Here is a 60,948-nt window from a genome sequence, read left to right as displayed (position 1 = left end):
GAAAGCCATCCAGAAAAAGAAGGAAACACCAAGTCCCAGGGGCATGAGCTGGAAGGGAGGGCTGCTCCTCCCAGGGGAGGCTGGGGACTGAGAGCTGCCCCCAAGAGTGGAAAAGGAGGGAGCTGGGCAAGACCCAGCATTGTTAGTAACCAGCTCTGTGGCCTTGACTTGACCTCACTGGTTCTCAGTCTCCTCACTTGGAAAAGGGCAAAACAGCCACGTGCAGGCCGTGGTGGGCACCCGGGCTGTCTGCAGATAGCTTGGCTCATTGTTGGTCCTCAGTACACAGCCCTCGTAGCCAAGCAGCTTGAGCCTACACTCTGGGCCCAGGGGAGTGGCTGTCGCTGGCATCCCCTGGAATAACATGCTCCAGGAGTCAAAGATTCCTTAGTTGGAAAGGTCTAGGGAGAGACTCCCGCTCTGCTCCCTCCTGCACCAGCGCGGTGCCCCCCGCCGGCCAGGCAGAGCCATCCGTTGCCGCTGGGCCGCTCACTGAGGACTGTTGGCTGCAGCGAGTGGAAGGACCTGCTCGGCTGGAACGTTTTTTTTTTTTTTTTTCCCCTCCCAGGCGACGTCCGATGGGTGTGTCGGGCAGGAGGTGATATTTGACAGGCTGCGCGCGGGCGAGCTGCCGCGGAGCGCCCAGCAGGGGCTGACAGCATGGCCTCGCCCGACCCGCCGGTCACCAGCTATGCCCCGTCCGACGTGCCCTCGGGGGTCGCGCTGTTCCTCACCATCCCTTTCGCCTTCTTCCTGCCGGAGCTGGTGAGTGCGGCACCCCCCCGGCCACCTGCAGAGAGGGAGGGGAAAACCGGCCTCGGACCCAGACCGGACCGCGCCGACAGAAGGGGGAGCAAGCACAGGGGCTGCGGTGGCTGCCAGTCTCCCACCGGACGCACAGCGGGGTGCAGCTGTACTCAAGAGGCAGATCCCACTCTGTGCCCCGTCTTATGCCGCCAAGGGGGTTCCTCCCTCCAAAACAAAACCCACTTGAGTGTGGAGGCCTGGGGGGACCTTGCTAAAATATCCAGGATTCCCAGGAAGATGTTGGAAATGAATTTTAATTGCATGGCTTCTTTTGTCCAACTATTTGTGCCTTTCTGGTTTGAAGTGAGGAGACTGTGTTTCCCTCTGAGAGCAGGTCTTCCAGTGTTTTCTTAATTGTCATGTCCGCTGACTTTGAACTTTGACTTTTATGGGGTCTCCCACACAAGGTAGCTATGGCAACATCTGCCATAAAACAGTCGTGTGAGGCACCCTGGTTGCAAATGAGAACCTGTCGCTCTCTGGGGCGCCCTACGACTGAGTAGTGGCCCTGATCCCTGGGGATCCTGCCTGCTCCCATCTGCAGAGCTGTGCGTATGCAGTGTTCCGCACTGCACAAGTCCCCTCGGAACTGGCTGGTACCACATCCTCTTCACGGAGGAGCACACTCAAGTCTGGGGTCCAATCAAGGCAAAGGAGTGTTTTCTTCTTCCAGCACCTTCTGAACTATCTAGCTTGTGGGTGATATTTTCTTACCTGCCCTGAATTTGGCAGTGCTGTCCCTGAGCAGGGGGGAAAAGATAGAAAGTGGATCTACTTTTAAAATCGGAATGAGCCCTTCTCATTCTCGTCATCTGCCTGCAAAGTTGGGCCCGATCAAGCCACTTTTAGGCAAACTGGCTAACGGGTGGCCATTGATGGCAACCAGAAAGAGAACCAGGCAGGGTGGGCCTAGGATCTGAGTGTCTCCAGCTGAAACCCCACCTAAGAGGCAGGTTCCTGCCAAGGCTACCACTCCCAGCACAGCATGGGCATCCTGCCAGACTGATGAAATAACCATGCTCTGATGAGTCCTACGTGCCAGGCCCTGGGTGTGCCCCTCACCTTGGAGCAGCTTGCATGGGTGGCCGGGGTACTGGTTGACTCTGCCTCTTTTTATTGAGCCTGTGGTTCATGTCAGTCCTGCAAGCCCCTGGTGACAGGGCACTGCCTCCTGGTGGTTTCCTGTCTGCTGGGGAGAGACTCATGAGCATTTCCTCCCAACAATTGGATGGTGGCCTCAGCAAGGAGGGACCATCTGAACTCTCCAGGCCAAGGAGGGGTCCAGGCCTGCCACCAAGAGTTGAACCTCAAAGAACAGGCATTTATAGGCTGGGGGGAAAGAGAGGGAAAGGCCTAGAGGCCAGGGGAGAAGTCCTGGAAGGAGGCTAGAGGCACGGAGTTTCTGGAATCAGGACAGCACCCAGGGTGAGAACCGTGAGAGGTCGTGGTGGCCCCACCTGCCCTGCTCCTGCCAGTGAAACTCCTGGAAGAGCAAAGTGCACGCTGGTGTTGGGCTCTGGGGCCTTACGTGTTGTGGGGGGTGAGGGGCTCAATGACAATCAAAATTGACATTGGCCCAATTTTCTTCATTTATTTGTATTGTTAAGTAACGTGAGATTTACAGTAAAGCTGCAATAATGGTAGAGAAAGTTCTGTGTACTCTTCCCTCAGCTGCCGGTAATGCCTGCATCTTCCATGGTACAACTCTTGAAATCAGGAAACTAACACTGATACTGTGCTATCAAGTACTCTACAAACCTTACTCCAGTTTTGCTAATTTCCTCACTAATATCTTTTTTCTGGTCTAGGATCACACATGGCACTTAGTTGTCATATCTCCTTCATCTCCTTTAATCTGGGAAAATCTGGGTCCTTATCTTGACACTTCTGAAGAGTACTGATTAGTTTTTTTTCTTTTTTCTGCTTTTGAAAAATTTATTTTTCCGTAAATTATTGGGGTACAGGTGGTATTTGGTTACATGAGTAAGTTCTTTAGTGGTGATTTGTAAGATTTTGGTGCACTACATTTATACACTGCATGTATACACTGCACTACATTTGTAGTCTTTTTTTTTTTTTTTTTTTTTGAGACGGAGTCTCACTGTCGCCCAGGCTGGAGTGCAGTGACGCGATCTTGGCTCACTGCAAGCTCCACCTCCTGGGTTCACGCCATTCTCCTGCCTCAGCCTCCCGAGTAGCTGGGACTACAGGTGCCCGCCACCATGCCCGGCTAATTTTTTTTTGTATTTTTAGTAGAGACGGGGTTTCACCGTGTTAGCCAGGATGGTCTCGATCTCGTGACCTCGTGATCCGCCTGCCTCGGCCTCCCAAAGTGCTGAGATTACAGGCGCGAGCCACCATGCCCGGCCAATATTTGTAGTCTTTTATCCCTCACCCCTCTCTCACTCTTCCCCCTAAGTCCCCAAAGTCCATTGTATCATTCTCATGCCTTTGTGTCCTTATAGCTTAGCTCCCACATATCAGTGAGAACATACGATGTTTGGTTTTCCATTCCTGAGTTACATCACTTAGAATAATAGTCTCCAAGCTCATCCAGGTCACTGTGAATGCTGTTAATTCATTCCTTTTTGTGGCTGCATGGTATTCCATCATATATATATATATCTCACAGTTTCTTTATCTACCCATTGATTGATGGGCATTTGGGTTGGTTACACAATTCGCAATTGTGAATTGTGCTGCTATAAACATGTGTGTGCAAGTATCTTTTTTGAATAATGACTTCTTTTCCTCTGGATTGATACCGAGTAGTGAGATTGCTGGATCAAATGGTAGTTCTACTTTTAGTTCTTTAAGGAAACTCCACATTGTTTTCCATAGTGGATGTAGTAGTTTACATTCCCACCAGAAGGGTAGAAGTGTTTCCTGTTCATCACATCCACACCAACCTCTACTGTTTTTTGATTTTTTGATTATGGCCATTCTTGCAAGAGTAAGGTGGTATCACAATGTGGTTTGAATTTCCATTTCCCTGATCATTAGTGATGTTGAGCATTTTTTCGTATGTTTGTTGGCCATTTGTTTATCTTCTTTTGAGAATTGTCTATTCATGTCCTTGGCCCACTTTTTGATGGGATTGTTTATTTTTTTCTTACTGATTTGTTTGAGTTCCTTGTAGATTCTGAATATTAGCCCTTTGTCAGATGTATAGATTGCGAAGATTTTCTCCCACTCTGTGGGTTATCTGTTTACTCTGCTGTCTGTTCCTTTTGCTGTGCAAAAGCTCTGTAGTTTAATTACGTCCCAGCTACTTATCTTTGTTTTTATTGCATTTGCTCTTGGGTTCTTGGTCATGAAATCCTTGCCTAAGCCAATGTCTAGGAGGGTTTTGCCAATGTTATCTTCTAGAATTTTTGTAATTTCAGGTCTTAAGTTTAAGTCCTTAATCCATCTTGAGTTGATTTTTGTATAAGGTGAGAGATGAGGATCCAGTTTCAATCCCCTACATGTGGGTAGCCAATTATCCCAGCACCATTTATTGAAAAGGATGTCCTTTCTCCACATTATGTTTTTGTTTGCTTTGTCAAAGATCAGTTGGCTGTAAGTATTTGGGTTAATTTCTGGGTTCTCTATTCTGTTCCATTGGTCTATGTGCCTATTTTTATACCAGTATCATGCTGTTTTGGTGACTATGGCCTTATAGTATAGTTTGGAATCAGGTAGTGTGATGCCTCCAGATTTGTTCTTTTTGCTTAGTCTTGCTTTGGCTATGTGGGCTCTTTTTTGTTCCATATGAATTTTAGAATTTTTTTTTCTAATTCTGTGAAGAATGATGGTGGTATTCTGATGGGGATTGCATTGAATTTGTAGATTGCTTTTGGCCATATGGTTATTTTCACAATATTGATTCTACCCATCCATGAGCATGAGATGTGTTTCCATTTGTTTGTGTCGTCTGTGATTTCTTTCAGCAGTGTTTTATAGTTTTCCTTGCAGAGGTCTTTCAACTCCTTCATTAGGTATATTCCTAAGTATTTTATTATTACTATTATTATTTTTTGCAGCTCTCATGAAAGGGGTTGAGCTCTTGATTTGATTCTCTGCTTGGTCACTATTGGTGTATAGAAAAGCTACTGATTTGTGTACATTAACCTTGTATCCAGAAACTTTTGCTGAATTCTTTTATCAGTTCTAGGAGCTTTCTGGAAGAGTCCTTAGAGTTTTCAAGTTAAACGATCATATCGTCAGCAAACAGTGACAGTTTGACTTCCTCTTTACTGATTTGGATGCCCTTTATTTCTTCTCTCGTCTGATTGCTCTGGCTAGGACTTCCAGTACTATGTTGAAGAGGAGTGGTGAGAGTGGGCATCCTTGTCTCATTCCAGTTCTCAGAGGGAATGCTTTCAACTTTTCACCATTCAGTATTACGTTGGCTGTGGGTTTGTCATAGATGGCTTTTATTACATTAAGGTGTGTCCCTTGTATGCTGATTTTGCTGAGAGTTTTGACAATAAAGTGATGCTGGATTTTGTCAAATGCTTTTTCTGCATCTATTGAAATGATCATGTGATTTTTGCTTTAAATTCTGTTTATGTGGTGTATCACATTTATTGACTTGCGTATGTTAAACCATCCTTGCATCTCTGGTATGAAACTCACTTGATCATGGTGGATTATCTTTTTGATACGTTGTTGGATTCAGTTAGCTAGTATTTTGTTAAGGATTTTAGCATCTGTGTTCATCAAAGATATCAGTCTGTAGTTTTCTTTTTTGGTTATGTCCTTCCTGGTTTTGATATTAGGGTGATGCTGGCTTCATAGAATGAATTAGGGAGGGTTCCTTCATTCTCTATCTTGTGGAATAATGTCAAAAGGATTGGTACCAATTCTTCTTTGAATGTCCGGTAGAATTCTGGTGCGAATCCATCTGTTCTTGGACTTTTTTTGTTGGTAATTTTTAAATTACCGTTTCAATCTTGCAGCTTGTTATTGATCTGTTTAGTGTATCTAATTCTTCCTGATTTAAGCTAGGAGGGTTGTATTTTTCTAGGAATTTATCCATCTCCTCTAGGTTTTCTAGTTTATGTGCATAAAGGTGTTCCTAGTAGCCTTGAATGATCTTTTGTATTTTGGTGGTGTCAGTTGTAATATCTCCTGTTTCGTTTCTTAGTGAGGTTATTTGGATTTTCTCTCTTCTTTCCTTGGTTAATCTTGCTAATGGTCTATTAATTTTATTTATCTTTTCAAAGAACCAGCTTTTTATTTCATTTATCTTTTATGGGTTTTTTTTGTTTCAATTTCATTTAGTTCTGCTCTGATCTTGGTTATTTCCTTTCTTCTGCCGGGTTTGGGTTTGGTTTTGGTTTGTTCTTGTTTCTCTAGTTCCTTGAGGTGTTATGTTAGATTGTCTATTTGTGCTCTTTCAGACTTTTTGATGTAGGTGTTTAGGGCTATGAACTTTCCTCTTAACACTGCCTTTGCTATAAACCAGAGGTTTTGATAAGTTGTGTCATTATTATCATTCAGTTTGAAGAATTTTTAAATTTCCATCTTGATTTTGTTTTTGACTCAATGCTTTCAGAAGCAGGTTATTTAGTTTCCATGTATTTGAATGGTTTTGAAAGTTCCTTTTGGAGTTGATTTCCAGTTTTATTCTACTGTGGTCTGACAGAGTGCTTGATATAATTTCAATTTTCTTAAATTTATCAAGTCTCGTTTTATGGCCTATCATATGGTCTATCTTGAAGAAACTTCCATGTGCTGTTGTATAGAATGTGTATTCTGCAGTTGTTGGATGAAATGTTCTGTCAGTTGTGATATCTCCTGTTTCATTTCTGTTCAGTCTGTTTGTTCCAAAGTAGTTTAAATCCCTTGTTTCTTCATTGACTTTCTGTCATGATGGCCTGTCTAGTGCTGTCAGTGGAGTATTGAAGTCCCCCACTATTATTGTGTTGCTGTCTATCTCATTTCTTAGGTCTATTAGTAATTGTTTTATAAATTTGGGAGCTCCAGTGTTAGGAGCATATATGTTTAGGATTGTGAAATTTTTCTGTTGGACAAGACCTTTTACCATTATATACCGTCCCTCTTTGTCTCTTTTAACTGATAATGCTTTAAAGATTGTTTTATCTGATATAAGAATAACTACCCCTGCTTGCTTTTGGTGTCCATTTGCATGAAGTGCCTTTTTCCACCCTTTTACTTTAAGTTTATTTGAGTCCTTATGTGTTAGGCGAGTCTCTTGAAGGCAGCAGATAGTTGGTTGGTGAGTTCTTATCCATTCTGCGGTTTTGTATCTTTTAAGTGGATCATTTAGGCCATTTACATTCAATGTTAGTATTGGAATGTGAGGTACCATTGCATTCATCATGCTCTTTGTTGCCTGTCTACTTTGGTTTTGTTTTTGCTTTTTAACTTGTATTTTTGTTTTATAGGTCCTTTGTGATTTATGCTTTAAAGAGGTTCTGTTTTGATGTGTTTCCAGGATTTGTTTCAAGATTTAGAGCTTCTTTTAGCAGTTGTTGTAGTGGTGTTTTGGTAATGGCAAATTTTCTCAGCGTTTGTTTGTCTGAAAACGACTATATCCTTCCTCCATATATGATGCTTAGTTTTGCTAGATATAAAATTCTTGGCTGATAATTGTTTTGTTTGAGGAGGCTGAAGATAGGTCCGCAGTCTCTTCTAGGTTGTAGGGTTTCTGCTGAGAAATCTGCTGCTAATCTGATAGCTTTTCCTTTATAGATTACCTGGTGCTTTTGTCTCACAGCTCTTAAGAATCTTTTCTTCATCTTAACTTTGGGTAACCTGATGACAATGTGCCTAGGCAAAGATCTTTTTGTGATGAATTTCCCAGGTGTTCTTTGTGCTTCTTATATTTGGCTGTCTAGGGCTCTCACAAAGTTTTCCTTGATCATTCCTCCAAATATGTTTTCCAGGCTTTTAGAATTCTCTTCTTCCTCAGGTACACCAATTATTCTTAAGCTTGGTCGTTTAACATAAACCCAGACTTCTTGGAGGCTTTGCTCATATTTTCTTTTTTTTTCTTTGTCTTTGTTGGATTGGGTTAATAATTCAAGACGTTGTCTTTGAGCTCTGAATTTCTTTCTTCCACTTGTTAAATTCTATTGCTGAGATTTCCCAGAGTATTTCACATTTCTAAAAGTGTGTCCAAAGTTTCCTGAATTTTTGACTGTTTTTTCTTTAAGCTATCTATTTCCATGAATATTTCTCCCTTCACTTCTTGTATCATTTTTTGGACTTCCTTTGCATTGGGCTTCACATTTTTCTGGTCCCTCCCTGATTAGCTTAATAACTAATCTCTTGAATTCTTTTTCAGGTGAATCAGGGATTTCTTCTTGGTTTGGATCCATTACTGGTGAACTAGTGTGATTTTGCGGGGTATTGAAGAGCCTTGTTTTGTCATATTACCAGGGCTGGTTTTCTGGTTCCTTCTCATTTGCATAGGCTCTGCCAGAGTGAAGGTCTAGGGCTGAAGGCCGTTCAGATTCTTTTGTCCTACAGGGTGTTCCCTTGATGTAGTATTCTTCCCCTTTTCCTATGGATGTGGCTTCCTGTGAGCCAAACTGCAGTGATTGTTGTCTCTCTTCTGGATCTAGCCACCCAGTGAATTTACCTGGCTCTGGGCTGGTACTCTGGATTGTCTGCACAGAGTACTGTGATGTGGACTGTCTATGGGTCTCTCAGCCATGGATACCAGTGCCTGTTCTGGTGGAGGTGGCAGAGGGTGCAGTGGACTCTGTGAGGGTCCTTAGCTTTGGTGGTTTAATGGTCTATTTTTGTGCTGGCTGGCCCCCTGCCAGGAGGTGACACTTTCCAAAAAGTAGCAGCTATAGTAGTATGGAGAGGGACCAGTGGTGGGTGGAGCCCTGGAACTCCCGAGATTATATGCCTTTTGTCTTCCACCAGACTGGATAGGGAAGGACCATCAGATAGGGGCAGGGCTAGGCATGTCTGAGCTCAGACTCTCCTTGGGTGGGTCTTGCTCTTGCTGCTGTGAGGGGTGGAGGTGAGATTCCCAAGTTACTGGAGTTGTGCACTTAGGAAGATTATGGCTGCCTCTGCTGGGTCATGCAGGTTGTCAGGGAAGTGGGGGAAAGCTGGCAGTCACAAGCCTCACCCAGCTCCCACACAAACCAAATGGCTGGTCTCACTCCCTCTGTGTACCCCCTAGCAGCCCTAAGTCTGTTTCTAGGCGGAGGGCAAGATGGGTTTGAAAACTTGCCCAAGGCTATCCTCCTCCCAAAGCAAGAGAAAAGGGCTTTAGTTCTTCCCCCATCTGTAAAGTCTGCACACTTGATTCGTGACCTCCCCTGAGTTCTGGCCAGGTCCCCTGAGTTCTGGCCAGGAGGCATCTCTCCCCATTCAAATTGTTACAAAGTTCAGCTAGAGAAGTCCTTCTCCCTGTTGAGTTTTACCCCTGCTCCTCTGGCCACCCTCCCGATGAATCCCTGTGGTGCCAGGCAGGAATGGGCTGATTGGGGACCCAATGAGCTCCCAGGGCCTTTCTGCTGCTTCCTCTACCCTGTATTTTGCTTGGCTCTCCAACTTGACTCAGCTCCAGGTAAAGTTGGTAACTTCTGCAAACAGGCCTTCAGCTTCTCCAGTGGTGGGCTGTGTTTGGAAGAGGAGGGTCTCACTTTCCTACTTCCTCATTTGGGGCACTCACAGTATTTGGGGTGTCTCCCGGGTCCTGCAGGAGCAGTCTGCTTCCTTCAGAGGGTCTGTGGGTCCTCTCAGGATTGCTGGTCTGTTCTTGCAGTCGATCTGTAGCTAAAATTCACAGTGCAAGCCTTCGCATGCTGCTCTGTCCAGAGCTGCAATCTAATCCTGGCGCCCATCCGCCATGATCCCCTCTGCCTTCTGATTAGTTATTTTTGTACAATGTCTTTTAATTTGATCTTCTCTGATGTTTCCTCATTATAACTTCATTTATTTTTAATTCAGGAGTAATCCTATTCATTATTGAAAACTGAGAAAGTTCACAAATAAATGTGATCCGTATGCGTGCACATACTCATATATGTGTACACATCTATTTAATGGGGTTATTCTGTACCTGCTGTTCTGTACCTGGTTTTCCCTTAAATAAACATTCCTAGCATGGAACTAGAATCACGTGTGCCTTATATCTGGGGTGAGGAATGGGAGGTAAATGGGAGAGAGGGAGAATGTTGAGGTGGGTGGGTGATTCTGATCCCACTGAACAGAAGACACGCTGGCTGGAGAGGCGAGTACAGAATCAGCCTAGCACAGGCCCCTCTTCTGCCTTGGTCTCCTGGGGGTGCAGCTGCTGCTGCCCACTGGGGCTGACCCCAGAGCACCAGGCCTTGGGGGCCCAGCAGATTCTGTCTCAGGGCCTAAAATCTCACGGACAGGCCTGTTTTTCTAAGGATGTGAGTACAGATAGTGGGTTGTAAAACCAGGCCAGCAAAGGGACAAAGAACTTGAAATCCAGTAATGGGATTCTGATGCTATCCACGGTGGGGGAAGCCCAGGGAGGACTTTTCCCTCCAGCTGCTGCTGACGAGACACCCCAAGGACTTGAGAGCAGGCCCGTGCTGCAGACTTTCCACATGAACAAGAGGCCAGATGTGCCAGGAAAGCATAGTCAGATGGGCTCAGACAAGGCCCTGGCTCCTCCCCCAGCTTCCCTAGGCCCCAAGCCACCCTGCTGGCCAGGCCGGATCCCCTGTTTCTTGGTGATGATAGGCAGGGATGGGCCAGGCCCTGGGGAGTCTGCAGTTTCTCTACCACCTCTGCTCCCCTGAGCTTGCTCTCATGGATCATTGCCTAAAATGGTTTATTTTCAAGTCTTTGCCAGTAAAGTTCACATTTTTAAACTTATTTTGTAGTAATTATAGATTCATAGGAAGTTGCAACGATAGTTCAGAGAGGCCTCCTGTCCCCGTCCCCAGCTTCCCCCAGTGGCTGCATCTTTCCTAACAGTAGTACAGTATCAGAGCCCAGAAGCTGCCCTTGGTACTTGGGGGCTCCACTTTTCTCACATGTGTAGATTCAGGGAATCACCACTGCATCAAGGCACAGGGCTGCCACTCACCACAAAGAGCTCCCTCGTGTTACCCTTTCAGAGTGCACCCCCACCCTGCCTTCCCTCACCCTCTCCTGAACAAACCTCTGAAAACCACAAATTTCACTCCTACAATTCTGTTATTTCCAGAAAGTTATATAAATAAATGAAATCACACAGTATATGGGTCTTTGAGGTTGGCTTCTTCCACTCAGCCTAATGCTCTTGAGCACCATCCAAGCTGTGGCGTATGTCAATAGCTCCTTCCTTCTTACTGCTAAGTAGCGTTCCGTGGTCTGGCTTTGCCGTCATTTGTTTAACCATCCACCTATTGAGAAACAGTTTGCCTGTTTCCAGTTCTTGGCTGTTCCAAATAAAGCTGCTGTGAAAACTTGTGTGCAGGCTTTTGTGTGGGGGTAATGCTCAGTTCTCCAGGGAAAATGCCCCTGTATGATTGCTGGGTGGTGCAGTAAGTGTACGCTTTATTAAGAAACTGACAAACTATTTTCCAGAGTGGCTGGAGAATAACTTCTGTGTTTTACATCCCCACTAATGACTGATGAAACTTTATCAGTAAAGTTCATGTTTTATGTAGTTTATTGGTGAATTTAGATTTCTTCTTTAAAGACAATATGAATTTTGAAGCATAATCTCCAAGTGCAAAAAAGGTTTGAATGGGTGAATTTTAAGATGAGAACAGACATCCATTTATTTTCTCTCTCCTTCATGTAGCAAGTGTGTGTGCCTCGGGGGAGCCTGGGGTGGGTGCAGCTCACACCCATGCCCTGCTCTGGAGCCAGCTGTCTGCTGGTGCTGGGGGCTGACCATGCCATTACCTGTATGATACAAGGTGACTCATCAGCTTTTTTATAAGCTGAAGGGTGGAAGCTGCAAGTTCACCCAGGTGACTGTGAACAAGCAAATGCTTTATGAATATGACTCCAATAAATTATTTTAACTGTCAACCTTGTCACTAGTTGACTTATGAGATTTTTGACTAGTTTAAAACAAACAGCTAAGATTTCTAGAGGTTCAGAAGGTTAAAAGAGAAGACCTTGCAAACTCTTTGATGTTAGATGTTTTCCTTTCAGCTGCTTAACTCGCCAGCACATTAGTCAGAGAGAAATCCTCTGAGCTCTTAGAAGTTCATCCTGCGCTCTTCCAGTTCAGCAAGTTCATTGTATTTCTTACCCAAATGGCCAGTACCACCTTCATTCCAACCTGCTGCTGCTTCTACTCTGTTTATATGGAAGAACCTGTCTGAAACTCACTGAAGCCAGGGGCCTCCCGGGAGTCCCCTAGGGCGGACTCTGTGTGAACTGAAAGTGACTGGGTGGGGCTGGGAGAAGAAATTAGGGCTCCTCTTAGGCCTGACCTTAGGGCAGGCATCTTCCTCTTCCTTCTAACTGTGTCTTAGAAGTTGAGTTTTCCAGGAGGAGAAATCATCTCCCTTGCTTTCCTCTGCTCCCCTGTCAGTTCTCCATACTTCCAGGAGCAGCAAAGTTAACTCAATTTACCCCAGTTTATTTTATAATTTTCTTTTCATGCTTCAGCCTTTCTGTCTCTGTCCCTCTCTTCACTCCCCTCACTGCTATGTGGCCTCTTCCTGTCCTTGGTCTGGCTCCCACAGGACAGCACCCTTCTCTTCTGTTCTGCAGGACATGGGAGCCACCAACCTCTGTGCCCATGGGACCATGGGGTCCCGTTGGAATAATGGCCGAGGATGTCCCCTGGAAAACAAGGATGGGAGAACATGAGGAAAGGGAAGGCCTTGGGCTGGGGAAGAGCAAGGCCTCCCAGGAGAGAAGATGAAAAGGCCCATGGGACAGGAGTTGGATGTGAACCTCCCCACACTGCCTGTGGCCACCTTGGCCTTCCTGCCCCTTGGCCAGGCCCAGCCCCTACTCTGGGAGGCCACTGTGTATTCAGGTTCAGTAAAATAGAGTCAGTCAGGATGGGGCCTAAAGTCTGGCTCTGCTTCTTCATTGCTGTGAGACCCTGGGCAGGTTACTTAATCACTCTGAGCCGCAGTTTCATCAACAATGGAAAGAGTAACAATCAAGAGAAACAAGGATCCTATAAGACAGCTGTGGGGTTTGAATGTGGACTTCATAGGAAATGTCAGGACATGGTGAGTGAGTGCCCCATAATGCCAGCCCACACTACTTTAGCGTTGGTGGTCATTGGACCTCTTACTAGAAAGCACACTGTAAGACAAGTAACAATTGTAAGTCAACAAGTGTTTATTGAAACACTACTGCCATTCTAGCCCCATGCTCTGCTCTTAGGGGCATAAAAAAATAAGACAGTCATTGAGGGGATAAGGTAAGGCATGAGCCTCTCTTAAAGGAGTGGTGCAACTAACACACTGAAGATGCAACGAGCACTCCAGGACAGGAGACAGGTGAAAAGCAGGGGCTGCACAGCCACAGCTGCCCAGAGGCCCTGGGAGCCAGGTGGTGTCGGGACAAGATGATTCAAGGGGGAGCTTGACATTCTTGAAGGGCTTGGATTGATGGGTGACGCATTTTCTTGTTCAGATTAGGACTGCCTAGGACCAGGAAGTTAACAAATATATAAAGTCAGGGTACAAAAAGACTTAAATCCGCCACTTAAATTCCAAGTATTCATTCAAGCTGAGCACCTACTCTCTCTCTGCCAAGCACTGGCGATACAAAAATAAAAATACAAGACAGTCATGGCCCCTGCCTATGGAGCCTGATGCGTAATGAGGGCGATGGAGAACAGCCAAGGAAATCTGTAAAGGCGCCGTGCCTGTCACGGTCCAGTAAGAAACAGAAACCATGATAGGTGCTTCACACAGAGGGGATTCAATACAAGGACTTGTCGACACAGTCGTTGGAAAGCTGGATGAACAGAAAGGGGCCACTGAACAATCCAGAGAATAATAAGTGCTCACAGTGGCTGCTGCCCACCCCTAGAATCAGGGACAGAAGGGCAGCGAGGCTGATGCTCAAACATATAGATGAAGCTGTCTCTGCCTTGCCAGTGCTCAAGCCAGTGTGGGGGTGCTGGGAGACAGTGGTCACCCTAAAGAAAGGGCACTGGGACCCTCATCTCCAGCTGCTACTTCTGATTCTGGAGAGAAAATGGCAAGGCCTGGAAAAGGCAGCAGGAAGCCCCCACTTCTCTCCTAACATCCCAGCCTCCCTCCAAGTCTTCCCCTGCCAGAACCTAGCAAGCACCCAGCCGCCGAGGGAGCCCACACCACATAGCAGAGAGATGATGGCCTGGCCCCGCATCCCTCACTCCAGCCCCTGTCTGAACTTCCAGCCCTGGTCTTTCCCTGGCCGTCCAGCAGGACCATGAGCAGCCGTCCCTGAACCAGTGGCCTCTCTCAACTCGGCCAAGACAAACAACCAAGCACACTGTCAGAAGGCCAGCCCACCCAGAAGGGTCCACAGAATTGACGGCTGCCCTGAAGGAGCCACCGGCTGCTGGCATGGAGCCTAACAGAGAGGCCCCGGGCAGTCTGACCCACTGGACCCAGGGCAAGCCCCAGATAAGGAGCCTTGCCAGTAGAAGTGCTGGCTCTCTCCGCCACTCCCAGGAGCTGTCTCCCTGGAGAACTTTCCCCTGGGCAGGGCAGATCTGTGGGAGTCAGGAGAGGCTCCTAGAGTGCTGTCCAGATTGGCAACACTCAGGGCAAAGGGCCCTAGTGCAGAGGAGCTCGAGGACCCTGGCCTTTGCCCCCTCATCTCTTTCCAGCCCCTCCCCTGCCTCGTCCATCCCTGCCAGCCAGCCCCTAGCCTCAGGCCCTCTTTGCCTCCTGAAGAGACCAGCCTGTCCCTCAGTCACCACCTGGTCAGGCTCCCCCATCTCAGCCAGAATGGATGGCTGCTCAGGCCCCACACAGGCCCCACCTCATTGGACAGGGCCAGCCCTTGTACCACGTTCCACAGCACTAGCTCCCTGTGGCACCACTTCCTGTCCCCTGGCCACAAACTGTCCCTAGAAGATACCAGCGGGGTCCCAGAGTACAGCCTCAGTGGGATCCCCATCCAGAGGAGCCGGATATCATGAGTCTGAGACTCCAGAGTCTTCAGACCTCTTTCAAAGAAGGCTGGATTCTTTGAGCTTTGCTTTTCCACCTCAGCACTATTCACAGATACCCCCACCAGCCTCCCCCCAACAGTGCCCATCTGGAATCTCTCTCTGCCCCAGCGATGTTGGGGGAGGTATGGAGGTGGGTGTGTATTAATTTGAGCACCATCCTCTCTGACAGCACATATTTTAGTAGTGTGTCCATGTACCAGGGCAGTGGGGCATCTTAGGATGACAAGGGGTGCCGGTGGGGTCAGGGAGGAGGCAGGGTGGTGGGAAAAGCCTTCCCGGGAAATCCTGAGGGAAGGTTGCTCCGTACCCTACTGGGAGAATTTCTGGGGCCTGGGAGGTGATGGAGCAGGAAATACATGAGGCTGAAACAAATACACACCTGTCCCCATTTGGTTCAGGCTCCTGGCAGGAATGCAGGTCTGTGGCTGGGCCACAGTGGAAGGCCCAGATGGCAGCAGGCGATGCCACTTTCATGGGCGTCTGTCCCAGGAAGCTGAGGCTGTGAGCAGCTAGTAAGTGGTGTGTCCAGCAGCCCCCTCCTCCTTTCTCAAGTGAGTCAGTGACATGTACCAAGCACTTGCTTTATGCCAGGCTCCGTGCTTTACTCCAGGGACAGAGACCTCAGGGCACACAGTCCTGCCTGCAGGAGCTCAGAGTTCCAACAGGAGGCAGGGAAGACACAAAGAGACACAATGAAAGTGGAGAGTGACCCTAGGGGAGGTGTGCTGGGGGGCTTGGTAGTCAAGGGTGGCTTCCTGGAGGAGGTAACATGGTCTGGTCCTTGCCTTTCAGGGTCTGGTCATAGATACACTGGGGATCAGCTGGGGAGAGCCAAGCAGGCAATCCATCAACCAGAACTAAGTGACCCGGTGCCTAATGAAGGGCAGGTTATTAGTCACAAAATGTCTGTGGGCTCCTGAGGAGAAAGGAGGGTATGGGGACTTCCCCTGAGGCTGAGTCCAGGGATCATCAGGCAACTTCTTGGGGGGAACATGGGCAGAAACATGAAGTTAATCAATGTACGGGGACCAAACAGAGAGTGAGAAAGAGGACACTGGGGCAGGGGGCCAGGGAGAGTGGGGAAGCCCAGCCACGGGGCTGCGGCAGGAGGAGGATGCCTTCCCCTTGCTACTTTACAGCATTTCTGTGCTTTTCTAAGGTACACAGGTAGTCAAAAGGGAAAATATGTCCCCCAAATGCTGTGTTTAATTTTGTCCTCTTCCTTTTTTTTTTAAGAGACAAGAAGGAAAAGGGCTTTAGACTTTGGATGGAAAAGAATGTTCTCATTAGTCATTTTTATGTGACATTACAAATCTGTGCTGTTTGGTCAGTAAAAAGTGAAGGCAGTCAGTCTGAATGGGCGGACGTGGTGCTGGGGGAGGAGGAAGCAGGAATGGGGATGCCTGGCCCTGACTCAGGGCCCCTCCCAGACTGCACTTCCTGCCACTCTGGTGCGCCCATCCCAGGGAGGCCGGGCACACTGCCAGCCCCATTCTGTGAGTGCTTATGAGTACCAAGGACACCCTTACATGACTTGCTCAGCCAGGAACAGCTGTGGACGCGAGTTCCCACCAGTGCTGGATGGAAGTTCCCGCCCACACTGTTATCCAGTGGGAGATGAGACCCGGCCCTCACTGGAGGCCTTCGGGGTGTGGGCTGGCAATTTCCTGCTAGTCTTAAAGCCACATAAAAAGGAAATTCTCCCTGCATGAGTCAGGACGCAGTGACTCGGGGTTTGGAAGTGCGCTAGGTTGAACTGCGGAGTGTGGAACTTTCGTGCAATGCTACTTGTTTTCAGGGTGCTCTTGGGGTGCCGGAGACAGGCCTGCCATGCCCCTGCTGGGTAACTGAGGATGCCCCTCTGCCTTTTAGAGCCAGCATCCTCCTGTATTCAAAGCACAAAGGAGATAAGGATGGCTGCTCAGGCTTCATGAGGCCGCAGGGCCAGTGACACGGGGTTGGGAGCTGCCTCATGGGCTGTAAGCAGCACCCAGGTGGGCTCTGGGTCTCTGAGCCACCCACAGGGAGACTTGCAGTCAGGTGAGCCCTGCCCAGGAGCACCCAGCACAGCCTCGCTGGGTCCCTGGCCTCCAGCTGTGGCACTTGGGGTAGGAGCATGTGTGTGGAAGACCCTAGCTCGGGTACAGGGAGTTCCAGCCCCACAGAGGTAGGGCACTCCAGGGCTCCTCCCGCTCTCCCTGACAGCGGGCCTGTCATCTCACACTTCCCTTCACCTTCCTCAGCAGCTCCCACTCCCACCCAGGCCCCCGCATGGCCCCTCAGGCCCTGGGATGGGGCTTCTGCCGCAGCCACCAGGCTGGGGCCCGTGCTGGGCTGTGGCCTACCCATGGGACAGTGCTGTGAAGGGGAGGAATGGTCCAGGGGTGAGCAGGAAGGAAGGCACAGTGGAGCAAGGGCTTCCACAAACTCATCCACAAAAAGAGAGATTTCCATCGCAACCTGGTTCACTACAGGCGGGTGCGGGTGTGTGTGTAAGTGAAACAAAAGATCCAGGAAACAGTATTTCCCTTTCCTATACACAATACGCTCCTATACTTTATATCCTAGTCTGCTTAAGTTTTTTTTTTTTTTTTTTGGGAGAGTCTTGCTCTGTCACCCAGGCTGGAGTACAGTGGTACAAGTATAGTTCACTGCAACCTCGAACTCCTGAGCCCAAAGATCCTCCCCGCACTCAGCCTTCCAAGTAGCTAGGACTACAGGTGTGCTTGGTTGATTTTTTAAAATGTTTTCTAGAGACAGGATCTCATTTTGTTGCCTAGGCTGGCCTCAAATGCCTAGCCTCAAGCAATCCTCCCACCTCAGCTTCCCAGAGTGCTGGGATTACAGGTGTGAGCCATTATGCCTAGTTGGCTTCAGTTCTTAAGGCTGGTTGATAATCCTCTAAATGGAGTCACAATCCATCAATGAGTCTCACTCACAGTTTGCCAGTCCCAGGACTGGGGGAAGTGGTGGAGGCTTGGGGAGCCCGGCATAAAGGCAGAGGGTGGGTGTCCCGAGTTTGGCCTGGGAGTCAGGTGAGGCAGTGGAGTGTTTGAAGAGAGGGTGAGGGGTATGGGCGACCCGCACAGACTTGAATCCCAGGGGCTCCTCAGCAGTGATGTGAAAGGGCTGTCGCTGGCTGAGACTGGCCTTAACAGAAGGGAAATGCACTACCTCGTGTCCTGTGATCTGGGTCAGCAGCTCGGTCGTGTCATCTGGGATGCAGGCTCCTTTCATCTTTCTCCTCCTCCATTTCATAGCTCCAGGTTCACCACTGCACAGTAATGGCCAGAGCAAAAAAGGGACCATGGTGCCCTGTGCCCCCTTCTTAGGCATCAGGTAGACTTTCCCTCTGTCTCGTTGACCAGGACTAAGTCAAGTATGTGTCCCTAGTAGGGAATGTGATGAGCCTAATGGCGTGGGCAGTGACATCCCTTTACTGGTGAGATCCCAGTTGGGGAACTCACTCCACAGAAACAGTTTATAATGAGAGAACTCTCTATGCAACAAGGTATTTGCTGCAGCATCATCTGTAACAGGAAAAAGCTAGAACACTTCACATACCCTGACTAGGGCCTAAGTGAGTAAATGAGATTTTATCAACTTGATGGAAGATAATTTTGACACTGAAAATACAGTGGACCCTCATAACTCCTGGATTCTGTATTTGCAAATTCACCCACTTGCTAAGATGTATTTGTAACCCCCAGATTAATACACTTGGCACTTTCACAGTCATTGACATGCTCAGAGCAGTGAAAAACTTGAGTTGCCAGACACACACACACATTCCCAGCTGAGGTCAAGCAAGGTGACACTCTGCCTTCCTGTTTGAGTTCTTGTGCTGTAAGGTGTCCTTTTCGAGGTCCCCTTAGTGCTGCATGTTCAGAACCAAACTCCCACTCATTTTGCGTGAACAGAACCAAACTCCCAAGGGATGCTACAGTGGCAGGAACACGCGCACAACTGTTTGACAGAGCTGTGACTCTTGAGGCATTTTGCATGGCAACTGCCTGATGGGGTCTGAAGCACAGCCCCAGGGTAGGCCTTGTCTTGTTTTTCCTTTTTTTTGAGACAGGGTCTTTCTCTGTCACCCATACTGAAGTGCAGTGGCACAACTAAGGCTGTCTGCCTCCCGGGCTCAAGTGATCCTCCCATCTCAGCCCCCTGAGTAGCTGGGACTACAGGCATGTGCCACCATGTCTGGCTAATGTTTGTATTTTTTTAGAGACAGGGTTTTGCCATGTTGCCCAGGCTGCTTTTGGACACTTGAGCTCAAGTGATCCCCACCTTGGCCTCCCAAAGTGCTGGGATTACAGGTGTGAGCCACTGCACCCAGCTGTTTTTTCCTTTTAAGGGTGTGCATCAAAGAGCTATTTGGACACCCGTGTTCATAGCAGCATTAGTCACAATAGCCAACAGGTGGAAGTAACCCAAATGTGTATAAGCAGATGAGTGGATAAACAAACTGTGACACATATGTAATGGAATATTATTCAGCCTTGAAAAAGAAGGAAATTCTGACACATGCTACAACACAGATGAACTTTGAGGACATTATGCTAAGAGAGAAAAGGCAGTCACAAAAGGACAAATACAGCATGATTCCATTCATATCAGGTACCCAGAGTAGACAGAAAGTAGAATGGTGGTTGCCAGGGACTGTGGGGAGGGAAGAGTGGGGAGTTGTTGTTTAATGGGTGCAGAGTTTCAAATCTGCAAGATGGAAAGCACTCTGGAGATGGTTGGTGGTGATGGGTGCACGACAGTGTGAATGAACATGAATGTCACTGAACTGTACACTGAAAAATGGTTAAGATGGTGGATTTTGTTATATGTACTTAACCACAATTTTTAAAAAGAGAGAGAGGTATATAGTAGGTAAGAGAGCCTGGACTTAAACAGCATGCACTCTGCATACGTGAATGCGAGGGACAATCGTTTCCTTTATCCTGAAACATCACAATGGCAGAGGGGGCCTTCAGGGCATCCAGGTTCCCGCCGCAGGCAACGCCTGCGTGTGTCCTTTACAGAGCCCATTCCTGCCTGGCCCGTGGTGGGACCAGGAGACCCCGGCTCACTTGTGTGCTGATGACATGAGCTGCACCCATCTTGACTGGGGTCTTTTCCTCTCAGCCTGAAGTTTTTGAGGCTTTAGGAAGCCTGTGGTCACCTGAGTGCCAGGGAAGAGGAGAGGCAAAGCTGTCATGAAAATTAAGAGACGCAGTAAGAAAAGGAATTTGGGGTTGGCAGTTACATGAAACCTGCCATGCTGAAGCAATGCCCAGCTATGCAGAAAAACCTGCCACCAGGTACCCACCCCGGCACTCCTCCCTGCTTCTCAGCTCCTTGTCTGCCCCACCCCAAACCCACACCTCCCAGCCACAGCCCAGAGCCCTGGCCACACAGACCTGAGACCATGCTTCTTTTTGACATATCCTTCACGGTTCCCAGGGCGTCATTACTCAGGCAGCGTCTGTCTCAGAACCTCAGTGTCTGATCCCGGCCCCTGCAGCAGCCCCTCTCCCGCCCATGAGGGGCTTCCAGCTGCTCTGTGCAGGTGAGCAGATCCACTCTCCCCAAACGCCATCCTCCTTATCTCTTCCCATTCAGAAGTCTCTAGTGAACCTCCAATGCCAATGCGGCTTCTTTTCTTTTTAAATTTACATATTATTTGTTTGGGGTTAGTTTAAACGTGAACAGGGTCCTACATTCAAAACTGTCTCCAAGCCAAGAGGTTCTGCTTCCCTGAGACCAAGGCACTGACTGGCTGATTGGGTCTCATTCTGGAAATATTCTGTTCACCTGCAACAAATGCACATATACACAGACACTCACACGTGCATTTTCTTATTTTTCTGCACAAATCATAGCACACTGGGTACACTGGTCTGTGCTTTACAAATTCTTGGAGCTTGTTCCATTTTGGGATATAGAATTTTCTCTCTCTCTCTTTTTGTTTTGTTTTGTTTTGTTTTTGAAGATTGCAGAGTGTTTCACTTTGCAGACATAATTGATTTAACTGGTCCCCTCTGGATAAAGGGGTCATTTCCTAGCTTTTCTGTAATCAACAGGCTGCAATAAACAACTTTTATATTTGTCATTTTGCTCACATGCATCATTTGTAGGACAAATTCCATCAAGTGAAATTACTGAGTTGAACAGTATGTGCATTTAATATTTTGATCAATATTGCCAAAATAATAGAGTCGTTGATGGCACAGTTATTTAACCTGGAGGTGGCAATGGACTTCAACTGGGAAGTTGCAGACGGCCATCGGGGGTCTGTGAGTCCCCAGATTTGTAGGCAAAAATTGTGTGTGTGTGTGTGTGTGTGTGTAAGTACATTTTTCTTGGTGACCAAAGCTATCATCAACTCATAAGAAGGGTCTGTGCCCTCTAAATGTTATCTCACCCACCCAGCTGATTGATCTCCCATCTCTCCTTTCCAAAAGCGAATTTCCCATCCTTTAGAGAGGCCTCTCTTGGACATTCCCTCCTCTGTATCTTTTTCATGGAATGTCCCTTCCTGCCCTCTGTGCCATTCCAAATGGTTATGGCTACTACAGCCAACATTCACCATGTGCCAGACAGACTCACCAAACCCTCACTAGGGCCGGATGATAGAAGGGCCAATGAGACCCCCACCTCCTCTATTTGATAGACAGGCACACAGAGGCACAGACAAGCTAAATGACCTACCCACCAGGCAGAGCTGGGATTCAAACCCAGGAGGAATGGCACTGCATGGTGCATGGACTGGAGGTGAGAGTAGAAGCAGAGAGCTGGCCTCAGGCTTTCTCAGCCCTGGCCACCTCGCCTGGGAACTCTCAACAACGCAGCCTCCCTTACCTGTTCAAGCAGACTCTCTGGGGCAGGACCCAGACCCTGGGGCTTTCTTGAAGTCCCCAAAGGGTTCTAGGAGTAGCAGGACTTGGAGTGCCACCCGGAGGGTAGTGCTCAGGTAGGCGTGTATTTGAGAAGATCTTTGCCCCCACAACACATTTTTTGCCAGCTTCTTTTTCTTTTAAAGCATCTTCCAAAAGTGACCAAAGAAGTTTTTGTTTTAAGTATCATTTTGAACTCATGGATTTTACCTTAGTTGATGCATTCCAATCCATCATAGCTGTAAGAAGCTCAAGCAGTCCCATCTTTGGGCAGCAGGAGCCTGCTGAGTCCTTTTGACTGGACCTCAGGAGCCTTTGGAAATTTTCTCACTATCTGGTGTGGTAACATCCAGGCTCAACCTCCCTCTCCAAACCTGGCGTCAGCCCTTTCTTCCTGGACTCCAATCTGGGTGTTGTTACCCCCGTTCTTATATTCTAGTTCTTAACCAACTTTCTAAACATGAAGGAGCTCTACATGTTCTAGAGAAGAATAGGTTTTAAAAACCTATTGTTAAGCTCCATCTTTCCTTAAGAAGTCCTTTGAAGTTTCAGTTCAGCCTCTTGGAAAATTTGTATATGACTGTGTGTGTTTGCTTATAAGAAAAGGATCTGCCAAAGTTGTGCTTGAAATCTACTTGCTCTAAATGGCTCACTGTAATCAAATATTTCTTCACTCTTGAGGGCCAGCCCCAACCATTGAAAAATATCTCCTGCTCTGAGGAAATACAAAAATAAGCGTTAAAATGGGAAAGCAGTTTAGGCCACCAGGAAATTTGGAAAGCCAAATATGAGCTTTAAGAAAAAGTAAAAACAAATACTCAAAGTTTTCATAACTATAAGGAGTCCAACCTAGACTACTTGAGACAAAAATGAGATCACGAACTCTACTGGGTTTCAATCCACCTACAGCCCTTGGCTCTGGTCCCTCCTCCTGTTTAGGAGGTAGAGGGGTGTGGAAATAAGAAGTGAGTGACTTTCTTCTGCAGAATATTGATTCTGCAACACTGAAGCCATTGCAGGAAGATTCCCATGACGTTTGAGCAGATTCCCAAATGCTCAGAGGCTGCTGGCCTGTTGTGAAAGGTAGGACAGGGATCCCTAAGCTATAGCTGGAACCCAGAGAGAGGAGGCCGCTGATGGGCTCCCTGAGACTCCAGGTATGATGTCCCCATCAAGGCCTCTAATGCCCCAGGCAGACCTTGGCTGAGACTCTAGCAGGCCACCCTCTGGCATATTCTAGGAGCCTCTACCTGGCCCTGCCCTTGGCCTTGAAACCTGGTTTTTAGGGCAAGAACCACAAGTGTCTTACACCATGTCCGAGTCCCACCACGCACTGCCTGTGTGACCTCAGGCCCCAGTCCCCTCTGGTACAGTATTACCTCATGGACTGTGGCAAAGATTAAATGTGCAAATGTAAGTAACGTACATATGGCTGTGTCTGGCCAGGGAAGCTTCTGATGGCAAGAGGGGCACCGGGACCCCTCTGCAGGCACTGACTGGCAAGATGGGGCTGAGGTTCCTTTGCTGTCCCCATGCCTGGCACAGGTGAGCTGGCAGTAAGCAGTGGAAGGTGTCAAACGGTAGTTCTCTGGTCTTTCCAGGGGAGTTAGAATTGTTGTGTGGACTAAATGAGGCAGTCTGAGTGAATGCATTTTATCAACTGTAAAGTACCCGGTGAACCACTAATAGCCAGCATTGTTTGGGTGCTGTTCATGTGCCCGCATCTTAATGCACTTCTCATGGCTTCTTGGCAAGCGCCTTAAAGCTGAGCCCTGGTACCTTTCTGAAGCATCAGCAGCCCTTGTCACTGGGATTGACACTCAACAGCACAGTTGTGGGGGAGCCAGAGGACAGCAGCTTCCGTTCCTCACCACCCCCTCCCTAGGACAAGCTGGCCTTGACTTAATCTCTGGCGGTCTCAGACCAGCCTAGGACTTCCAAAATTCACTTAGATATTGATTGTTAAGGAGGAATTTGCTACCAGAACTTGTGATTTAAGAGGTGGCCACGCTGCTGGAGTTGTTTTCTGGCCCCATAAAGCTGTGATTGTACTCCTTGCTGAGGAGTCTCTGCCTTGTGGTCAACTTCCTGTTCTCTTTTGGCTTCTCATCTCCCTTTTCTTTTTTCTCCTTAAGAGACCGTGAATATTCCATAAATCCAAAGCCAACTGCCAGACAACAGCATGTGGAAGCCTCAGAAGGGGAAGGGTGACATATCTATGTCTATATATTGGCCAGTTGTAAGATAAGAACTGCTGGTCCCAGAAAGCTAAGGATATAGTTTGGAAAGCAGAACCGAAGTTGTATATCTTTTGGCTGAGCTATACAGAAGGGCGTGAAGGCAGGGCACAGTGGCTCATGCCTGTAATCTCAGCACTTTGGGAGGCCAAGCCAGGAGGATTGCTTGAGGCCAAGGGTTTAAGCCTGGGCAACACAGCAAGACCCTGTCTCTACAAAAAATAAAATAAAAATTGGCCAGGTGTGGTAGTATGTACCTGTAGTCCTAGCTACTTAGGAGGCTGAGGTGGGAGGATCATTTGATCTCAGGAGTCGGAGGCTGCAGTGAGCCATGATTGCACCTCTGCACTCCAGCCTGAGTGACAGAGAGAGACCCTCTCAAGAAAAAAAAAGTGAGTGAAGTTGTTTGGTCTAGAAAGTTTCTAATACATCATTCAGAACTGAGCTACCTCCACTGACATGAGCTCCCAATAAAAATTCACTAAACATAAGAGGAAACAAGTGAACAAGAATAGAAGTTAATGGAAGCCACAAACTGCAGAATCAAGCTATTAAGGCCAAGTGAATGGAATTTTCAGATATTAAATGTAGAATGAATACTAAGCAGGAGTAATAAAAAGATATCCACATCTCGACACATGGTATCACGGTATCACAAACTGCAGAATGCCAAAGACAGAGTGAAGACTAAATATAGCCAAATAAGGAAGACAGATTCCTACAAAGCAAGAGTTCAACTGACAGCTGACCTTTCAATGGCAACAATGGAAGCTAGAATATAACAGAATATTGTGGAAAAATATACAACACAGTGGAAATATATCTTGGAAGTGCGGAGAGAAAATAATTTTCAGGGGAAATTTAAGGATGTTTTCTAATAAATCAAACAGACTACTACTCTCTGACCTTCACTAAAGAGACTACTAAAGGTTACACTCCAGGAAGAAGGAAAATTATCTCAGGAGGAAAATCTGGAATGCAAAAATATCTTCATGCCCAAAATAGAGAAGAATTTCTTTATTATTATTATTATTATTATTATTTAAGTTTTAGTGTACATGTGCACAACGTGCAGGTTTGTTACATATGTATACATGTGCCATGTTGGTGTGCATGAGAAGAATTTCTTAAACTTGATAAGAAACATAGTCAATAGAGGAAAAGATTGACATATTCAACTGCATTAAAATTACGGGCTTAGTTAATCAAAGGAAACCATAAAGTATGTGAATGCTAGCAGAATATATTTGCAATGTTTATGACAGTCCATGAAATCCATACCGTTAGCAAGAATTCCTATGAATCAATAAGAAAAAGAAAAATCAATTTTAAAATATTTAACTGATAAAAAAATAAAAAACTTTACAGAGGAGGAAATATTAATGGCTAACAAATATACAAAAATAAGCTCTATCTCATTAGTAAACAATTACACAGTGTCAGTGAGCAACAGGGAATGTCCCACAGCATGGTGTGAGGTTAGTGGGGTGAGGGGATGTGGTCCACTGAGGACTGCAGGTCCTTTTTAAAGAGACAGTCACAACTCATTTCAGCCTACTCTGGCCTGAGAAATGGGTACACTGTGGCCAGAACCATGGATTTCTAAAGAAATGTCCCAAATCTGGATTTTCCATGTGAAATATCCTGTTTTGAATACTGGGAACTTATTCAGAATTGTTTAAAAAGTGTATATGCCAATACTGCTTGAGCCAAAAGACACATTCACAAGCCAGACTTGGCTGAGAGTCCCTCTGTTCGTGACCTCTGCATTAACCCCTTGAATTTTCTAATAATCGGAACTGACTTTACCGTGACTCAGAGGGGCCAGCCTTCCTTCCCCATTTTCCTCTTGGTTCCCTCCTAACTTCACCTGAACTTGTAACTAGAGACAGAAAAGAGACACCCTGCAAAGGGAAACATACTCCACACTAGCTAATGAAGCCCCTTCTTTTATGCTTTTATCTTCCAGATATTTGGGTTCTTGGTCTGGACCATGGTAGCCGCCACCCACATAGTATACCCCTTGCTGCAAGGATGGGTGATATATGTCTCGCTCACCTCGTTTCTCATCTCCTTGATGTTCCTGTTGTCTTACTTGTTTGGATTTTACAAAAGATTTGAATCCTGGAGAGTTCTGGTAAGAACAAGCAGCATGGCTCTTCCTGGGTGGATGTTCTGGATTGGGTGAGGACAATTGGCCTTTCTGGGCAGGGAGGGATCCTGGGCTAGGCTCCTATGGAACCAAGACTTTTTATCTTACCATTTTTACTACCACGCCAAAATGAAGACATTTATCCACAAGAGTAAATAATTCCTTGTATTCCCCTTCACTGCCTTCCCTGTTAGGAGAATACACAATGACCTGTGATCAAGCATATTCTGATGTGTTTCCCCTAAATTTTCTTCCTGGTAAAATCCTTGGAGCAACACTGAAGAAAAAGCTAGTAGGAAAAAAATCACTCCATTCTCAAGGCCCTAACACAATCCCTGCGACAGGTTATTTCTTCCATATCCCACATGAATTATATGCAAAGTATATATATACACACATATTGTAATATGTGTAATATTAAATGAAAGCATCTATATCCAAAATTATTTGTAGAGTACAATGAAAGTATATATATATATATATACACACATATATGTGTGGTCACTAATTTTTATTTATCACATCATCTCAAAAAACCATTTAAAAGTGTTCCACGCCGAACAATTGAAGACATATTTAAAAGTATAGAATATTGTATTATAGGCCCTCATGTAGCCATAACCCAGATTCCAGCATTATCAAGATCTTACCACATTTGTTTCATCTAGCCTTTTTCTCCACTAAGGAATTTTAAAGCAAACCCCAAACATCATGCCATTCTATTCCACAAACTTCAGTATGTTTCCAAAAAAACTCCACAAACTTTCTCACATTATCACATGTATATGAAGTAAACAATTCCTCAGCATATCTAAGACAGTATACAGTGGTCCCCCATCTCTGGAGGATAAATCCCAAGACCCCTAGGGGATGCCTGAATCCTCAGAGAGTACTGAACCCTGAATTTGCTATGCATGCACTTCTTTTTTCTTCTTCACAATTTCACAGATAGACAATTCATTCTTACTGTAGACCTTAACAACCTCAGAATATTTTTTTCTTTCCTTATTAAGCTGAAAACTTATACTTTTTAACTTAAAGAGAGCACTCTATGACTTCTCTTTGGCATATCCAAATTGCCAGCATCACTACTCTTGCAATCTGGGGCCATTATGAAGTAAAATAAGGATTCTTTGAATGCAAGCACTGCAATGCCACAACAGTTGATCTGATAGCCCAGATGAGTACAAAGTGACTAACATGGGTGGCATGGACAGTGTAGACATGCTAGACAAATGTCTGATTCACATCCCGGTGGAACAGGGAGGGACAGTGCAAGATTTCATCGTTGTACTCAGAAAGGCACACATTTAATTGGTAATTTCTGGAATTTTTCATTTAATATTTCAGACCAAGATTGACTTTGGGTAACTGAAATATACTGATCTTTATTAATCTGCCATTGCTTATGACATAGATATTACATTAAAAACACTGTGTATTAGTCTATTCTCACATTGCTATAAACAACCAGAGACTGGGTAAATGATAAAGAAAAGTGGTTTAATTGACTAGTTCCTCATGGTTAGGGAGGCCTCAGGAAACTTACAATCACTGTGGAAGGTGAAGGGTAAGCAAGGCATGCCTTGCATGGCAGCAGGAGAGATGGGGGAGGGGGAAGTGCCATACTTTTAAACCATCAGATCCCATGAGAACTCATTCACTATCATGAGAACAGCATAGGCGAAACTGCCCCCTTGATCCAATCACTTCCCACCAGGTCCCTCCCTTGGTACATGTGGATTACAATTGGAGATGAGATTTGGGTGGGGACAAAGAGCCAAACCATATCATTATACCACTGACCCCTCCCAAATCTCGTCCTTCTCACATTTAAAAATACAATCATGCCATCTTAACAGTCCCCCAAAGTTTCAACTTATTCCAGCATTAACCCAAAAGTCTAAGTCCAAAGTCTCATCTAAGACAAGAGAAGTCTCTTCTGCCTATGAGCATGTAAAATCAAAAAGCAAGTTAGTTACTTCCAAGACACAATAAGGGTACAGGCATTGGGTAAATGCTCCCATTCCAAATGGGAGAAATTGGTCAAAACAAAGGGGCTACAGGCCCCATGCAAGTCCTAAACCCAGCTGGGCAGCCATTAAATGTCAACATTCCAAAATCTCCTTTGACTTCATGTCTCACATTCAAGTCATACTGTTGCAAAGGGTGGGCACCCAAGACCTTCGGCAGCTCCATCCCTGTGGCTCTTCACAGTACAGCCCCTGCAGCTGCTTTCACAAACCGGCATTGAGTGTCTGTGGTTTTTCAAAGTGACCAATGCAAACTGTCAATGGACCTACCATTCTGGGGTCTGAAGGACAGCTCTTCTCACAGCTCTACTAGCCAGTGCCACAGTGGGGACTCTGTGTGGGAGGTCCGACCCCACATTTCCCTTCTGCACTTTCTTGTACAGGTTCTTCATAAGGGCTCCACCCCTGCAACAGACTCTGCCTGTACATCCAGGCATTTCCATACATCCTCTGAAATCATGGCAGAGGTTCCTAAACCTCAATTCTTGCCTTCTGCATGCCTGTAGGTCCAACACTATGTGTAAGTTGCCAAGGCTTGGGGCTTAAACCCTCTGAAGCAATGGCCCGAGCTGTACCTTGGCCCCCAACTGCTGGAGCTGGGGCAGCCAGGTTGCAGAGTGCTGTGTTCCAGGACTGTACAGAGCAACAGGGCCCTGAGCCTGGTCCACAAAACCATTTTTCCCTCCTAGGTCTCTGAGCCTGTGATGGGAGGGGCTGCTGTGAAGATCTCTGAAATGCCCTGGAGATATCTTCCCCTTTGTCTTGGGGACCCTCATTACTTATGAAAATTTCTGCAGCTGACAGCTTGAATGTTTCCCCAGAAAATATGTTTTTCTTTTCTACCACATGGTCAGGCTGCAAATTTTCCAAATTTTTATATTCTGCTTCCCTTTTAAACATAAGTTCCAGTTTTGGACCATCTCTTTGTGAACGCATATGATTGTACACTTTCAGGAAAAGTCAGGTCACATCTTGAATGCTTCAATGCTTAGAAATTTCTTCTGCCAGATACCCCAAATCATCTCTTTTAAGTTCAGAGTGCCACAGATCTCTAGGGCAGGGGTAAAATGCCACCAGTCTGTTTGCTAAAGCATAGCAAGAGTGACCTTTATTCCAGTTCCCAATAAGTTCCTCATCTCCCTCTGAGACCACCTCAGCCTGGATTTCACTGTCCATATCACTATCAGCATTTTGGTCAGAATCATTCAACAAGTCTCTAGAAAGTTCCAAACTTTCCTACATCTTCCTGTCTTCTTCTGAGTACCCCAAACTGTTCCAACCTCTGCCCATTATCCAGTTCCAAAGTTGCTTCCACATTTTCAGGTATCTTTATAGCAGTGCCTGACTCCTGGTACCAATTTTCTGTATTAGTCTGTTCTCACACTGCTATAAAGAACTACCTGAGACTGGGTAATTTATAAGGAAAAGAGGTTTAATTGGCTCACAGTTCTGCATGGCTGGGGAGGTCTCAGGAACCTTACAATCATGGTGGAAGGTGAAGGGGAAGCAAGGCACACCTTACATGGCAGCAGAAGAGAGTGAGAGAGGGAAGTGTCACACTTTTAAACCATCAGATCTTATGAGAACTCCCTCACTATCACAAGAACAGCATGCGGAAACTGCCCCCATAATCCAATCATCTCCCACCAGGTCCCTCCCTCAACACATGGGGATTTCAATTCGAGATGAGATTTGGGCAGGGACACAGAGCCAAACCAAATCACACTGCAAAAAAAAAAAAAAAAAAAAAAAAAGCAGGCGTCTAGGGGGCTGGCCTGCCTCATTTGCTCATGCTTTACAGCTATGTAGCCAGAGAGGAAAATGCTCACCTGATTGACGTGGCCATATGTGGCTCTGCTCTGCATTTCCAGGACAGCCTGTACCACGGGACCACTGGCATCCTGTACATGAGCGCTGCCGTCCTACAAGTACATGCCACGATTGTTTCTGAGGAACTGGACCCAAGAATTTACTACATTAATTCAGCAGCCTCGGTGAGTGGGCTGGCCAAGGACAGCAGTCTTGGCTGGAGGATGTTTCGTGCAGGAGGCCTAACTTTGCTTGTGCTGTATAGACCCTGAGCCCTCAAGTGGAAGGAGCCATGGGGGCAGGGGACAGGGATATATGTCCCTGTAAACATGTGCACCCACGTTCAGGGATCCTCTTTTACCTTCTATTGTTCCCAATCCAGCTTTCCTCTCTCTTACACTCCCCCACACTGTCTGCAGAATTTTCTTTTTCCAAAACACAAATTGGAGCAAGTGTCTCTCTCCTACTGAAAATCCTTCAATGGCACCCACTGCCTTTGGAATGGGGGCCGCATCCCTCAGCATGGCTGAACTACTGAGAGATGAAGCAGGGAAGGGGAAAGTGGAATGCCAAGGTCTCAGGGGAGGGGGCATCAGGGAAGGCCTTGTCAAGAGGACAGAAGGAGGCAGGGGCCACCAGGCAGTTACCCCTGCTAAGGTCCCACCAGGCAGTTACCCCTGCCAAAGTCCCTCTGTGTGCTCAACGGCAGCCAGGAGGGTGGTGTAGCTGGGACAGCTGGCCATGGAGGGCTGCAGGGGCCATTGCTAGTCTTGCAAGTTTAGGAAGTTAAACTCACCTGATGAGGAGGGAAGGGAGGCAGACAGGCTGGAAGGCAGCTGAAATATCTTGTGGCCACCCCAGAGGGTCACAGTGCACTCCACAGTGGGTGGCATTTACCTCCATCTAACCCATGTATGTGCTATTCATCTATCTTGCTGCTATCTGCTTCTTATCTCTCAAATGTAAGCTCCATGAGGGCAGGAATTTTTTTTTTTATTAAGTATTTATTGATCATTCTTGGGTGTTTCTCAGAGAGGGGGATATGGCAGGGTCATAGGATAATAGTGGAGAGAAGGTCAGCAGATAAACACATGAACAAAGGTCTCTGGTTTTCCTAGGCAGAGGTCCCTGCGGCCTTCTGCAGTGTTTGTGTCCCTGGGTACTTGAGATTAGGGAGTGGTGATGACTCTTAAAGAGCATGCTGCCTTCAAGCATCTGTTTAACAAAGCACATCTTGCACCGCCCTTAATCCATTTAACCCTGAGTTGACACAGCACATGTTTCAGAGAGCACGGGGCTGGGGGCAAGGCCATAGATCAACAGCATCCCAAGGCAGAAGAATTTCTCCTAGTACAGAACAAAATGGAGTCTCCTATGCCTACTTCTTTCTACACAGACACAGTAACAATCTGATCTCTCTTTCTTTTCTCCACATTTCCCCCTTTTCTTTTCAACAAAACCGCCATCGTCCTCATGGCCCGTACTCGATGGTCGCTGTCTCTTCGGAGCTGTTGGGTACACCTCCCAGACAAGGCGGCCGGGCAGAGGCGCTCCTCACATCCCAGACGATGGGCAGCCGGGCAGAGGCGCTCCTCACCTCCCAGACAGGGTGGCCGGGCAGAGGCGCTCCTCACTTCCCAGACGGGGCGGCCAGGCAGAGGTGCTCTTCACTTCCTCCCAGACAGGGTGGAGGCCAGGCAGAGGCGCTCCTCACCTCCCAGACGGGGAGGCCGGGCAGAGGCGCTCCTCACCTCCCAGACGGGGCGGCCGGGCAGAGGCGCTCCTCACCTCCCAGACGGGGCGGCCGGGCAGAGGCGCTCCTCGTCTCCCAGACGGGGCGGCCGGGCAGAGACACTCCTCACTTCCTATACGGGATGGCGGCCAGGCAGAGGCGCTCCTCATCTCCCAGACGGGGCGGCCGGGCAGAGACGCTCCTCACTTCCTATACGGGATGGCGGCTGGGCAGAGACGCTCCTCACTTCCTAGAGGGGGTGGCGGTGGGGCGGAGGCTGTAATCTTAGCACTTTGGGAGGCCAAGGCAGGCGGCTGGGAGGTGGAGGTTGTAGCGAGCTGAGATCACGCCACTGCACTCCAGCCTGACCACCATTGAGCATTGAGTGAGCAAGACTCCGTCTGCAATCCCAGCACCTCGGGAGGCCAAGGCGGGCAGATCACTCGGGGCCAGGAGCTGGAGACCAGCCCGGTCAACACGGCGAAATCCCGTCTCCACCAAAAATACAAAAACCAGTCAGGCGTGGCGGCGCGTGCCTGCAATCCCGGGCACTCGGCAGGCTGAGGCAGGAGAATCACAGAAGCCCGAGGCAGGGAGGTTGCAGCGAGCTGAGATCACGGCAGTACAGTCCAGCCTCGGCAACAGAGGGAGACCGAAGAAAGAAGGAGAGGGAGACAGAAAGAGGAGGGAGAGGGAGACGGAGAGGGAGAGGGAGAGGGGGAGGGGGAGGGGGAGGGGGAGGGAGAATTTTTGAATATTTTCTTCACTGGTATACCCACAGTTGCTCTTGAAGGAAAGCAGGTGCTTAAAAGATATTTGTTGACTGACTGACTGAATGAGGAGCGTGTGAGTGGACAGTGGGGCAAAGTGGGGCTGGGATGTTTGGCAGGGCCTGAAAGGTATTGAAGGTGACGGCCCTACCCTGAGAAAAGAGCAGAGCCATCATACAGCTTCAACGTGGGGCAACGTGATTGTGTTCTCCCTATGACTGAGAAGTGTCCTCACTTGTCCACTTCTGCCTGCCCTGCCCAAATGGTGGAGCAGATTCGAGGGGCAAAGCAGGAAGAAGTGGACAAGTGAGGCCATGAAGAGTCCTGCCGTGGGACGCCCGTGGCTGAGACAAGGGAAAAATGAATGTCCCAAGAGCTAGGCAGGGAAATCAGTAGCCTTTGGGGTGGCTTTGCATATGGCTGGCAAGGGAGGCAGGAGGAGCCAGGGGCCACAGGCGTCAGGCTCAGGGAGTGGGGCGAGAGGAGGACCCTGGGGCCCACTGGGCTTGTGAGGCTTGTGAGGAAACGTCAGGGGCTCGGTGTGAGCCAGGAAGAGCTGGAGGAGGTCTGAACCTTCACAAGGAGCTGATAAGCAGCTGCTCAGGGCAGAGTTCTGGGCCAGCAAGGGAAGCTGTAGGAGTGTTCAGAACACAGGTTTGCTGGAGGTGGGCAGAGGAGAGTGGGCCTCAGGCAGGAGGTCAGCATGGGATATGGGCCCAGGGCTAGGGAGGAGGTGAGCCTGCTTCACAGCCAGGTGCAGATGAGATGGAGACTGCAGTCGGGGCAGGACACCAGGATGGCCCCAGGGAGGCCCTGATGGAGAGTTTCCAGAAGAGGGAGTTGTTGGCCAGGGGTTGCTGCCTTCAGGCCAGGCAGGAGGCGAGGAGGCAGGGTCATGCGTGGCCTCCTGGGCAGTGGGGCTGAGGGTCCCTGAGGGGTGGGCAGGAGCTGGCGCTGCTGTCTCTAACAGTCACTCTCCACCTCCTTCCAGTTCTTTGCCTTCATCACCACGCTGCTCTACATTCTCCATGCCTTCAGCATCTATTACCACTGATGCACAGGCGCCACGCCAAGGGGGAAATGCTCTTTGAAAGCTCCAATTATTGGTCCCCAAAAGCAGCTTCCAACGTTTGCCATCTGGATGATAAACTAAAACGTCCACAGGATTAACAGAATGTCCTTGCAGACTGAGCGATGACACCACATTTTCTTTGGACATTGAAATTCACTCTGCTGAATAGGAGGAAGCTTTTCTTTTTCCTGGGAAAACAACTGTCTCTTGGAATTATCTGACCATGAACTTGCTCTTCTAGACAACTCACATCAAAGCCCTCACTCCACTAATGGAGAATCCTAGCCCCACTAATGCCAAGTCTGTTTGGGGATTTTGCCTCAGCTATGGGCTTCCCTAGAGTAGGTCCAGGGGAATACTCAGTCTGATTCTCTCTCTCTTTTTTTTTTTTTTTTTGAGATGGAGTCTCGCTCTGTCCCCGAGGCAGGAGTGCATTGGCGCGATCTCCACTCACTGCAAGCTCCGCCTCTCGGGTTCACGCCATTTTTCTGCCTCAGCCTCCCGAGTAGCTGAGACTACAGGTGCCCGCCACCACGCCTGGCTAATTTTGTTGTATTTTTAGTAGAGACGGGATTTCACCATATTAGCCAAGACGGTCTCGATCTCCTGACCTCGTGATCCACCCACTTTGGCCTCCCAAAGTGCTGGGATTACAGGCGTGAGCCACCGTGCCCTGCCTGATTCTCTTAAAATTGAAGAGGTGCCGCCAAGGCCTTCAGATCTAACGCAGATGCACAGACCTTGTTCCTGGCACTTGTTCAGCCTGTGCTGGGGAGCCGCGGTCCCGCGTTCCCGGGGAGGCTGTCAGGGTCAAGCCACCCTGCCCACCACCCTCCCACTTCCCCTCCCCTTTCCTCTCCAGCATTGGGATCCAAGGAAAATCTGCATGAAGCCAATGTTGAGGGTAGATGTGTGTGGAAAATAAATCATTATACAGTAAGACCTGGGGCTTGAGGGGTGGGGAATGGGGAGGGAAGGGCATAGCCTGCTCCTCCATGAGTCTGACAGCTCAGAAACTGCGCAGCTGCCAGATGCCTGGGTCAGGACTCCAAGACCCCACCTCTTAAGGACTAGAAAATGCCTGGTTCCTCAGAAAAGACCCTCAGGGAAGAAGGTGAAAACATTACATCCAAGGATTCTCCTGCCACAACCACATTGGAAGAAAAGGCTGCCACATCATCTCAGCGAGGAGTGAAGGACCCATGTCCCAGGAACCGCGCTCCTCCACCTGCACTCACCCCCCTCACATTGTCTTAAGCACCCGGTGGCCCTCCAAGGCCTGGCGGAATGGTGGTCCCACGGGGTTGGGCAAGGGCTCACCAGGACCTCAACGGACAAAGTTGTGCACACTAAAATATCAAATCAAGGTGCTTGGTTTTAAAGTAAATGTTTTTCTAAAGAAAGCTGTGCTCTTCTGCTGACCCAGATGAATAGGGCACAGCCCTGTAACTGCACGTGCCTTCTGTCATTGGGAATGAAATAAATTATTATGAGAAAGGGACTTGTCCTAACTGGTTTGAGGCCTTACAGTTTTGTATCAACCTTTTTCCCCTCCTGGGGTTTGCGGGGACAGGGACAGAACTACAGGAGTCATGGGAAAGAAAATTCTGGCTTCACTACTGCTCACTGCTCACTTTCTGATCACTCTGATACTTTTTTTTTTTTTTTGCAACCTGATACCTTGAAAAGCTTCCATGTGTCTCTCCTTTTGTTGCCTGGCAGCTGTCTAGGATGATCACTGTTTAATATTTACTAAGTAGCCACATGCAAATAAAAGTTGTTTGTGTGGTAAAAAGGAGAGTTGGTCGACTTCATCTTGTTAGCATCTGGAACTGGCCATCAGGTCCTAGGTGCTGTCAGTAATTTCAAGAAAAGCACCCCTTGGAGCATTTCACAACCTAAGTTCTCTGAGGGTGGGATCCCAGCCCACCCAAGCCTTGCTTCTAGAGCAAGAGCGAAGGGAGGTCACATTTGTCTCCAAGGCTTTGGGTTTATAATGTCATTTGTACTTCAGTAAGGACAGTTTGGGTGCAAGTTCCAGAAACCAAACTCACACAGCTTAGGCAAAAATGGGAGTGCACCAGTAGGGGCTGGGAGAGGTGAAGAGGGCTCAGTAGGAGAAGAGCTGACCCCCGCATGGCTCTCTGCTGCACATTGGCCATCGTCTCCTGCCACATTGCAAGACTTGTCCAAGTCTCAACAAACACCGGCCTCCCATCCCACGTGCAGACACTAGAGGCTCAGCCTGGGCCCCCAGAGTCCATCCACCCGCAGCTGTTGCAGTGCTCCTTTCTGCCTTGAGGGGCAGCCTTCCTCTCAGTGTAGGGGTCTCCCCAGGCTCTTGTCTTCTGGAGGGAACACCCCGAGGCTCTTGGCAGGCTTCTCAGAGGCCCCAGCAGGAGTGGGATATCGGGGAACCTGCCCCGATAGTCACGTAGGTTCTTTTCTATTTTCCCTAAGTGTCGGCCGGCTTGAGAAATAAAGGGACAGAGTACAAAAGAGAAATTTTAAAGCTGAGCGTCCGGGGGAGACATCACATGTCAGTAAGTTCCGTGATGCCCCACAAGCCATAAAACCAGCAAGTTTTTATTAGGGACTTTCAAAAGGGGAGGGAGTGTACGAACAGGGTGTGGGTCACAAAGATCACTTACTTCACAAGGTAATAGAATATCACAAGGCAAATGGAGGCAGGGCGAGAACACAGGACCACAGGACAGGGACGAAATTGCTAATGAAGTTTCCGGCACCATTGTCATTGATAACATCTTATCAGGAGACAGGATTTTGAGAGCAATGATCTGACCAAAATTTATTAGGCAGGAATTTCCTCTTCCTAATAAGCCTGGGAGCGCTATGGGAGACTGGGGTCTATTTCACCCCTACAGCCTTGACCATAGAAGACAGCCATGCCCAGGGGGGCCGTCTATAGACCTATATAGGTGTGTATTCTCTTTCCCAGGGATGTTCTTTGCTGAGAAAAAGAATTCAGTGATATTTCTCCCATTTGCTTTTGAAAGAAGAGAAATGTGGCTCTGTTCCGCTCGGCTCACCTGCGGTCACAGTTTAAGGTTATCTCTCTTGCTCCCTAAACATTGCTGTTATCCTGTTCTTTTTTCAAGGTGCCCAGATTTCATACTGTTCAAACACACATGCTCTACAATTTGTGCAGTTAATGCAATTATCACATGGTCCTGAGGCGGCATACGTCCTCCTCGGCTTATGAGATGACAGGATTAAGAGATTAAAGTAAAGACAGGCATAGGAAATCACAAGGGTATTGATTGGGGAAGTGGTAAGTGTCCATGAAATCTTCACAATTTATGTTCAGAGACTGCAGTAAAGACAGGTATAAGAAATTATAAAAGTATTAATTTGGGGAACTAATAAATGTCCATGAAATCTTCACAATCCACGTTCTGCCATGGCTTCAGCCGGTCCCTCCGTTTGGGGTCCCTGACTTCCCATAACAGTGGACTCTGGAGTGAGCTTCACAGGCTTTCTCCTTTCCAGGTTCTTCACTCGTCTTTTCCCCTGGGTTTCCCAGGATCCTGCACCCAAATCTTGTCTCAGGATTGACTTTGGGGGAAACTTAGACCCAGATATCCCACAATCATTTCCTGAGGCCCCAGGATGTGCTGGGCACTAGGGGTACAGTACCTTGAGACACAGGGTTCCACCAGCCACACCAGATGCCCCACACTGAGCAAGCAGCTCTGACTGGCAGCTTTGTCCCAGGACAGCCAGAGCCTCTGCTTTGGCCAATAACTGGGCCATGATCTTTAAAAGCTAGAGGGAAAAGCACAATAAAATGTTAAAATTTGAAAAACAAACAACATCCTAATCTCTGGGGTTTGCCGCAGAGAAACTGGCAGCCCTACTTCTCTCCCCAGAAGGAATCTGCAGGGAAGCATGTCTCAGTAATAACTAGATGTTGGACTTGAGAGTCAAAGGCCAGCTCCTGTTCAAAGGGAGGGACTGTGAGGGAGCATTACCAGTTCCTCCCCCAAATCTGCAGAGCTCAGATCCCAATTTGTGCTGCTAGATTCATTCAGTTGGATCTGGTCCTCCTTGGCACCCCAGCAGGTGATGAGCTGCCTTGCTCCAGAGCCTCTCTCCCTCCATCAGTTATCTCCAGTGCAGCACGTGCCTCTGTCCAAGCCTGATTCCTGACACTGTGCCTACCCATCACCCTCCATCACTTCCTGGGCTGGGAGAAGGGTGTGATGTTTCCATGGTGATGCTGGACCACCCCCATGCAGAGGCTTAATCACCATGAACTTTTACTGATTCAGTGGCCCAGGACTCTGTCTATAGGTATGAAATGGGATTGTAAACTCCTCTATCTCCTATGTATGTTTGTGTTCTCAGAGAAGGAATGTTGAAATTAGTGGCAAAATACCTGGGGTGAGTCAGGGCACCACGTAGATGCCTCTTCTGTTCTAACTTACCTGCCAGGAGGGTCCAGGAAACACACTGGTTTCTGAGTCCACATCTAGGATCTCCATCCCCTGAAGGGCCTCCCTTGCTGGGTCACAGCCACTCCTCAGAGGCATCATGTCCTCATCTGACAGATGAGGAAAAGCCTAGATTTCACATCCAGAACACATTGCAGTCAACACTTAGATCAAGGCTTCTTAAATGCCAATCTCTGTATTTCTCCACCTTTTCTTCCTCATCTCAGCCTTTAGCCATAAGAAGTTTTCAAAGGACAGATCCAGCTTATCGGGACATGAAAAACATCATCTCAGGAACATTAACTGTCCCGGGGCATTCTGTCTTCTCAGGTGATTTGATAAATTAAATGTGTGACATTAATTAATTTGATAAATTAAACTTCTGTGACAGTCAGTGCCCCGGACACCCATTCCTGCCTTCTCCTTTGCTAGCACACTCCTGAGATTGTACTGTGCCTGGGCTCCCTGGCAGCCAGGGCTCAATTCTGGCCACTGAGAGAGAAGCCAAGGTCTGCTCCAGGGTTGGGGCTGCTTTCCTGATACGGGGCTTAGACTGACTTTCTGGGGAGAGAAAGTCTGAGATGGAGAGCCCTGTGCATGCAGGAGGTTTACTGCGGGGGCTTTTGGAAGATGCACCTGGGACAAATGAGGGAGGCAGGATGGGGCAGTGGGAAAAGCTGGCTGGCAATGAGGTTGCAACTGAGGCTGTGGCTGACACTGCAGGGAGCTCTGGAGCTGGCTGGCCCTGCAGCTGCCCTGCCTTGGGTAAAGTGGGCAGAACCTTTGTCTCTCACATCAGCTGGTAGTTCCCAGGCAGGGGTGAAGGCATCTGTAGCAGCTGCTCTCCCCAGCAGCTGTAGGGAATGCCTTGGCTTGAACAGGTAACCTGGGCAGGATATCACCACATCCACTACACTGCCACCTCCTCTTCCTGCCTTGGACAAGGACTTCATGGCCAAAGAGATGGCAAAAATAGAAGCCCAGATGCTGGCAGCTGTTCGACCAACACCAGCCACCTCTTTGCTTGAACTTTGTAAGAAGTCCAAGATGACAAAAATCTGTTTCCCACCGTGGTCAGCTCACGATACATGCAGCTGAATGCACTGCAGCCTGGTAGAAGTACTCTTTTCCACCTTCCACTTCTTCCAAAGGCCCACCAGGGCCTTGCCTCCAAAGCATGCTCCTCCCTCAGGCCTGATCCAGAGACTCTACCTCCAGAACGGCCCTGGAATTGGTCTTCTTCCTCCTACCTTCCAGGCCCTGCCCACACCCTCACCACTGGATACTGCAGAACCTGCATCCCAGAGTCAGGCAGCATCTCCAAAGACTTGGGCCAGTCTCTCAGCCATGGTCAGATTCTGCCCATCTCTGGCCCCAAATTCTTCCCTGCCCTCAGGATAAAGTTCGAACCTTTTGGAAAATGACCTCCCAGGCCTTAATTACAGGTATGACCTTGCCTTATGTCCAGCTGCAGCTCCTGCTACCTGCATCGCCCAGCCCTGATGGTCCAGTGTCAGCATGGCAGCTGCAGGCAGCTCAGCCCTGCTGTTGCATCCGTGCACGCGGCGGACATTCTATTCCCTCTCCCTGGGAACATGAAGCCCTCTTCTTGTCTGTACGAAAAACTCTTGTTATCTTTTAATCTCAAAGTCTTCCTCAACTCCCCCAGCCCTTCCGTGCAGTTAATCATTGCCTCCTTGGACGCCTCTGCACCCGGGGTGCGCTCTGTGCTGTGCTGTGCTGCGCTGTGCTGTGTTACCCACTCATGCAGTGCTGGTCTCCCCCACAAGACTATGAGATTCCATGAGCAGGAATTTTGCTCTTGGATGTTTTTATCATCTTTGCCCTTCCTTATGTCCAACACCCTCCCCTGATCCCACCAACCTCAGCTCTGAGTGCTCTGCTCACACTGTTGACAGGAATGGGGACTTGCAAAAGCCACAGCCAGGCTACAGAGATGGATGACATGGCTGGCTCTTAAGCCCTCCTAGTCCTCACCCCCAACCCACCGTCTACATCTCAGGGGAAAAGGGGTGTTCTCTGTTTCTTTCTTTCCTTTTCTCCTTGGCCTGCACTATGGTGGATTAGTTCCTTTCACTCTAGCTTCCCATCTGTACAAAGAGGAAGAGACTAGCCTGCCACTGCCAGGACCCAGTCCAGCTTTGGTGGCCCTACAGGGCCATGCACCATGCACAGCCAAGGATGTCCTGGCTGTAGGGAAGGCTGGCCAGCTGAGGAAGGGCCCAGCTTGATTCCAGGCCACCCCTGGCTCTGGGCCCAGCACTAGCAGGTGTTGACTTAAAAGGAAGAGCTTGAGGCATAAAATATAAAGAGTTTACTTGAGCCAAAGTGAGAACAGCTGCCTGGAAGACTCAGACCCAAGTAAGCTTGGAAATGAGCTTCATTTGGTCTTTGTTATAAGAAGTTTTTTAAAGGCAAAAAGGGGGGACAAGAAGTGGGCTGATATAAATCCAGGAATTCTCATTGGTTTATAGAAATAACGTTGAGGCTGAGTACGGTGGCTCATGCCTGTAATCCCAGCACTTTGGGAGGCCGAGTCGGGCGGATCACTTGAGGTCAGGAGTTTGAGACCAGCCTGGCCAACATGCCGAAATCATGTCTCTACTAAAAATACAAAAAAATTAGCTGAGTGTGGTGGTGGGTGCCTTTCCCAGCTACTCAGGAGGCTGAGGCAGGAGAATCACTTGAACCAGGGAGGCAGAGGTTGCAGTGAGCCAAGATTGCGCCACTGCACTCCAGCCTGGGTGAAAGAGTAAAACTCCATCGCAAAAAAAAAAAAAAAAAAAGAAAAAGAAATAATATTGATTCGTGATTGGCTCTACATTGTGAGGCCATACTGCGTGGTTTAGTGCCTGGTGTGGCTTTATTAGGTTAATTTGTAGCTCCTTATCATTGGCAAGCAGTTTTAAGAGCTGAATACATAGCTCAAGGTTGATTACTATCTCGTTTTATTGTCTCTCTGGGCCTGATAATTTAAAGGGACTCTCATACCTCAGGTAAAAGTTCTTTTCTTTCTTCATAGTGCTGATAAAAATGCGTTAAGTGCCCCCAGAGCCCCAAGGACCTGTGTGTGAGGACCTCTTCTGAGGGAACTGCTAGAACAATGGCTTTAAAAATGCCAGAGCTGAACTGGAGAAGCAGCAGGGTTTGGGGGCCAGGAGTAGCAATTGTGGCCTTTGAGTGAGATGGAGCAGGGGTCTTCACTTTCCCCCTGGAGGAAGCTGGAGCTGGCTGGAGCAGCTCTGCTCAGGGCATCTCCTTCCTCTGCCTTTGCTTCTTATGTGAAGACTGACATTGTGACTTATAATAAGAAATGGAGCTCCTAAAACCCTTGGGATCTCCAAAGTGATATATGCCTTTTTGTAACTAATGAGATGACTAGGAGGGTGGGGGCTCCTGGGTGGCCTCGGGATGGCGCTGGTTGCGAGGGAAACCAACTGTGTGATTAGACGGTTGAAATACTCACCCTACTGACTGCCGACTTCTGATTTGGGAGAGGAGCTGGGGATGGAGTTAATCACCAGTGGCCAATGATTTAATCAATCATGCCTACAAAATGAAGCCTCCATTAAAAAATGCCAACATAATGAACACCTCCAAAAGGAAGGGAGAGCTTCTGGGTTGGTGAACATGTGGAGGTGATGGGAAGTTGGTGTTTCTGGAGAGGGCATGCAAGCTCCATGTCCCTTCCCCATACCTGGTTCCATACATCTCTTCCACTGGCTGTCCCTGAGTTTTATCCTTTTTATTATTATTATTTCAATAGTCTGGGGGGAACAGGTGGTGTTTGGATACATGGATAAGTGCTATAGTGGCGATTTCTGAGATTTTGGTGCACCCATCATTCTTATGCCTTTGCATCCCTGAGTTGTATCATTTATAACTAAACTGTTCCCATGAGTTCTCTGGGCCATTCTAGCAAACTATCCAGTATAAAGAGGGGGTTGTGGAAACCTCAAGTTTGTAGTTGGTCAGAAGCACAGGTGCCAACCTGGACTAGCATTTGGCATCTGAAATGGGGGTGGTCTTGTGGGACTGAACCTGTAATGTGTGGGATCTGATACTAACTCCAGGTAGATAGTCTCAGAATTGAGTTAAATTATAGGACACCTAATTGGTGTTCCAACAATTGGAGAAGTGGTTGGTGTGGGGAAAATGGCCACACTTCTGGTATCAGAAGTGAAGCATTGAGAGCAGCAGTAGGAAGGAAACAGGATTTACATCTCAGAAACAAGCTGTCACTTTTAGGAAGAAGGGAGCATGGGGAATGACTCTCTCAGGGTCAACTCCCACAAGCTACCTGATCCAGGCTCCAAATTTGGAGATCAGGGAAGCAGGAAGGAGAACATGAAGGAGGCCACTTCTGCTTCTTTCTGGCTTTGCCAACTCAGGAAAGTCATGCTACTGCTGAAAGACTCAAATTTTTGTTCATAAATTGGGATGCATAGGGGTTCCTACACCATATGTCAAGGTACAGTTACATCAGGGTGGCTAATGCCATCCTGTCAAGGGGTTATTCCAAGGTTAGGTTAAGTCAAGGTGCAGTTAGGTTAGGTGTAATTACAACAAGGTGTAGCAACATTAAGGTGCATTTACTTCAAGGTTTAGATATGGCAAGAGGTAGTTATGTCAAGGCGCCATCATGTTAAGTTGTAGTTACGTCAAGGTGGGGGTTATGGACTGAATTGTGTCCCCCCCCACCAGCCCCCAAACTCATATGTTGAAGCCCTAACCCCCAATGCAACTGTATTTGGAGACAGAGTTTTTAGGAGATAATTAAGGTTAAGTGAGTTCATAATGATGGGACCCTCATTCAATAGGACCGGTGTCCCTATAAGAAAAGGAAGAGAGCTCACACTCTCTGCCATGTGAGGACATAGTGACAAGGCTGCCACCTGCAAGCCAGGGAGAGAGCCCTCACCAGGAATGGAATCACCTGGCACTTTGATCCTGGACTTCTAGCCTGCAGAACTGTGAGAAATAAAATGTTGTTGTTTAAGTCATCTGATGTTTCGTTATGATGGCCCAAGCTGTCCAAGACGGTAAGGTTATGCCAAGGTGCAGGTGAGAGGTACATGTGCAAATATGCCTGAAGTAGGTTTGAAAGACTATGAAGGATCATTACTGATTTGCATCATCATACCTGGCAGGAACCTACCCGGTGACATTCCCTCAGCCATGAGAGGAAACAATCCCGCCGCTTTTACATTAAGGTCATGGAGCTATTTCTCACTGCAGAGTTAATGCCCTTTTTAAGAGAAAATAACTGGGAGCCCGCTGGAGGCGGGGATCTGGTTGAGAGCTGGGTTCGGTTACTCGGAATGCACCACTGGGTGGCGACTGGGCTCCGCGCGAAGGCTGGGAGGGGCGGTCCTCGAGTGACATCAGGTGGGCAGAGCCAGGAGCCCGGGCCGGCCCATGCACGGTCTCAGGATCTTACCGGGAAGGCACCCCATGCAGGCGCCGGAGTGACACGGAAGTGCCTGGAAGAGGGGCTTCCACTTGAAGCCGCTTTTTGCTCAGTCAGGTCACTGAGCGCCCGCAGTGTCCCAGGGCACGCCTGCACTAAAACGGGACACTGGCTCATGCTGGCGGCTCCCGGGGCAGCTGAAGGACCGTGGCTAAGGACATTGGGGTCTCAGGGCTACAGGGAAAGAATCGTGACTGTCCACACATTTTTAAAAGCCCACCTGTTTCCTTCATCAGCCGCTGCTGTCTGGTGTGTATCCAGGTCTCTAGAAGCTTCCAGGGGCACTTTGACCTGCCCCAGCTCCCACCCTTCCTCTCCAGGGCCCTATAAGACAGATTTACACAGGTGTTTCTCTCACCCTGGACCCTATTATTTGGCCCCACCTGCTGCTGAAATTCTGCCCCTGGGTCCAAGGAGGGGCTGCCCCAGCGAGCACTGGCTCTCACCATCTGGGACACATGCCCTTCTCTCTGTGCCTCAGTTTACTTCTCCATGTACTGATGGACACAAAGATCCCCCAAGGCCCTCCCAGTCACTACCACCTCCTAGAGAGGGGCAGAGTGTGCCCCTGGGCCACTTTCGTGCAGTGAGAGGGCACATCGTGAGGCCCGAGTCAAACCCAGGGCCCCTTCCTTTTATTTTTTATTTATTTATTTTTTCAGACAGGGTCTCTGTTGCAGAGGCTGGCATGCAGTGGCTGGATCATAGTTCACTGCAGCCTTGGCCTGTGAGGCCCAAGCGATCCTCCCACCTCAGCCTCCCGAGTAGTTGGGACTACAGGTGTGCACCACCCACCTTGCTAATTTTTCATTCTTTGTGGAGACAGATTTGGCCATGTTGCCCAGGCTAGTCTCAAACTCCTGGGCTCAACCATCTGCCTGCCTCGGCCATTCAAAGTGCTGGGATTACAGGTGTCCGTGCCCTGTCCTGGGGTCCCTTCTGAACGAGACTCCTTTGGTGTGGATTCAGGAGACACAGATGTGGGAGAAGCTGAGATCTTCCAGGAAGGACACAACCCTGGGAGCACGTGCCTGCTGAGACAGCCATGATGTTTGCTTTCAGCTAAAGCTGGAAGATTTAATTCTGCTGCATGCATGGCTGCTGAGCATCTGCTGGGTGCCTGTTCCTGGGCCAGGGCCTCCTGCTCTCCAGAGCCTGGAAGGCTGGGAGCGCAATGAGACAGATCTAGAGGCCTCACATCTTAGGGTGAGGGGGTCACCGGCCCCAGCTGGAAGTGGAGGGGAGGGACTTACTAGAGGCCTCCTAGAAAGTGTGACCTCTCAAAAGTTACTAGAATGATTGTTGGTCAAGCTCATGGACCCTTCTGGTCTAGGATCACCCTGGTGGAGCTCTGGAGGATGAAGGGCAGCCTGTGGGGAGAGTCCGCTGGGAACAGCATGAGGAAGGACACCGGAACAGCAGCAGCCAGCTGGCTGGTGACCGGTGAGAGTTTGGGCCAAGGTCTGGCTCACAGGGATTGGGTGTTCCTGTGACTTCCCACAGGGAATGGGGAGCTCTGGATGGGGGTAGGGGTTTAAGCAGGGAGTGGCAGATCCTTGTGCCTGCACTGGCTAGCGGGCAGGGTGACCACTGCAGGGAGGTGACCTGAGTCTCTTTGAGAGCTGTGTCCTTCTCAAGGACTTTGTGTACTTTGAATTCACTAAGAACTAAACATTGCCATTTTGGGTCCACATCGTGGTATATATTATATCATTATACTTTTTATTGGCGCAGTAACTATTATAATAGCAGTGTTCTCATGGAGCCTTGGAGGATCAAGCCCTTGCACGGATGTTTTCTCCATGGCCATTGGGATGTCTACTTGTCAGCAGATTGACAGATATTCGATGACACCCTCACAGTCCCCCAGGAAGTGATGATTTCTGGATGAGGTTGGCCCTAGGGCTGCCATCTCAGAACCCAGAGTAGGCCCAGGGGTGGTATCTCCAAAGGATCCGAGGATTCTCCGTGATGACTTGCAAACTCAGCAGGCTCCAGCTCGGTGGCACTGGGGGAAGGCTCCAGACCCCAGCCTCTGTCATGCCCGCATGGAGCCCACATCTCCAAGGAGGCTGGGAGGTCCTGTTTGGGGGTCAATTTAAATGTGAAGGAGCAGAATGCAGAGAGTTTGGGAACCCAAGGATGGGACAAAAGACAGAATTAGGACCCAGTCTTAAATACTCTTTGACAGATTGCTGGGCACCTCCTCATAGCAGGCTGGGCCCTGGGTACTGGATGCTAGGATGAATGAGAAATGGCCTCTGCCCTTGAGGGGCTCACAGACACCGGAAAAGATAAACCAGGGGAGTCAGAAAGAGGAAGAGCAAGGTGCTGGGGAACTGAACCCCGAACCCCATTTCCCACTCTTACTGCCCATGCCCTCTGCATGTGACATGGCCAGAATTTGTCCCTGCCTTTGCCTTTAACTGTGGGGAATCCTGGAATTTTTTAGAAATCCAATTTCACAGAATAAAAGTTTTTCTTTTTCAGAGGTGATCCACTAAAAGTTTAACTTAATTTCATTTTATGCTTCTTTAAAATTCTTTGATGTCAATAACTTACCAATCAAAAAAAAAGCCAAATTTAGTTTTGGAAATTACGGCCTGCATAGTTCACACATACGCGTGCACACATGCAGAGGCGCACACACAAAGGGTGCTGCCCACCGTGGGAGCTCAGCCTGAAGTCACACATGTGGATACATGTGCTTGGGCTCAGACCCCAAGCAAACGCCAGAAGAACAGCTGTCGCTGTGTGAGAATTGGCTGGAAGCTGCAGGGAACAGCTGTAGGAGCTGTTGGGGAGCCCTCCTGCCTCTGACCATCTGCGTTAGGGTGGGTCAGGTAAGGAGAAATGGAGAAAGGTGGAGGGATGGTGGACGGGACAGGCGCTTCCCCAAGCATAGCCTGCTGCTTTCTTACTTCTTCCCCGGGCTCATTTCAAAGGTGCCTGCGGTAGCACAGCCCAGTTGGTCACTGGGTCCCATTTCCCTGGGATGAAGGTTTGGGCCCAGCTCAGCTGAGGGAACACAGAGGGTGAGGAAAAGGACATGAGGTGGGACTCAGGATGTGCCAGGCACGTGACATCTGGTCCTTCTACCCCACCACGGCCCTGGGCAGGGTTCCTTAACCACCTGGGCTCAGAGAGGTCAGGCTGCCAGCCCACAGCTGACAGGGTGGGTGATTGAGGAGGTTGCATTCTGGCTTAGGTCTGGCCTGCCGAAGCGCCATGGCCTGTGCTACCAAGAGGAAGGTTCAGAGGAGCCAGGGCTCTTCCCCTGACCTCACAGGCTACTGCGTCCTCAGACAGCTTGTGTGACAAATGGGTAATATTTCCCATGCGTTTGGGAAGAGGGCAAGATCAGCAAGGTTCCCCTGAATAGCCTCCACCTTGGGGAACCACTCTCTGCAAAAACAAAGAAACAAACAAACAAACAAAAAATTGTATTGTATTCTATGCATTCCATGAGATGTAAAAGGTTAGGAAGTAGATAAAATATAAGAAGTTTCTACTATGTACCAAGGCTCCTTCTGTTTTTATTTTTTGGCTCCCCTCCTGCCCAAGTGCAGTCACAACACCCAAGGCAGTGGACTCCTGGGCCCACGGCGTCTGTGTTTTCAGCTCTGAATTAGGCCAGAATATTCTGCAGCCCCAGGTCGAACCAGTTGCACAGCAAAAACCAGCCAGCCTCTTAGGCATCTCCTACTGGTGCAGCTTACGTGAAACAGTTGTCTTTCATTTCAGATGCAGAGTGGAAATAATACTGTAGAAATAAATTCATACTAAAGTGTGAATGGTAGACATAGGCCATTTCTTCCTTTGGCAAGTGTCTCTTGAGAGCCAGCTGGTTAGGAGTCAGAGACTTGTCCTGGGCAATTCACTCACCTTTTTGCCTTCTGTTGTGAGAATTAAATAAGGAAATGTGGATCAAGAGCCTGGCATAGTAGAACCTTCTTATATTTTACTTCCCAATCTTTTTACACATCATGGAACGCATAGAAAATAATACATTTTTTTTGCACAATGGAATAAAGTAGGGTAGTTATATGGGGCTTAGTGAAAAAAAACATCACATTACCTTTCTGTATTGATTTAATTATGATAAAGATAATTTTAAAGGTATTGGGAGGCATTAAAGGTGGAATTGATACGAAACATCAAAATAAAGACTTTTTAAAAAACTTAATGAGAAACTTGGGCTTGCATTTACATACGTACTTTTTAGTGTAAGTCCATTTGCTTGACCAGCTACAATTACTGATTAAGACTTTTAGATTATTCCTTAGGTGAGTGAAACTGCCAGCAAGTTCTGCAGGCGACTGGGATAGCAATTGCTCTTCCCAGTAGGCACACACATGCCAGTCTCAGAAGGATTTGCATGAGTTCAGGAAAGTTTAGGTGTTAGGGTCTCAGTGTTAAGAAGTCTGCACATTTGGAATTTTCTACAGATAATATGTTAGAGATTTGAGACCTTGACTCTGGTGTGTAATTGCATAGTTACTTTAGACTTGTGGTTTTAGGTTGAAATCTAAGTTAACAAACTGTTGGAACATTTAAGAGAATATAAAGTTCATCATATTTCAAATTTAACTTACTTGATACAAAGGCTCATTTAAGAGACTGAAAACCAATTTATTGTCAGATCACTGACATAATTAAAAAGGAAAATGAGTATATTAAACTCATAAAGGCAGTTTAGAATGTTGGAAGATATTTCCTTAATTAAATTTGCAGTTGCACCAAATGTTGGCAAGGTGTAGTGGTTCAAGCCTGTAATCCCAGAACTTTGAGAGGCCGAGGCAGGAGGATTGCTTGAGGCCAGGAGTTTGAGACCAGCTTGGGCAATATAGTGAGACCCCCATCTCTACAAAAAATTAAAAAATTAGCTGAGCATCATGGCACATGCCTATATTCCCATCTATTCTGGGAGCTGAGGTGGGAGGACTGCTTGAACCCAGGAAGTCAAGGCTGCAGTAAGCTGTGACTATACCACTGCACTCCAGCCTGGGTGACAGTGAGACTCTGTCAGAAAAAAAAAAAAAAGCAAATGATTTTCATCAAAGGCTTATGAAAAGTGATTGCTGGCTAAACATTAGTAGTAAACGATCCAAAAGTATAATTAAGAAAACAATTTCACGTAAATAGCATCAAAAAGAAAAACATAGGCGTAAATTCAATTAAAAAGTGCAAGATTTATACACTGAAAACTACAAAACACTGTTGAAAGAAATTTAAAAACTCCTAAATAGATAGAAAGGAATCCATGGTTATGGATTGGAAAACCTAATATTAAGAAGGCTATATTTCTCAAATTTATCTACAGAGGAATGCAATCCCTAGCAAACCCCAATGGGAAATGGCAATTTTGGAGAAATTCACAAGCTGACCCTAAAATTCAGGTGGAAATGCAAAGGACCCAGAATGGCCTAAATGATTTTGATCTTGAAAAAGAAGGACAAAAGTAGAGAGCTCACATTTCCTACTTTCAAAACTTAGTACAAAGCTGCAGTAATCAATACAGTAAAAGTGGTATTAGCAAAAATGTAGACATCACAACAACAGAATATAATTAAGGGTCCAGAAACAATTCGCCACGTTCACAGTCAATTGATTTTTGACAAGGATGCTGTATTAATCTGTCTTCACACTGCTGATAAAGACATACCCAAGACTGGGTAAATTATAAAGAAAAAGAGGTTTAATTGACTCAGGGTTTCATGTGGCCGGGGAGGCCTCACAATCATGGCGGAAGGTGAAAGGCACATCTCACACTGGTGGCAGGCAAGAGAGAGAATGACAGCCAAGTGAGAGGGGCTTCGCTTTATAAAACCATCAGCTCTCGTGAGACTTCATCACTACCATGAGAACAGTATGGGGGAGACCACCCTGTGATTCAGTGATCTCCCACTGGGTCCCTCCCACAACATGTGCAGATTATAGGAGCTACAATTCAAGATGTGATTTGGGTGGGGACACAGCCAGACCATGTCAGATGCAAGAACGATCCAATGGAGAAAGAATAGTCTTAGGCCAGGTGCGGTGGCTCACGCCTGTAATCTCAGCACTTTGGGAGGCCGAGGCGGGCGGATCACGAGGTCAGGAGATGGAGACCATCCTGGCTAAGACGGTGAAACCCCATCTCTACTAAAAATACAAAAAATTAGCCGGGTGTGGTGGCGGGTGCCTGTAGTCCCAGCTACTCGGGAGGCTGAGGCAGGAGAATGGCGTGAACCCGGGAGGCGGAGCTTGCAGTGAGCAGAGATCGCGCCACTGCACTCCAGCCTGGGCGACAGAGCAAGACTCCATCTAAAAAAAAAAAAAAAAAATAGTGTTTTCAGCAAATGGTCCTGGAACAACTGGATATCCACAAGCAAAAAAATGAAGGTGGACCCCTACTTCACTCCATATACAAAAACTAACTGAAAATGTATAAAAGACATAAGACGTAAGAGTTAAAACCACTAAAGTCTCAGGAGAAAACACAGGAGTAAATGTCCATGACCTTGGATTAGGCAGAGGTTTCTTAGGTGTGATGCCAAAAGTATCAGCAACAGAAGAAAAAAATAAATTGGATCTTGCCTTAAAACACAGATGGCAGAGAAGAAAAAATTACTTCATCAAAATTAAAAACTTTTTTGCTTCAAGGAGATCAAGAAAAGTGAAATGATAACCCATAAAATGGAGAAAAGCATGTATCTGAGGAGGGATTTGTATCTAGAATACAGAAAGAACTCTTACAACTCAATAATAAAAAGAAAAAAATTCCATTAAAAAGTAGATGAAGGTTCTGAATGGTGAAAATATATATATATATATATATACATATATATATACATACACAAATAGCCAAGAGCCACATTAAAAAATATCGAACTTTGTTTGCCAGCAGGGAAATGAAAATTAACACAAAGAGATATCCCACACACCTATTAGAATGACTAAAATAAAAAAGGCTGATAACTAGCAATCGTGCTCCTGGGCACTTATTTATTTCAGAGAAATGAAAACTTACATTCACACAAAAACCTGTACACAAATGTTCATAGCAGCTTTATTTGTAATAGCCCCAGTCTAGAAACAACCCAAACGTCCTTTGACAGGTGTCTGGTTAAACACACTGTGGCACATCCATCCCATAGAACAGTACTCAATAACAGAGGAATGAACTCCTGATATATACACCTTGGACAAATTTTCACAGAGTTATGCAGAGTTTAAAAATCTAATCCTAGACTGGGCACGGCGGCTCACGCCTATAATCCCAGCACTTTGGGAGGCCGAGGCAGGTGGATCATGAGGTCAGGAGATAGAGACCATCCTGGCTAACACTGTGAAACCCCGTCTCTACTAAAGATACCAAAAAACAAAAAACAAAAAAAAGCCAGGCACAGTGGCATGTGCCTGTAATCCCAGCTACTTAGGAGGCTGAGGCAGGAGAATCTCTTGAACCCGGTAGGAGGTGGAGGTTGCAGCGAGCTGAGATTGCACCATTGCACTCCAGCCTGGGTCACAGAATGAGACTGTCTCAAAAAAAAAAAACAACTCTAGTCCTAAAATGTTATATATGGTGTGATTCAATTTAAATAGTACTCTTGAAGTGACAAAATTTTAGAAATAAAAAACAGATTAGTGGGCCACGGGTTAAGGAGAGGAGGAACAGGAGAGAAGTGGGTTTGGCCAGAAAGGGCAGCATGAGGGATCCCTGTGGGGAAGGAGATGTTCTACCTCTTTTCTTTTTCTTACCTTTGTTTTTTTTTTTAAAGAAACGGGGATCTCGCTGTGTTGCCCAGGCTGGAGTGCAGTGACTCCTCTAGCATTTAGAGTACCAGATGGCAGAGGTGTTAGGTATCTGCATCCACATTGCTCCAATCATCTAGGTGGGGCTCTTTTATACACCTTGTCACCAAAGATAAAAGGAATTGTTTATAAACAATTGTTTATAAACAAGGTCAGAGTGGGACTTGTGATTCCCAGGTTGGGGTTTGTTGCTGTGCCTTGTCTTCCGTCATAGCGGCATCTGTGCATCTTTATCCTCCACGCGTCTCTGTCAGTCCATAGGAACAGAACGGGTTGCTAAATCTGATAGAGAAGGCCTTTACTTTTGTTTTGGCAGTTATAGGACTTAATTTTGCAACCTGGCCAAGTTAGTCCAGAATTCTAATCTATCCACATGTGATCTTTGGTATCTGCTGGCCTCATAAAGGAAGGAAGGAAGCTTCTTCTGACTTGGGAGCCCTTTGTAAGATCTGGTGATTTGGCAAATATTTATATCATGAGAGTCAGATCAGGACCGTTTTTGACCTTTGTGAGATTTGTGACGTTTGTGAATGTCAATGCTGGAATCAAAGCACAGGGTTTGATTGCAATACCTCATTGGTATGTTACCTAAGAAAAAGTCCAGCATAATTTCTGCTTTAATGTAGAAGGAAAAAATATTTTAATGACTTTATCGGAGCAGAGACAGTCCTGGAGCTCTCATAAAGATTTCTCTGTGTCTAATTGATTTACTTTAAGGACAATAGCATGACACTGTTTTCTCTTGTCATACGTCTATTTTCTGGACTTTATCTACCAGACACTTATAATGGCAGAAGCAAAAATAAGTTCACATTCTTTTGAATAACCTAGATGTTGCTTAACCAGTAATCAGATTGATTAATTATCATAGCGAGGGTTTGAAAGACTAACGTAAAATGGTTCCAGGTCTGTGTCCAACCTGTTGGAAAAATAGTAAGTGTTAATTAGAGCAAGATACAATTTCAAAAAAAAACATTTATAGTGGAGGGTTAGAGAGAGAATAGGATAGACTGAGAAAGTCCCTAGTCAGCTTTTTAACAGGCCATCAACAGACAGGAAAAAAAAATTGTCAACCAAAAAAAGAAGAGGTTTTTTTTTAAAAAAACAAACAAACAGTTTTTAAAGGTAGAGTAATACAGAGTCCTAAAACAGGGAGAACACAGATGGAAGTAAACTTTCTTGATCTGTGATCTTGGGAAAACTGTCTACTTTGAAGAAATACCATCTAAAGGTCACCTGTAGGGGTGCTTTTCCAATTCTCTTGAGAGTGCTAAGCAGGATCTGGCTTGGTGTGACTTGCATGAACGAGGAGTTGTTTTATTTTACTTTGATGGTAGTGTAAGTAGTCAGCAGTACTTCACATGGACCTTCCAGTGAGGTGACAGTGCTTGCCTTTTTCTAAAAACCTTTGTGTACACATCATCTCCTGGCCAAAAAGCATGGCAAGTCTTGTCAGTTGGTGGAGATCACACCCTTTTTATCTGTTGATGATGAGCTCCAAATATATTAGTGCCCGTATATAGCTAGTCATAGCATCAAATTGTTCACAGGTCCCCACAGTGCTCATTCAACCCAGGAATGGAAGATTTAGAGATGCCAGCCAAACACTATTTCCAAAGGGGTAATCCATGTCTTTTATTCCGAGTATTCTAAATTTCTATAAGGGCCAGAGGTAATGCTTCAGGCCCTTTAATTCTGGTGTCTAGACAGACTTTTCTCAAATTCCATTTAATGTTTAGATTTTTATGCTCCACTTGCCCTGGGGATCGGGAATGGTATGGGCTATAAAATTTGGAGTGCCCTAGAGTGGTTGCAGGCAAGTCATTTATGCTGTAAAATGAGTTCCTGGCTGGGCATGGTGGCTCACACCTGTAATCCCAGCACTTTGGGAGGCCAAGACAGGCAGATCACCTGAGGCCAGGAGTTCAAGACCAGCCTGGCCAACAGGGTGAAACCCCATCTCTACTAAAAATACAAAAATTAGCCAGGTGTGGTGGCAGGCACCTTTAACCCCTTCTACTTGGGAGGCTGAGGCAGGAGAATCACTTGAACCTAGGAGGCAGAGATTGCAGTGAGCCAAGATGACATTGCTACACTCCAGCCTGGGAGACACAGCAAGGCTCCATCTCAAAAAAAAAAAAAAAAAGAAAAGAGTTCCTTGGTCTGACAATCCATAAAAGGATGCCAAAGCAATGAAGAATCTGTTATTAATGTTTGCACCACATTGTGGTATCAGAACAGCAAGTGGGACAGCATTCAGTCCATTCACTAAACACAGACAATAGCCAAACTGAGAATAGCCTAAAGCTGGAGGTCAACCTGTGAAATCCACTTGGACTGCTGCAAGGGAAAGTGTGGGCCTTCCTGAAGAAGGGTGCTTTCCTCCAGAGCTTTGGTGAGATTTTCAAGTAATGCATTGGGAAATAATTTGGTCAGAAATTTTGTAAATCTTAGGGAAAAAACAATTATTGTTTAGTTCCTTAACTGATGCCCCTCTGCAAACCAAAAGGTTAAAAGAAATGGGCCATGGAAAGTCTATCTTTGGGGCATATGCTTGTTAATAATATTAGTCAGGGATAAAGGCAACTTAATAAATTGTGTGGAAAATGAATACAGGGGTTCATTTTGGGCTGTGTACTTGGCAGCCTTGTGTTCCCTATCGTTCCCTAAAGATATAGTATTAATCTCCTTAGTGTGGGCCAGAAAATGAGCAATAGCAATTTTAGTAGGAAGATGAATAGCATGTTTATTACAGGCAGCAACTACACATTCATTGGCAATAGGAGTGCCAGTGGAGGTTAAGAATCTACAGGCTTCCTAGATTTTGCTGGCAGCATGACAGACTCTGAAAGTGTATCTGGAGTCAGTATAAATAATGGCAGTTTTTATTTTTTGTCAGTGTGCAAGCTCTAGTAACAGCTTTAAATTCAGCAGATTGGCCAAATTCAAGGCAGAGGGTATGTCTCAAGGGCTTCACGCAGGGAAACTATGGCATAGCCATTTATGCTGTTCCCCTTAAAATTTCATTTATGGGAGCCGTCATAAGATAGAAATCTGGGTTTGTTACAGGTAGTTAGATAAGGCAACAAGTGGGGCAGGAGAAGGCTCTCCCCCGACCCACTAGAAATGTCAGGTGATTGTTCAGTGATTTTCACACTTCCTCTCTAAAAATGATAATTTGGCAGCCAGGGAGAGGCCATTTCCTCATAGTCTACACCTGTTGAAATCAAAATATTAATTGAACGTAGACCCCAGTGAGAAGAAACTTCCTGGGCATGCACATTAAGAGACAAAAATGGCAAAGTATCTTCTGGGCACACTCCACGAGAAAAGGAAGAAAGCCTCAGATGGGCAAGTGTATAACCCCCTAAACACAACGAGCTGTTCAATTCCAAAGGGTACAGAGAGCACTGAGCATGCAGGAAACTCTCCCTACCGGAAGAATCATGGGAGAGATGCAAACCTATAGAGTCCAAAGATCAATGTTAAATGCATTTTTTGCTCTCCTTTTCTCTCTTTGACTTTCAGGCGCCCACTAGGATCTCTTCCAAGGGTTCTTTCCTTTCTTTCCTGTTCTAAAGCCTGTTTAGTAAACTTCCATTCCTGCTGTGAAACATGCCTTGGTCTCTTTTTCTGCTTTATGCCCCTCAGTCAAATTCTTTCTTCTGAGGAGGCAAGGACTGAAGTTGCTATGGACCCATACAGATATGCCACTGGTAACTCGGGATAACTCGGATCTCTGCCACCGCTAACATGTTGTCTAAAGGAGTGTCTGAGAGACCCTCTTGTGGCTTTGAAGCCATTTCTATAGCTGCTAGGCAATCCTGTGGAATGGGATGAAGATGTCCATCATCAGGGAGGGTAGGAGCATAGCAGGATTTAAGGGATTTAAGGTGCTACGAAGATTAAGATAATAGAGGGATTGATTAAGATAATAGAGGGATTGATTAATAGGACTATTTATATGTAGTGTGTCTTCGTGTAGAGAGGTGCTGTGCCTTAGGAACTTGTAAGAGCAGAGAGAGTGTGGGGAACACAGAGGCAAATGGGGGAGCCTAATGTAAACGTGCTGGCTTTAGCAATTAGGGGGCAGCTGCTGACACTGCACGTGGGCATGGAGCATGCCTGCTGCCACAGGATCCACTTGGCATGAGAAATATGCTACAGGGCATATCTGAGAGGCAAAAGCCTGGCCTAGAAAACTTGAAGTAATCCCATTATCTTCATGACAATATAGGTGAAAAGGTTTATCAAAATTAGGTAAGCCTGGGGTGGGGCGGGCAGGGGTGCAGACCATGCTAACTTTAAGGCTTCAAAGGAAGTTAATGCCTCTAAGGACCAGAGGATGGGCTCTTGACTGGCATGTGGGGAGAGAGCATACAGTGATTTGGCAATAGCAGCAGAATTAGGAGTTCAGTGCCAGCAACAGTTAGCTACCCCTAAAATTTACCTAGCTGCTCTACCAAGTTGGCTTTAAGGATTTGAGATAATATTAATGGGGAGTCACAATATCCCTGATGCATGTATGTCCATGTTAATTGTCCCCCTTTAAATGTAATGCAAAGAGAAAGCCAGAGGCAATTTCTGCCCATTGTGGAAGCTCAGGCCTATCACAGAAATACAGATGTCCAGGAGGGATAGGAGAGCCAGAGATTTGAGAGAGCAAGAGAGAAGAGGGAGATGCCCCAGGACTGAGGCTGGGGAGAGAGGCAAGGAGCACTGTGGTCATGATGGCTCCCTCCAGTCTTTCTGGGTGTGCCCCAGGGGTTAAAAAGAAGCCGAAACCCTCAGCACCAGTGAGAGACAGGACTAGCTGGATTTCCTAGGCCAACTAAGAATTCCTAAGCCTAGCTGGGGAAGGTGACTATACCCACCTTTAAACATGGGGCTTGTAGCTCAGCTCACACCAGACCAATCAGGTAGTAAAGAGAGCTCACTAAAATACCAATTAGGCTAAAAGCAGGAGGTAAAGAAATAATCAAATCATTTATTGCCTGAGAGCACAGGGGGAGGGACAATGGTCAGGATATAAACCCAGGCATTTGAGCTGGTGGCGGCAACCCACTCTGGGTCCTGTCTCCTTCTATGGGAGCTCTGTCTTCGCTCTATTAAATCTTGCAACTGCACACTCTTCTGGTCCGTGTTTGTTCCTGCTCGAGCTGAGTTTTCGCTCACCATCCGCCACTGCTGATCGCCGCCATTGCAGACCCACCATTGACTTCCACCCCTGTCGATCTGGCAGGGTGTTCACTGAGCTTCTGATCCAGTGAGGCGCCCATGGCCGCTCCCGATTGGGCTAGAGGCTCACTGTTGTTCCTGTGCAGCTTAGTGCCCGGATTCGTTCTAATGAAGCTGAATACTAGTCGCTGGGTTCCACGGTTCTCTTCTATGACCCATGGCCTCTAATAGAGCTATAACACTCACTGCATGGCCCAAGGTTCCATTCCTTGGAATCCATGAGGCCAAGAACCCCAGGTCAGAGAACAAAAGGCTTGCCGCCATCTTGGGAGTGGCCTGCCACCGTCTTGGGAGCTATAAGATCAAAGACCAGCCTGTAACACCAGCATTCCCAGCCTGACAAAGATCCCAGGTCCAGACTGGAAACCCATCCTTAGAGCCTCCAGACCAGAAGAGGCCATGTGCTTAAGATGGCTGATGTATCTGCAGAGAGAAGAAGGGCCTCCCCGGGGCTTTGGTGCAACAAAAGAACTGAGAAAAGAACTTTTATCTGAAGAATGTGAGTTTTTTTTTAATTATCAGGCCAAAGGGACTTTAAAATGAGACAGCAATCACCTCTGGCTTTCCCCTTGAGCTATGTGTTCACCCCTTGAAACTGCTTGCTATTGCCACGATGAAGGGGGCCAGCTCCTCCACACCTGTAGGTGTTTCTCGTCAGGTGGAACGAGAGACTGAGAAAAGAAAAAAGAGACAGAGACAAAGTATACCGAAAGAAAAGTGGGCCCAGGGGACCGGTGCTCAGCATACGGAGGACCCGCACCAGCACTGGTCTCTGAGTTCCCTCGGTATTTGTTGATCATTATCTCTACCATCTCAGAGAGGGGGATGTGGCAGGACAATAGGGTAATAGTGGGGAGAGGGTCAGCAGGAAAACATGTGAACAAAGGTCTCTCTGTCATAAACAAGGTTAAGAAAAGGTGCTGTGCCTTGATGTGCACGCATACAAAAATCTCAGTGCATTAAAGAGCAGTATTGCCACCAGCATGTCTCACCTCCAGCCCTAAGATGGTTTTCTCCTATCTCAGTAAATGGAACATACAATTGGGTTTCACACCGAGACATTCCATTGCCCAGGGACGAGCAGGAGACAGATGCCTTCCTCTTATCTCAACTGCAAAGAGGCCTTCCTCTTTTTCTAATCCTCCGCAGCACAGACCCTTTACGGGTGTCGGGCTGGGGGACGGTCAGGTCTTTCCCTTCCCACGAGGCCATATCTCAGGCTATCACATGGGGAGAAACCTTGGACAATACCTGGCTTTCCTAGGCAGAGGTCCCTGCGGCCTTCCTCACTGTATTGTGTCCCTGGGTACTTGAGATTAGAGAGTGGTGATGACTTTTAACAAGCATACTGCCTTCAAGCACTTGTTTAACAAAGCACATCCTGCATAGCCCTAAATCCATTAAACCTTGAGTCAACACAGCACATGTCTCTGTGAGCACAGGGTTGGGGCAAGGGTTACAGATTAACAGCATCTCAAGGCCGAAGAATTTTTCTTAGTACAGAACAAAATGGAGTCTCTTATGTCTACTTCTTTCTATATAGACACAGTAACAGTCTGATCTCTCTTTCTTTTCCCCACACCAAGAGTAGTTGTAAATTAGCCTAATAATACCACGCCAGACACTGCAACCACATGCTATAGTTTCATAATGTATAGCAAATCACTAACTTGTGTTATTTCTATAATCCAGTGAGAATTCCTAACAAACAGCTTTGTATCAGCCACTTCCTATCCCTCTATTTTCCTTTAAAAACCCACTTGTAACTGCTGCTCATTGAAATGCATATTCAGGGCAACTTGAATCTATACTCCAGTATAGCAATCCTCAAGCCTGGCCCAAATAAACTGTCTTCTTACATGTGTTTTGCCTTTTAGGTTGATCCAACTATGGGGACTTGGCCATAAAAATGACTTGAACCACACAAATGTCTGAGGTTAGGTTTTTTTTTTTTTTTTTTTAAACCAGTGCAGCAGGATGGAGTTGAATGGCAAAATTAGGGTGATTTCATATAGCAAAATATGTTAGATTTTTTTGCTCTCCTGAGTACATGGTTCACACCCTATTGTTAGGAATAACGCTCAAAATCCTAAAGAAATTGAACACTCGAACAAAGGATTCTTAGCAAAGCAATTTTACCTCTGTGCAGAGGAGTGCCTCCTTGGCCAGTCGCCATGAGAACACACCTGAACAAAGGGCACAAGAGCCTTTACTCCTGACGCAAGTCCTGCCCCTGTACCCTTTCCCCACTGGCCGGGGTCGGGTCTTACAATCTAAACTAATCCCAGTTGGCTAAACATTTGAATTTTTTTAGATAAGGTGGGCACATAAAAGAAAGTGGAGAGGAAGGGGAAGGGGTGTCTGTAATGAACTAGAAAGTTAGTCCTCTTTCCAAATAAGGAAAGGAATGTGAGCTGGTACTGATAACGCCTGGTACTGTGGCATGCCTGGGCATCTAACAAAGGCAAAAAGGAAAAAAGGAGAAAAAGGAAAAAAGGTGGGGGGGGGGTACTATAAATTAAAGAATAAATGATTGATCAGATTATTTGAAGAGAAACCTCATCATGAGGCACTATCTTGATGGCAGCACCTTATGTGTGCTAGTCCAGCATCACACTGTGGCCTGGAAAAAAAACTGAGGCAGGGCTTATACAATGAATAATTCATTTGAGCCAAATTTAAATGCTATCGCCTGGGAAATACTTCCAAGTTAAGTTGGGAAGTGTTCCAGAGAACAAAAGAGAGGCTGAGCCTTTGGAAAAAAAAATATATATGACAAATCAGGAGAGGGCTCAATTACAAAAGTTGTTTTTCAGCCATTACAATTGGTGTGATCATCTCTAGAGCAGTCTCGGAAGTCAGGGTATTGCTTGTCAGTCAAAAAGGCGGTCTGTAGTCAGGGACCTCCTAGCTCAGAGGGAGGCAGGCAGCTGGAGTTCTGGCCGTCATGCATTCTCCCCTTAAGGCGTGCCTGAGGCTCAGCTGAAATGGCCTTCCTGCTCCATTTTAGGTGCCTTTACTAAACCATTGTCATTTTCCTTCCTCAACGCTTTCATTCACAGAGCACCTTGAGATAGCTCAGTTGATCCTCCATTATTCATCTCAAAGATTAAGGGGCCTGTTGAAACTCATTTGAGATTCACACAGTGATGTGCTGGTGTATGTTTAACAACCAGCTCTCCAAAAACCATTGTATATATATATGCATACATTCATTATAAAACATTTTTGATATGAGGAATGTATGCCACACTACTTACAAATAATAATAAAGTATACAGTACTCTTAGTTGTAAATTCCATATTGCCATTTGATTCTCAAAGAATGCTTTTGTTAATTCTTGACAAATTATTGTTTCTGTAGCCAACCTATCTATGGGTACAATTGACAAATAAGAATAGTTCCAATATAAATGATAGTTGATATTTTCCTTTAAAGAAAAACAATGCATAAATGCATACATATGTCACAACTTTACTCATCCATCAATAACGTGAGCAACTTTTTTGCTGAATCAGATAATGGTTTTTAAATTTTGAAAGAATATTCAAAATAGCAGAATCTGAAAGCATCCCAGACCACAAATTTGCCCTCTTTAGAGTAATTTTCAACACTTAGAATGCAGATACAGATCATGCTTTATATAAACCACAACAATTTATCTGGTTTGTCAGTGTGCAGATGAGAACCACAATTATTGTTTTCCAAAGAAGAGGGCTTCCAGACATTCATAATGAGGGCTGCTAATTCACCCTAGTGTGTAACCTATGCAAGACCTCAGAAAGGGTGAGACAGTACTGAACCACTGAAACGTCACCTCTCCTGACCAGAATTGTGGCTCTGTGCAGAAATCAAGCTGGAGGGTGGGTTTATCTTCAAATTAACTCATTTCCTGGTGGCAGTTAGTGACGGTAAGGACACAGAAGAAAGATGGGTTTAATGGGTATACTAATTTCAGATTTATTTTTGCTGATTTTGCAAAGCTATGTTTTGTTTTGTTTTTTAGTTTTTGAGCTAACCTCTTCTCTGTGGGAAGAGAAGTTTCGCATTCTGTGTGGCACAGCAGCAACTGCCCCAGGATACTGCAAATTCCTGAAACCAAAGCTGGAACCAGTTCAGAAGGAACAGGAATCTTTGAGGTATGGATAAGGTGATGGGGCACAGCGCTGAGGTGCTTAACTAATGGGGATTCGTGGGGTTGGATATCTGGATTTTTAACAAGTTTCCAAGGGGATTCAAATGTATATCCAAGGATAATAATCTGGTCCGTGTATTTAAAATCACAGCCTTTAGAGCCAGACAGGCCTGAATTTGGTTACATCTTGGCCTCACAATAGAAAAGTGATTTAGGGAAATGATGCAATCTCTTCATCCATAACATG

The 60,948-nt window shown here is 46.9% G+C and overlaps 1 protein-coding gene across 1 annotated transcript; it reads left to right on the top strand.

Moving 5' to 3' along the window:
• Positions 1 to 596: 596 nt before the first annotated feature.
• MALL (mal, T cell differentiation protein like) lies at positions 597 to 35,383 on the top strand. The gene is made up of 4 exons (XM_054475645.2): positions 597 to 765; positions 25,987 to 26,154; positions 30,074 to 30,196; positions 33,505 to 35,383. Exons 1-4 carry the CDS (start codon positions 661 to 663, stop codon positions 33,565 to 33,567), a joined length of 459 nt encoding a protein of 152 aa, XP_054331620.1. The 5' UTR covers positions 597 to 660; the 3' UTR covers positions 33,568 to 35,383.
• The last annotated feature ends 25,565 nt before the right edge of the window (positions 35,384 to 60,948 follow it).

Source organism: Pongo pygmaeus, chromosome 12 (genome assembly GCF_028885625.2).
Source record: "Pongo pygmaeus isolate AG05252 chromosome 12, NHGRI_mPonPyg2-v2.0_pri, whole genome shotgun sequence".
In the NCBI taxonomy this organism is placed as follows: domain Eukaryota; kingdom Metazoa; phylum Chordata; class Mammalia; order Primates; family Hominidae; genus Pongo; species Pongo pygmaeus.
Note: the sequence above shows the minus strand (reverse complement) of the source record. Positions and strands in the feature narration are given on the sequence as shown.

Excerpts from the sequence above, each read along its gene's own strand:
- MALL (XM_054475645.2), top strand. The coding sequence starts at position 661 with ATGGCCTCGCCCGACCCGCCGGTCACCAGCTATGCCCCGTCCGACGTG. Across the intron at positions 766-25,986 it reads CCTTCTTCCTGCCGGAGCTG|ATATTTGGGTTCTTGGTCTG; the intron begins GTGAGTGCGGCA and ends TTTATCTTCCAG. Across the intron at positions 26,155-30,073 it reads TTGAATCCTGGAGAGTTCTG|GACAGCCTGTACCACGGGAC; the intron begins GTAAGAACAAGC and ends CTGCATTTCCAG.